Below are 72,089 nucleotides of genomic sequence, written 5' to 3' on the forward strand. Positions count from 1 at the left end.
AAAGGAATTTTATTTACAAAAAATGTAGATTATCAAAGTGTGGTTGCATATACTGATGCTGACTGGGTTGGAGCAGTAAATGACAGACGATATATTTCAAGATATTTTACCTTTGTAATTGGTAATCTCGTTACATAGAGAAGCAAGAAACAAAATATTGTTACACGTTCAAATGCAAAGGTTGAATTTAGAGGTATGACACTTGGAATATGTGAAGTATTATGGCTAAAACTTCTCCTGGATGATTTGGGCTATTCGCCTACGCAACCAGTTCAACTTTACTGTGACAATAAAGCGGCATGTGATATTGCTCATAACCCGGTTCAACATGATCGTACAAAGCATGTGGAAGTAAACAAATTCTTCATTAAAGAGAAATAGGATGCGAAAATTGTGGAGTTGCCTAAGATTCGCTCAGAAGATCAGTTGGCCGATATCCTTACTAAAGCAGTGTCTAGTCAAGCGTTCTCAAAGTTTTTGGGCAAGTCGGGCATGTGTGACATCTGTGCACTAACTTGAGAAGGAGTGTAGATAATTGAGGAATTATCTCTTATGATTGTTTCATATTTGTAGATTAAGAAATAGCTTGATTGTAGCTTTGATTATAGGAATAGCTTAATTATAGGACATACTACATACTGGTGATCCATCTCTATAAATAAGTAATTGTACAATGTATTGAATTAAGATGAATAAAATTATTCTTCTCAAAGTCTGATTTGCAAGTGACTCTATCTTCAATCGCCCCCTCGGATATTCTCTCTCCAGCGATCTCATCCACTCTCCGGTGAATAAAGTGTCAAAACTAGCTCTACGAATTAGTAGTTGTTGTTTCTTTTTGAGCCTGAACTGCCCGTGTGTTTAATGAATGAACTGCTTCATTATCGTTACCTAATTTGAGAAACTTTAGTATTTTCCAAGATATATTTTGTGATGAATGAATTGTTTCATTACTGTTCTTAATGGTGTCTGTATTTGTGCATGTGATGTTGTAATGTTGCAGGGAAATAGAGGATGAAGATGTGAGGTTCAAAGTTAGATGTGAGACACAGATCTGTTAAAATGGATGAATATCTATTTTAATTTTTTTTAATCTCATATTTGAATTTTTGTTGTTGTTGTTGTTGTTGTTGTTCTTATATCTGTTTAAATCCATTTTTGTTGTTGTTTTTGTTTGTCTTGTGAAGAAGATGATATTGAACAGATAATATGAAGATATGTTTAAAATTTGAATAGACAGATCTATGTGTGTGAGTATGTGTGTTTGAAAATGAATATTTTCAACAGATAATGGACAATACTTTATCTATTATTGCATGGATCTAGTTTTTGGTTTGAAACCAGTTTCAACAAATAAAAATTGTACATATAAAATAGGCTTTGTGAAATTAAAAAATCTTGAGCAGATAAGGAAAAAAATGTAACAAATAAATACTAAACAGATAAATAAAAAAAAATGAACAGATAAAAAAGTGACCCAGATAGAAAATAATTTGTACATATAGATAAATTTGAACATATAGTTGAAAAGATTAAAAAATTAAACAAATAGCGTAAAAACATTGAATAGATAAGAAAAAAACTGAACAGATAGAATTTTTTTTGAACAGATAGGAAATTTTTTTAAACAGGTAGATTTTTTTTTTTTTTAACAGATAGTCAACGAAAATCAACAAATAAAGAAAACTCAACATGGGTAAAATTGAAAACAAAATGTCCTTCAAAACCAATGAAACGGTTTGTTACCAAGTTGTTTCACAAAAGGTAGACTTCTCACCAACAAAATAAAAACTTCACTGAACCTAATACCTTAGAAACTCTTTAAATTGGATTTATCACTAATTTTCTCTTTATTATAACAGTTAAATTTTGATATTTTTTTGTAATTTTAATAATTACCTCAAAAAAGGATTAAACAATAGTTACCTCGTATAAAAAAGTCCCATCTGGCCTAATGGTTATCATGGTGCGGCACTAAAATGTATGACATGTTTGGGCTGAAAAATTGGACTTGTAGGGGTAAATATGGCCTGATGAGCTTTTTGGAAACCTAACTCGTCTTGTTTGAAAGGGGGAATTACTTCACAGTGAACAAAAAAGATACACAAATATAGAGGGATTGTAAGTTCACAGCTTTTCACTTGCACCTCATCACAAATTCACTTACATTCCTCATGATTTTGTAATTTTTTTTTATACCCCACTGTCAAGTAATTCCCCATATTTGAAAAGTTTGTATTATACTATTAGAATATAAACTTGAGTAGAAAAAAGAAAAAATGTAAGGAAAATATAAATAAAAATAATAATATAAATTAATTTTTTTTTCAAATCTCTCTCTAATTCAAATAATAAATTCAATTCTCTCTTGTTTTCTTTAATTAATTTTTTTAATATACATATGCACTTTTAGCAAGAGAGCAAGATTAAAAGTAAAGAACACTATGCCAAAATTGGGCTTTAGTGGTGGTTTTTTACCGTCGTTAAAGGATGTAAAACCACTGTTAAAGCATTTAACGTCGGTAATTTAGGACCGCCGTTTATACTCGTGTCGGAAAAGGTACAACCGTTGTAAAAGGGTAAATTACCGTTGTTAAAAGTCGACAAAAAACGACAGTAATATAGGACCAAAAACGGCGGTTCTTTACCGTCGTAAATAGGTTCAAATTTTTTAAAAAATAATTCTCTCTTCTTACACCCCCCAAGTCTCAAACCCTTGACCTCTAATCCACGCACACCAACCACTCCACCACAACCACTCTATATGAAATATATTCCCTAAATAAATATTTAAACATTACTTTTGCTTTATTGTAGATGGACATGTTCAACCTCTGGCCGCGTGTGGTCACCACTCACCGGAGTTCCGCCGGAGCTCTGCCGGCAAAGACCGCCGTCATTAACGGCGGTAATGAGAGGGCTTTAGCGGCGGTTTCGTTATCGCCGTTAAAAGAGGGCTTTAGTGGCAGTTTTTTTAACGACAATTTTATTACCGCCGTTAAAGATACTTTAGCCGCGATTTTTTAAACGGCGGTAACGAAACCGCCGTTAAAGATGCATTAACGGCAGTATTAACGGCGGTTTTGTTATCTCCGTTAATAGTATCTTTAACGGCGGTAACAAAAATTGCCGTTAAAAAAACCGCCGTTAATGCCCTATTTTGGCGTAGTGGAAATAAGTAAATAGCACATCGGTATAATTTAATAAGTTAATGAACGTATTGATGTAATTTTTATTTAATAGGGATAATTACATTTTACCCCCTATGGTTTAACGCTTTTTCACATTACCTCTCTGACGTCTGTAAATATACTCATAAACACCCTGTGGTTTTGACTAAAGTGCAAAAGTGACGGGGTGTGACGGAATGATGGAAAAGACTAGAATACGCCAAGATATTTATATTGCTTACATGCTACAGTCCCTTCAGTTGTTTGACTATGATTTTCAGAGATAGAGAGAAAGAGAAAGAGAGAGAGAGAGATACACACGGGTTAGGGTTTCAAAGGATTTGCAAATCGAATCAGTAACAATCGAAGGATTTCAAAGGATTTACAAAAAAAATCTGGGTTAGGGTTTCAAAGGATTTACAAAGAATTTTCTTTTCTAAATTTTACTTCAGGTAACAATCGACAAACCCTACAAAAAATCTGTTTTGTGTAACTATTTGCTGGTTTGATTGTGATTTTGTAAATTTATTGTATAATATGTTTGGAAAATGACTTGTTTGATGGTTTAGGTTTTCGAAAATTTAAAAAAAGGGCTTTATTGGTAGGGTTTTTGTTTTACAATTTATATTTGTTAGCTTGTTGTTACCTTTTTGTTAAGGTTATTGTATGATTGTTGGATTTTTTGGTAGAGTTTGTATTTTGATGGATGACTATGATATTTGTGCATGGAAGTGGGGTTCATAGTGGTCCCCTAATTGTTTGTTGTGCATATCTAGAATAATAAATTAGGATTTTTTTTTTATTTTTTATTTTTGATGCAACAATGGCCACAGATTTGGGGTTTTGTTGATTTTGATGCATGATTATGATTTTTGTGGTCCCCTAACTGTTTTTGTGTATTAAGAGACAATATGTCTGTGCTTTTTTTTTCCTTTTTTTTTCTTTTGTATGTTGTAATGTTGAGGCATTGATTTGTTTATGTATTATTTTTGTCTTTTGTGTCTTGGATGATTAATTACGGTAAGGTGATGGCAACAGAATTTAGTGTTGAGTTACATCATGGAGGTTATTTTACTAAGCCTCCAAATAGAGTGTATAAGGGAGGGAAAGTTAATTACTTTCAGTACCTTGATCTAGATAGGGTTGGGTTTTTTGATTTTCAGAAGTTGTACTCGAGCCTAGGTTATCCCTTTACTAGCCAACTGTATTATAGAGTTCCTGGGAAAATACTGGACATTGGTCTTAGGGAGATGAATTCAGATAGGGATGTAATTGATATGTTATTCCATTATATGAGTCTAAATGTGGTTGCCTTGTGTGTGGAGAAAGATCATGCGGCACTTCAGGTCTTAGGTCCAAATGGGGAAGTCATAAAAGGGCCACAAATTCCACAATAGAAGCACAAATAGAATTGGATGAAGAAAAGATAAATGGGCTAGAAATGGAAGAAGATGAATGGGGAAATAGGACAGAAATTGAAGAAAAAAAGGGGGTGATAAGGAAATGAATGATTGTGACAGTGGTTATAGCACAGATCTAGAGTGGATGAATGATGGATTAGAGGGTAGTGAAAATGAAGATATATTTGCTTATGTTGATAAAGATGTGGGGATAAAATCAAATGTGAGTGTTGAGACAAATGTAGGAAATGAACCAAATTGTAATAACCCGACCCTTTCATATGCTTAAATCTTTCATTAGAGGTATGATTATATTTGTGTTTATATGTTTGACATGAAATTCCATGTTTTAATGTGTGAATTATATGATTATGAAAGTATATTTGTCGGTTGTAAGAAAATCTGTTAAAATTACGACCTTTAGATTGTAAATTGAAAAGCTTAGAGGCGCGATACACCGAAATTGACTTTACAGTTATGATTAGCATGATTTTTAGAACATAATATGAAGTTTTGTAAAAATTTGATTCGCAATACTTTAATTGACTTCATTTGACTAATTTCCTAATTTAGACCCATTTTGACTCAAAGCTTAAAAGAGATAGATGTATCTACAAGAGGCTTAGGAGACTTAGCCAAAATACCATATAATAGAGAAGAAAGAAGAGAACAAAGAGAGAGAAGAAGAGTTCAATATAGGAGTTGGGAGATAGAAGAACAATCAAAGAATTAGCTCAAGGTAAGTGGAAATCACCTAAATACCTCTCAACCTTCCTTGAATTTATTATACTTTTCATTTTCTCTTCGGTTATAGAATTTGCTTGGATTAGCACAATCCTTTGGGGATTACCTTCCAAACATGTCAATTAGACATTAAAATGTATGGATATGGATTGAACGTTATTTAATGTTCTTGAAGCAATAGGAATAGGATTTACTGTTTGACGTTTACATTACAAAAATGTTATGGACTATTTATGGATTGAAAATGTATTCCAAATCTTACTTTGAAAGTGAGTATGTGGTGTAGATTTAAAGTTAGTGGATATGAGTCACAGCTACGATGATTTTAGACTATTTATTCTTTTTCACAATAATTTTCTAGATAATTTTTTTAGATTTGTAGCATTGTTGTTTATATTATTTCTAAAGGTCTTGTTTGGGAATAACTAAAAGTGGAATGCTAGGGATTAAAAATGAATTATCAAATATTCTACACAATACTAACATGGGTGTAAAACTCACATTACATGGGAACTACATGAGTCCCACCCCCATGTGAGTATTCAATACAAAAAAAAAAAAAAAAAAAAAAAGATCACAGAATTTGACCTTTGTAACAAAATAAATCCTGAATTTTTAATTTTATCAATTTAAATTCTAATATTTTGTTTTTTTTTCCAATGTAAACTATTTGTTTAACTAAAATCGATGAAAAAAAATATATTTTAGTCATTAAACTCAATATAAATATACATAAAATATTTAAAATACTCATTTCCATTAGTTTAATGACTAAAATATCTATTTTTAAATTGATATTACTTAACAAAAATAAACAAATAATTCATATTGAAAACAAATCAAAAGTTTAGATTTTAAATCGACAAAATTAAAAAATGAGGATATATTTTATTATAAGGGTGAAATTTTGATTTTTTTTTTTTTACAATTTTCTTGTATTTTATTATAGGGTTCTCTAGTGATAAATCCACTTTTCAAATTTTTTTACCCAGAGATCCAGGCACCGGATTACATTGTGCAAAAGGACAAGCTTAGACAAAATGAACTGAATTACCCCTCATGCGTTTTATTGATCTCAACCTGTCTTTCTCTATCTCCCTCTAGGGAAATTATAGAATGTTCCCAGTGTACCATGTGTCTATACTCTTTAACTAATCATTATTCAATAGGCCTCTTTCATGTTCCCCAATCACCTAATACAATACCCCACTTATCCATATTTTTCACCAATCACAATTCTATAGAATATCACGTGTCTTTACTCCGTGATTACTGAACAATTACCCCTCACTCTGATCTCACATTTTTTTTTATCTCTCTACGATATGATATTTTTTTATTTCTCTCTCCCTTTCTTCTCAGATTTAATTGTCGGTTTACCACCGTCTTCATCTCCACTCCGCTATCCAACCACCACTAGTGTCTTCTCACTCTCTGTCTTTCTTTTTCTTCTCACATCTACAGCAGTGACATTTGCGGTGGCGACTGAGCCATCCACCATGACTCCTCTGCTCCGACAGCACGACCGGCTATGCTGGAGGTGCTGCTAGGGCATGCGACGCAACCTTCTCTCTTTTCGCCTATCTCTCTCTCTCTCTCTTTTCTCTTTTCTTCTCGCCGCTGACTAAGCACCACCTCCATTCGCCGCTTCCTCTCTCTTTTTCTTCAAAACATCCACCGCACTACCTCTCTTCCCAAAGCCCCCCCACTGCCTCAGATTTGGACTCTCCTTCGAAAGACGACAATCAAAAACTCTATAGAGATTTTAGAAATTATCACTTGTGACTGTTTCCTATTTGTAGATTAGGAAATAGCTTGATTGTTTCTTATTATTATATATGTATAGTAGGAAATAGCTTGATTGTAGCTTTGATTATAAGAATAGCTAAATTATAGGACTTACTACTTACTGGTGATCCATCTCTATAAATAAGTAATTGTACAATGTATTGAATTAAGATGAATAAAATTATTCTTCTTAAAGTCTGATTTGCAAGTTGGCATCAAAGCCTTGAAAGAATCATCATCATCCTTTCATTGAATCCATATCACTATGAAACCACGGCCAAGTCAGATTCTGAAACATTTGGCACCAAGTCTGCTTCCATTATTATTCAATCTGAAGGCTCGTCGTTCAATGCCGAGATTGTACTCAATTAGACCAATTATGATATGTGGTCATAAATCATGGAGATGCATATTGCTGAGAAGGAGAAACTCCCTTTATTCGTGGCAATTCACAGCCACCAACCAAGACGGATGATGGATATGAGAAGTGGTATGCAGACAATCAAAGGGTTAAGAGATGGCTATTAATTTCTATGTCCTCGGACATTATGAAGCGATACATTCGCCTACCCACCGCTCGTGATATTTGGAAAGCTCTTTCTTAAGCTTTTATGATGGGGCGGACAAATTACAAGTATATTTACCTTGAACCAGAGGGCCTTCTCTACCAAACAGAGTGAAAGAACACTCTCTGTGTATTATGAAGAGTTAAATGAAATTTTTAGTGAATTGGATCATCGTGATCAGGTGATCATGAAGAGTGAAAAAGATGTTGCATCCTATCAGAAATCAGTTCAACGACTAAGGATGCATATTTTTCTTGCTAGATTAGATGGTGAATTTGAACAAATCTGTGCTGAAATTTTGAGGAATGATCCAATTCTCGTATTAGAAGAATGTTGTGCACTGGTCCGCCATGAATATGTTCGATGTGAAACGATGAATGTTGAACTTGGAAATTCTGAAGCTTTCGCTATGGTGACTCGAAACTGTTCTAATCAAAATTGGCCTCCTCAACACTAGCAGGACTGACCAAAGCCCGTCCCTCCTAAAACTGCTACTGGTGTCGATAAATCTTCCTACAAATGCACTCACTACAATCAAAGTGGTCATACCAAAAATCGATGCTACGAACTTGTGGGGTATCCAGAATTGTGGGATCATAGCCGTGATTCACGGAAGAGGAATTCTAAGAAAACCTCTACTGCTGCGGTTATTGAAACAAAGACAGAGAATGATATTGCCGAAACATTCTCGGCATTAGCAGTAGCGGCAGGTAATGATGGTAAGGTTTTAAATATTTCTGAACATGTTTCTAATAGTGCATGGGTAATTGATTTCAGTGCTACGAATCATATGACATTTGATTCTAAACAAGTCTTTCCTCTTAAACCTTCTGCACAAAATTTTGTTTCCACTGCCAATGGTATCTCAATTCCGATTATTGGAGAAGGATCCTTGTCCCTCACTGACACTTTGAATTTAGATTCTGTTTTGATTGTTCCATCTTTAGATTATAATCTCTTGTCTGTTTCCCAAATAACCATTGCCTTATTTTGTGTTTTCATTTTCTGGCCTAATTTTTGTGTGTTTAAGGGCATCTAGACAAGGCAGACGATTGGTTGTGGTGTTAGGCGAGGGAAGCTGTATTACTTAGACTTGGTGTCAAAGAGTTCGAACCGGTTGCGTCATGCTTTAATGATAGGCAGTTCTGCAGGTGAAAAAAAGAAATCTGAGATATGGTTATGGCATCGACGTTTGGGGCATGCTTTATTTGGTTACCTGAAGAAATTGTTTCCTAATTTATTTGCAAAAATTGATATTTTCAGTTTCAAATGTGATATTTGTGAACTTGCAAAGAGCCATCGTGCTTCGTTTCCATTAATTTTGAATAAAAGCCCAGTTCCTTTTATGATCATGCATTCTAATGTTTGGGGTCTATCTAAAGTTAGTAACTTGGATGGATCACATTGGTTTGTTACTTTTATTGATGATTGTACCAAGATGACTTAGGTATGTTTGTTGAAGTCCAAAAGTGAAGTAAACTTGTTATTTCAAAATTTTCATAAAATTGTTCACAGTCAATACAATGCACAGATTCATGTTTTTCGCAGAGATAATGGAGGTGAATATTCGAGTCTTGAATTGAAGTGGTATTTGGAAATGCATGGAACTATTCATCAAACTACTTGTTTTGATACACCCCAACAGAATGGGGTCGTGGAGCGAAAAAAATCGGCGCTTGTTGGAGGTTGTTCGTGCTTTGTTGATAGAACCCATATATCGGTTTCTTATTGGGGACACGCACTTACCTCTGCAGCTTATTAGATCAACCGAGTACTTTCCAGCACCATTGATTTTTGGACACCATCTCAGGCTCTCACTGAAGCAATTGTTTCTCTCGTCAGCCCCAACTTACCTCCCCGTGTGTTTAGTTGTGTAGCATTTGTACACCTTCATAAGCATCAGCGCACCAAGTTGACTCCTCGAGCATTGTGCTGTGTCTTTCTAGGATATGCTACTTTTCAAAAGGGGTACCGCTGCTATCACCCTCCTGCCAAACACATGTTTGTTACGTTGGATGTCATTTTTCCTTCTGAGCCTGAACTTCAAGGGAAGTACCAAGAAGAAGTTCAAGCTCTAGACTATGACTATAATTTTTTAATCTCTACCAAAGGAGAACTCTCTGAACTTGGTAATCAAGATGTGAATAATGAGGAACTCTCTAAATCGGCTGAAAACAATACGGGTGAATTAGATTTGGGTAGTATACCTTTGTACTAAAGTGGTGATGAACACCCAGACAATGATAAACACCCAGAAAATGAAGTTACAACTCCATCTTCGTCTGAATCCCTCACACCACAGGCCGCTGATACACCAAACTAATCACTTGCTGAGGATGTTCCTGAACCATCTAGAAAATAGCTACCATCGCGTCAAACCAGAGGTATCCCTAAAATCACATATGAACCTAAACTTTCTTGTAAAGTGAAATACCCCATGAGTCATTATGTGTCTAACCATCATTTGTCAGAGTTAAATAAGTCATTTGTAAATCAATTATCTATTGTATCTATTCCTAACAGTGTGCAGGAAGCCTTAGCCGACTCAAGATGGAAAACTGCTATGAATGAGGAGATGAAATCCTTGCAAAAAAATGAAACTTGGGAACTTGTTGATCATCCACCGAGAAAGAAAACAGTTGGATGTTGGTGGGTGTATACTGTGAAGCATAAAACAGATGGTACGATTGAACGCTTTAAGGCAAGACTTGTGGCAACATGGTACACCCAAACTTATGGGATTGATTATACAGATACATTTGCACCTGTAGCTAAAATCAACACAGTTCGTATCTTGTTGTCTCTAGCTATGAACCTAGATTGGCCATTACAACAATTTGAAGTGAAGAATGCATTTCTACATAGCGAGTTGTCCGAAGAAGTCTATATGGATGTGCCACCTGGATGCATGATACCAGAAGTGCATTTTCGGAAGGTGTGCAGATTAAAGAAAGCTTTATATGGGTTGAAACAATCTCCCAGAGCATAGTTTAGAAGGTTCACAAAGTCTATGAGAGCCTTTGGTTACCAGCAAAGTAATTCGGACCACACTTTATTCTTGAAAAAACAGCATGGTAAGATTATTGCCCTTATTGTGTATGTTGACGACATGGTCATAGGAAATGATCCTAAAGAAATAAAGGCTCTACAAAATTATTTGTCCAAAGAATTCGAAATGAAAGATCTCGGTCAGTTGAAATATTTTCTTGGGATCGAAGTGTCTCGATCTGATAAAGGAATTTTTGTCTCAAAGAAAATATGCCTTAGATTTGTTGCAGGAAATTGGTGTATCAGCATGTCAACTAGTTGATACACCAGTTGAAGAAGGATTGAAGTTATGTATTGAGACTAATCAAGTGCCTGTTGATAAAGGGAGATATCAAAGACTCGTCGGAAGATTGATGTACTTAGCCCACACCAGGCCAGACCTTGCCTATGCTTTTAAGTATTGGCAGCCAGTTTATGCATAATCTTGGAGAGCAACATATGAATACAGTTATGCGCATTTTGAGCTATCTGAAATTTGCTCCTAGAAAAGGAATTTTATTTACAAAAAATATAGATTATCAAAGTGTGGATGCATATACTTATGTTGACTGGGCTGGAGCAGTAAATGACAGACGATCTACTTCAGGATATTTTACCTTTGTAGTTGGTAATCTCGTTAAATAGAGAAGCAAGAAACAAAATGTTGTTGCACGTTCAAGTGCAAAGGCTGAATTTAGAGGTATGACACTTGGAATATGTGAAGTATTATGGCTAAAACTTCTCCTGGATGATTTGGGCTATTCGCCTACGTAACTAGTTCAACTTTACTATGACAATAAAGCGGCATGTAATGTTGCTCATAATCCGATTCAACATGATCGTATAAAGCATATGGAAGTAGACAGATTCTTCATTAAGGAGAAATTGGATGAGAAAATTTTGGAGTTGCCTAAGATTCGCTCAGAAGATCAGTTGGCCGATATCCTTACTAAAGCAATGTCTAGTCGAGCGTTCTCAAAGTTTTTGGGCAAGTTAGGCATATGTGACATCTATGCACCAACTTGAGGAGGAGTGTAGATGTTTTAGGAATTATCTCTTGTGATTGTTTCCTATTTGTAGATTAGGAAATAGCTTGATTGTTTCCTATTATTATATCTGTAGATTAAGAAATAGTTTGATTATAGCTTTCATTAGAGAAATAGCTTAATTATAGGACTTACTACTTACTGGTGATCTATTTCTATAAATAAGTAATTGTACAATGTATTGAATTAAGATGAACAAAATTATTCTTCTCAAAGTTTGATTTGTAAGTGACTTTATCTTCGATCTCCCCCTCAGATATTCTCTCTCCAGTGATCCCATTCACTCTCCAGTGAATGAAGTGTCAAAACTAGTTCTACGAATTAGCAGCTGTTGTTGCTTCTTGAGCCTGAACTGCCCGTGTGATTAATGAATGAACTGCTTCATTATTGTTACCTAATTTGAGAAACTTTAGTATTTTCCAAGATATATTTTGTGATGAATGAACTATTTCATTATTGTTCTTAATGGTGTATGTATTTGTGCATGTGATGTTGTAATGTTGTAGGGAAATAGAGGATGAATATGTGAGGTTCAAAGTTAGATGTGAGACACAAATCTGTGACATAGATCTATTAAAATGAATGAATATCTATTTTAATTTTTTTTATCTCATATTTGAATTTTTGTTGTTGTTGTTGTTATTGTTGTTGTTGTTCTTATATCTGTTTAAATCCATTTTTGTTGTTGTTTTTGTTTGTCTTTTGAAGAAGATGATATTGAACAGATAATAGGAAGATATGTTCAAAATTTGAATAGACAGATCTATGTGTGTGGGTGTGTGTGTTTGAGAATGAATATTTTCAACAGATAATGGATAATACTTTGTCCATTATTGCATGGATCTGGTTCTTGGTTTAAAACCAATTTCAACAAATAAAAATTGTACATATAAAATAGGCTCTGTGAAATTAAAAAATCTTGAGCAGATAGGGAAAAAATTGCAACAAATAAATATTGAAAAGATAAATAAATTAAAAATTGAACAGATAAAAAAGTGAGCTAGATAAAAAATAATTTGAACATATAGATAAATTTGAACATATAGTTGAAAAGATTAAAAAATTAAACAGATAAGGTAAAAACATTGAATAGATTGGAAAAAAACTGAACAAATAGAATTTTTTTTGAACAGATAAGAAATTTTTTTAAATAGATAGAATTTTCTTTTGAACAGATAGTCAACGAAAATCAACAGATAAAGAAAACTCAACATGGGTAAAATTGAAAACAAAATGTCTTTCAAAACCAATGAAAGGGTTTCTTACCAAGCTGTTTCACAAAAGGTGGACTTCTCACAAACAAAATAAAAAATTCACTGAATCTAATGCCTTAGAAACTTTTTAAATTGAATTTATCACTAATTTTCTCTTTATTATAATAGCCAAATTCTGATTTTTTAAAAAAAATTTAATAATTACCTCAAAAAAGGATTAAACAATAGTTACCTCGTATAAAAAAGTCTCATCCGGCCTAATGGCTATCATGGTGCGACACTAAAATATATGACATGTTTGGGCTGAAAAATTGGGCCTGTGGGGGGTAAATATGGCCTGATGAGCTTTTTGGAAACCTAACTCATCTTGTTTGAAAGGGGAAATTACTTCACAGTGAACAAAAAAATACACAAATATAGAGGGACTGTAAGTTCACAGCTTTTCACTTGCACCTCATCACAAATTCACTCACATTCCTCATGGTATTGTAATTTTTTTCTATACCCCACTGTCAAGTAATTCCCCCTATTTGAAAAGTTTGTATTATACTATTAGAATATAAACTTGAGTAGAAAAAAGAAAAAATGTGAGGAAAATATAAATAAAAATAATATAACTTAATTTTTTTTTCAAATCTCTCTCTAATTCAAATAATAAATTTAATTCTCTCTTGTTTTCTTTAATTAATTTTTTTAATATACATATGCACTTTTAGCAAGAGAGCAAGATTAAAAGTAAAGAAATAAGTAAATAGCACACCGATATAATTTAATAAGGTAATGAATGTATTGATGTAATTTCGTATTTAATAGGGATAATTACATTTTACCTCTATGTGGTTTAACGCTTTTTCACATTACCTCCTTGATGTTTATAAATATACTTATAAACACCCTGTGGTTTTGACTAAAGTGCGAAAGTGACGGGGCGTGACGAAATGATGGAAAAGACTAGAATACCCCTAGATATTTATATTGCTTACATGCTACAGTCCCTTCAGTTGTTTAACTACGATTTTCAGAGATAGAGAGAGAGAGAGAGATACACATGGGTTAAGGTTTCAAAGGATTTGCAAATCGAATTAGTAACAATTGAAGGATTTCAAAGGATTTACAAAAAATCTGCGTTAGGGTTTCAAAGGATTTACAAAGAATCATCTTTCGAAATTTTACTCCAGGAAACAATTAACAAACCTTACAAAAAATCTGTTTTGTGTGACTATTTGCTGGTTTGATTGTGATTTTGTAAATTTATTGTATAATATGTTTGGAAAATGACTTGTTTGATGGTTGAGGTTTTTGAAATTTTTTAAAAAGGGCTTTATTGGTAGGGTTTTTGCTTTACGATGTATATTTGTTGGCTTGTCGTTACCTTTCTGTTACAGTTATTGTATGATTGTTGGGTTTTTTGGTAGAGTTTGTATTTTGATGCATGACTATGATATTTGTGCATGGAGGTAGGGTTGATAGTGGTTCCCTAACTGTTTGTTGTGTATATCTGGAATAATAAATTGGGTTTTTTTAAAATTTTATTTTTGATGCTACAATGGCCACAGATTTGGGGTTTTGTTGATAAGCATGACTATGATTTTTGTGGTCCCCTAACTGTTTTTTGTGTATTGGGGGACAATATGTTTGTTTAGTGTTAGTTTTTTTTTTTTTCATTTTTTTCTTTTGCGTGTTGTAATGTCGAGGCATTGATTTGTTTATGTATTATTTTTGTCTTTTATGTCCTGGATGATTAATTAGGGTGAGGTAATGGCAACATAATTTAGTGTCAAGTTACATCATGGAGGTTATTTTGGAGGTTATTTTACTAAGCCTCCAAATAGAGTGTATTGGGGAGGGAAAGTTAATTACTTTCAGTACCTTGATCTAGATAGGGTTGGGTTTTTTGATTTTCAGAAGTTGTACTCGAGCCTAGGTTATCCTTCTACTAGCCAACTGTATTATAGATTTCCTGGAGAAATACTGGACATTGGTCTTAGGGAGATGAATTCAAATAGGGATGTAATTGATATGTTAGTCCATTAGATGGATCTGAATGTAGATGCCTTGTATGTGGAGAAAGGTCATGCGGCACTTCAGGTCTTAGGTCCAAATGGAGAAGTCATAAAAGGGCCACAAATTCCACAAATAGAAGCACAAATAGAATTGGATGAAGAAGAGATAAATGGGCCAGAAATGGAAGAAGATGAATGGGAAAATATGACTGAAATTGAAGAAGAATAGAGGGTGATAAGGAAATGAATGATTGTGATGGTGGTGATAGCACAGATCCAGAGTGGATGAATGATGGGTTAGAGGGTAGTGAAAATGAAGATATATTTGCTTATGTTGATAAAGATGTGAGGGTAGAATCAAATGTGGGTGTTGAGACAAATGTAGGAAATGAACCAAATTGTAATAACCCGACCCTCTCATATGCTTAAATCTCTCATTAGAGATATGATTATATGTGTGTTTATATGTTTGACATGAAATTGCATGTTTTAATGTGTGAATTATATGATTATGAAAGTATATCTATCGGTTGTGAGAAAATCTATTGAAATTACGACCTTTAGACTGTAAATTGAAAACCTTAGAAGCGCGATAAATCGAAATTGACTTTACAGTTATGATTAGCATGATTTTTAGAACATAATTCGAAGTTTTGTAAAAAATTGATTCGTAATGCTTTAATTGACTTCATTTGACTAATTTCCTAATTTAGTCCCATTTGGACTCAAAGCTTAAAAGAGATAGATATATCTACAAGAGGCATAGGAGACTTAGCCAAAGTACCAAATAATAGAGAAGAAATAAGAGAACAAAGAGAGAAAAAAGAGGGGTTCAACATAGAAGTTGGGAGATTGAAGAAATTAAAAGAAGAATCAAAGAATTAGCTCAAGGTAAGTGGAAATCACCTAAACACCTCTCAATCTTCCTTCAATTGAGTAAAAGAAAGTCTAAAAATGAAGCTTTGACACTTATGGAGATTAGGGTTTATGAGTTAGGAATTTGATTGAACAAATCTCATGGAAGTGAACATGTAATCTTTACATTTTATTTGATTGTGAGTTGGTTCTTTCATTTTGAGTTGATTTGAGTTAGATTCTAAGAAATTACTATCTTATCCTATTTCTTGCATGCTTTGGACTCATATATATTTATATATATAGATATGAAAAAATGAAGAATTATGGAAGTTAGGGCCTCTAATTGGAATTTGAAGGAAGTTTTGATCTACTTGAGTTTGGATTTAATGTTTATCATGCTCATATACCATGATTTTGAAGTGGTGTTACTTGATTTGTGCCTTAGAAATGCCCTTAGTAAGCTTTTTTTTGTTACATTTTCGGACTGCACAACAGAGCCTAGGACCGCACCTGCGGGATGCCTAACCGCATGTGCGGGGCTCACAGTCACACGTGCGGAAAACATGGGAGGCAAATGTTGGCTTCTGAAATAAAGGCATGTGCAGCACACCTCTCCGCACGTGTGGTGAAAGACCTCCACACGTGCGAGAAGATAGGAAAAATTGTGTTGCTTTCTGACACCCCTTTCGACATTATGAACCTGTTAATCTGTATATTTTATGCCTCCCAAAATATGTAAAAATGAATAAAAAGTGAGCGAAATGAAAGAAAGATAAAAGGCAAGAAGCTAAGAAAGGAATGCATTACTTATCAATTTATGTGTGGGATGTGTAGGTCATTCGCCGGAAGGGACTACTACACGACCGGATTACTGTGAGTAATAGTATTGTAAATGTATGTTCACTTGTATTTATTTTGATATGTTAATGTGTGATTTCGAATGAATGAACTCCAAGAGTTGGAATATGGAATGTGGGCATGAGATGTGAATTATTTACGTTCTGTTATTATTGGGCCCGAGACCATTCTGTTATCATTGGGCCCGAGGCCGTTCTATTATTATTGGGCCCGAGGCTGTTCTGTTATCATTAGGCCCGAGGCCGTTTTGAAATGTATTGATAAAAAGGACATACATGAGTTACGTACACGCTTTACACTTTGCAGGACACACGCTTGTTTATATGCTTTAATACATTATTATTATTCACTGAGCTTGGCTTATTTCGTATTCATGTATGTTTTGCAGGTGGTCAGCTTGGAGGTCAGCCCTAGATCAGTTTTAGGCGTCATTTTGTGGAAATTTTTGGTTAAATCCAAGTGGAGTTTTTTTGTTTCTTATAGAGTTCAGTGCCACATTTTTGTAATGTTTTTAGTGGTTTTGTTGGTCATATAACTCTTTGGGTTATTACTCTTTGTATGTGCACATGCTTTGGTTTTGCATTTATTTGAACTGTGTATGTAGACTTCTCTGTCTACACTTAGTTATGTAATGATCCTGGCATATCTGCACTACTCAATGGACATTTTACGATTTAATTACTTCCGTTTTGGGCCTTGTTAGTGAATAAATTATTATTTAGGAAAATTTTTTTGAGGCCTAAGTACAAGCCGGTCATGTCCAAAACTTTTAGGGGCAGGTTTGGGTCGTGACACAAATGCTTCAGGTTCTAATGAATGGTATTCATATCAAGATTTTGAGATGAATACTTTGTATGGATCATCAGATGAGGTGGAAATGGATGATAGGTTTGCAGAATTTAATGAGGATGTGGATATCATGAAACTTGAACTCAAAGTGGGGATGAGATTTAAGAATGCACAAGTTTTTAGGAATGCATTGAAGGAATGGCAAGTGCAACGGGGATATGATTTGAAGTGGGTTAGAAATGAAAATAAGAGAATTACTGTAGTGTGTAAACAAGAGTGTGGGTTTAGAATTCATGCATCTCCAATGCAAAATGAAAACACATTTCAGATCAAAAGCTTAAAACCACTTCATTCATGTGGTAGGACTTATGACAACCATCTAGTTACTTCAAGGTATTTATCACAAAAATACCTCGAAAGATTAAGGAATTCTCCTAATATAGAGATCCCAGCCATGCAAAAGGACATTCATATAGAACTAATGGTTGATACAAGTAAGAGTCAAGTGTATAGAGCAAAAAGAAAAGCAAAGGAAAAAATTGAAGGGGATTTGAGGAAGCAGTATGGTAGACTATGGGATTACTGTGAGACAGTCAAACAGCACAATCCAAACAGTTGTTTAGTGATTAAATTGGACAAGCCTATAGTTGATGAAGACGATGATGAAGTAGAAAGGCCTAACAGACAACTTACATCTGTTTTTAAAAGGTTGTATATCAGACTAGATGCACAGAAGCAAGGTTTTGTACAAGGTTGCAGGTCTGTTGTTGGGATAGATGGTTATTTTTTTAAGGGCATATATGGGGGCCAACTTTTAGCAGCCATTAGTGTTGATGGGAATGACAACATGTTTCTCATTGCCATTGTTGTAGTGGAGGCTGAATGAGGATTCATGGGAATGGTTTTTGACCCAAGTAGTAGAGGACATAGGAACTGGTAGTGACATTGGGTGGACATTCATTTCAGACAGACAAAAAGGATTGGTGCACACCTTTACACAGATTTTTCCTAATATTAAGCATAGGTATTGCTTGAGGCACTTCTACACCAACTTCAAACAGAAGTTCAGGGGAAAAGAGTTTAAGGAATTGATGTGGAAAGCTGCACAGGCTGGGACAAGAAGGGAGTTTGATTATCACATGAAGAAGTTGAGGGAATTGGACAAAGAAAACAAGCCAAATAAGCTGTTGATGCAAGAGAATCCTGAAACATGGACCAGGTCTTACTTCAGCACAAGATTCAAGTGTGATATTCAAGTGAATAATTTGAGTGGGCCTTTCAACAAGTGCATTTTGCCAGCAAGGGATAAACCAATCATCTCAATGTTGGAGTGGATTAGGAGGAAACTGATGAACAAAATACAAGTGAAGAAAAATGGAATGGAAAAACATAGTGGCTCTATTTGTCCAACTGTACAACAGAAATTAGAGTCAAACAAAGAGGATGCTAGGAATTGCTTTGCTAGCTTTGCAAGTGAGTTAAAGTTTGAGATGGATTGTTATGATACAACTCATGTAGTGGACTTGAGGGCAAGAACATGTGGGTGTAGGGATTGTGATCTAACAGGTATACCTTGTAAACATGTCATAAGTTGTATATACCTTACTAGGGAGAAACCTGAAGCTTATGTGCATAATTACTTTAGTAAGGAGACATACTTGAGGACATATTCTTTCATGATAAATCATGTGCCAGGGGAACATGACCGGATTGAGACTGAATATGATGCCATAGCCCCTCCTTACTATAGAAAACCAGTAGGGAGGCCTAGAAAAGAGAGGAAAAAAGTTGCTGATGAGGCCAAGAATGTACAAAGGGTGTCAAGAAAGTACAAAACAGTGCAATGTGCAAAGTGTATAGGTTTTGGACACAACAGAAGATCATGCAAAGGTCCAGTACACAAGAAATCCACAATGTTCAAGAGAAGTGGTGGACCAACCACCAGTTCCAGAAAATCTGCAAGTCAACTTAGCAAGGTAAATTCATTTCAATTTCAGTAATTTCATTTGATGCATTTCAATTTGAATTAAATTGTTATTGCAGTTCGTAAATGCTTCATCTCAACAAGCGGCAAGACACACATATTCATCCCAACCATCTGCCATTCATCTTGTTTTATCCCAACAAGCAGCTAATACTCATCCATCTTCATCCCAACCAGCTGTCACTACTCAATCACAACCAACAATGCCTTGTGGAGCAAGTGCAAGTGCAAATGGAAATGGATTTACAGCAATTGGAATGAATTGAAATAGAAGAAGTTTTTTGTAATTGAAATGTTGTTGACATGTTGGAATGTTATTGAATTGTACTCACAGCACCTGTTCTTTTTGTTTAGGGTTTAGATTGTTATCTTATGTTGGAATGCACAAGTTTTTGTAATTGATATGTTGGAATGTTGTTGACATTAAAACAGGTTTTGTAATTCAATTGTTGACATGTTGGTCTTAGGGAGTAGGTTTTGTAAACATATGTTGATATATTGATGCTTAATGAACATGCTTCACATGTTGGAATGTTATACAGGTTTTGTAATTGAATTGTTGAACTGTTGGTCTTAGACAATCAAACACCATAATGCTTCAAAAATATATTTCATTTATAGCAAAAATAGTCTTCAATATTACATATCTTCCTTCCTCATATCAGGTTGCATAACACTTTTTTTTTTTTCTTTCTTTTTTTTTGCTTTCACTTGAGAGTACTTGCAATATAGCATAAAAATATTATCCAGCTTCCTAGTAACATTCTTCAATACAACTTTTCTTTTTTTTGAGCCTTTTCCACTTCTAACTCCACATGATTTATTTGTTGCACGAGTCTTGGTAGTAGATCACGTGAGCGGCGACACAATGGTGGGTCAATCCACTCAAAATATTCACAAGTGGCATGAATCTGAAATTTTTAATAAATAAGTTCAGATTTTTTTTCAATATTATATAACATAACAAATAAATAAATAAATTATTAAATATTAAAAGTGATTACCCCATAATTTGCACATCCTATAAATCTTCTTCCCATATTTGCATTTGTCCAAGCTGTTCTAACCGGAGATCTTCGGCCACAGTAGCATGTACGAGCTAAACTTTGTCCACGATAGTGGGAACTTTGAGAGGATGACATCTTTAATAATGGAAGTGGTCCTAGAAATTTTTTGGTTGGAAAAAGTGGGTTTGGAATTTTTTTTGGTTGGAAAAATCTATTTGGTTGCTTCATATTTATATAGGCAAGTGGTTGACCAAATTTGGGGCAAATTGGTCATTTCACACTTCTATTTTGGCACCAAAACACTTAAAACCAGCGAAGACACGCTTCTCTAGCGCATGTTCCACACGTGCTGTTAACTCTACCGGCTCTCGTCACTTTTACACTTTAGTCAAAACCACATGGTATTTATGAGTATATTTATAGATGTCAGGGGGTAACGTGAAAAAGGGTTAAACCACAGGGGGTAAAATGTAATTATCCTTATTTAATAAATAACGTATACTATTATTTTTTTTAATTTTTTAATTCACTACAAGAAAATACACAATTGGCGACCACTTTTGCCGACCAAAAATATTTTGGTTGCCAAAAGTAGTGGAATTGGTGACCAAAAATTATGTTAGTCGGTAAAAGTACAATATTTAGCTACTAAATTTTTTTAGTCGGGGTATATTAATTTTTGGCGACTAAAAAAAAAATTAGTTGCTAAAAATCTCACAATTGGCGACTAAAAAAATATTTTGGTCACGGTATATATAGTTTTGGCAACTAAAATATTTTAGTCGCTGAAAGAAAAATAAAAAATTATTTTTTATCTTTCGCGACCAAAAGTTTGGTCGGCAAAACTTTAATTTCAGCGACTAAAAATTATTTTGGTCGCGGTATATATAGTTTTGGCAACTAAAATATTTTAGTCGCTGAAAGAAAAATAAAAAACTATTTTTTATCTTTCGCGACCAAAAGTTTGGTCGGCAAAACTTTAATTTCAGCGACTAAAAATTATTTTGGTCGCGGTATATATAGTTTTGGCAACTAAAATATTTTTGTCGCAGAAAGAAAAATAAAGAATTATTTTTTATCTTTCGCGACCAAAAGTTTTGTCGGCAAAACTTTAATTTCAGCGACTAAAAATTATTTTGGTCGCGGTATATATAGTTTTTGCAACTAAAATATTTTAGTCGCTGAAAGAAAAATAAAAAACTATTTTTTATCTTTCGCGACCAAAAGTTTGGTCGGCAAAACCTTAATTTCAGCGACTAAAAATTATTTTGGTCGCGGTATATATAGTTTTGGCAACTAAAATATTTTAGTCGCTGAAAGAAAAATAAAAAACTATTTTTTATCTTTCGCGACCGAAAGTTTGGTCGGCAAAACCTTAATTTCAGCGACTAAAAATTATTTTGGTCGCGGTATATATAGTTTTGGCAACTAAAATATTTTAGTCGCTGAAAGAAAAATAAAAAACTATTTTTTATCTTTCGCGACCAAAAGTTTTGTCGGCAAAACTTTAACTTTAGCGACTAAAAATTATTTTGGTCGCGGTATATATAGTTTTGACAACTAAAATATTTTAGTCGCTGAAAGAAATATAAAAAATTATTTTTTATCTTTCGCAACCAAAAGTTTGATCGGCAAAACCTTAATTTCAGCGACTAAAAATTATTTTGGTCGCGATATATATAGTTTTGGCAACTAAAATATTTTCGTCGCTGAAAGAAATATAAAAAATTATTTTTTATCTTTCGCGACCAAAAGTTTGGTCGGCAAAACCTTAATTTCAGCGACTAAAAATTATTTTGGTCGCGGTATATATAGTTTTGACATAAAAAATATTTTCTTCGCTGAAAGAAAAATAAAAATTTACTTTCACTCATCACTCTTTCTCTCTCTTTCTATCTATCTGTCTCTCTTTTTCTCTCTGTGTCTCTATCTCTGTCTCTCTTCTCTTTCTCTCTCTTTCACTCATCACTTTTCTCGGTCTGTCTGTCTCTCTCTGTGTCTCTATTTTTGTCTCTGTCTCTCTCTCATTCATCACTCTTCTATGTCTCTCCCTCTGTGTCTCTCGCTCATCTCTCTTTTCTCTATCTCTCTCATCTCTCGTCTCTCTCTGTCTCTCTTCTCTTTATCTCTCTCGCTCATCTCTCCCTGTATCTCTCTCGTTTATCTTTTTCACTTTTTTTTCTCTCTCTCTCTTTGTCTGTCTCTTTTCACCCATTTTTTCATCTTCCTCTCTCTATTCTCTTTCTCTCTCTTACTCATCACTCTTCTCTCTCTGTCTGTTTGTCTATCTGTCTGTCTCTCTCTTTCTGTGTCTCTCACTCATCTATCTCTTCTCTCCTTTCTGTATCTCTCTCTGTCTCTTTCGTTCATCTCTCTTGTCTCTATCTCTCTTGTTCTTCTCTCTTCTCTCGCTCTCTCTCATCTCTCTTTTCTCTCTGTCTCTATTGCTCATCTCTCTCTTATTTCTATCTCTCTCTCGTTCATCTCTCTTCTCTCTATGTCTCTCTCACTCATCTCTCTTATCTCTATCTCTCTCTCTGTCTATCTCGTTCATCTCTCCTCTCTCTCTGTCTCTTTTTATGACTCTCACTCTCTATCCCTTTCTCTCTTTGTCTCTTTTCTTTTTCTCTCTCTCACTCATCACTCTTCTCTATCTATCTGTCTTTGTCTCTTTTTCTCTTTGTCTCTCGCTCATCTCTCTTCTCTCTATCTCTCTCATCTTTTTTCTTTCTTTATCTCTCTCACTCATCTCCCTTCTCTTTATCTCTCTCTCTGTCTCTCTCACTCATCTTTCTTCTCTCTCTATCTCTCTCTTTTTCTATGTTTTTCTCTCGATCATCTCTTTTCGCTCTCTTTCTCTTTCTTTCTTTGTCTATTTGTTACTCATCTTTTGTTTCTCTCTGTCTCTGTCTCTATCTCTTTCTTTCCATGTCTCTCTTTCTCTCTCTCACTCATCACTCTTCTCTCTCTCTTTCTCTCTCTATTATTTATTATTATAATTTTGCTTTTTATTTATTATCATTTTGGAGGGATTTTTAAATTAATTTGGCGAGGAACTCTAGAGGGATTTCAAACACACTAAAATGAGTTAGGGCTTAAACACGTCTCTCTCTCTGCCATCGATTCTCTCACGCCTCTGTCTCTCTCATTCCATCACTCTCTCTTTCTTTTCACCCATTTTGTCATCTTCCTCTCTCTCTTCTATTTCTCTCTCTTACTCATCACTCTTCTCTGTCTGTCTGTCTGTCTCTCTCTCCCTGTGTCTCTCACTTATCTATGTCTTTTCTCATATATTTTCTCTCTCTGTCTGTTTTGTTCATCTCTCTTCTCTTTATCTCTCTTGTTCATCTCTCTCCTCTCGCTCTCTCTTATCTCTCTTTCTCTCTCTATCTCTCTCGCTCATCTCACTTCTCTCTATCTCTCTCTCACTGTCTCTCTCGTTCATCTCTCTTCTTTCTATGTCTCTCTCGTTCATCTCTCTTCTCTCTATCTCTCTATCTGTCTCTCTCGTTCATCTCTCATCTCTCTCTCGCTCATCTCTCTTCTCTCGATCTCTCTCTCTGTCTCTCTCATTCATCTCTCCTCTCTCTTTGTCTCTTTTTCTGTCTCTCACTCTCTATCTCTTTCTCTCTTTGTCTCTCTATCTCTCTCTCACTCTCTACTACTACTATTACCTCTCATCTACCACCGCCACTCTATCTCCTTTACCACTACCACAACTTTACCACTAATCTCCGTCGCCATCACCACCACCAGCACCTCATATCCACCACCTTCACCACTACTGTCGCTTTCTCTCATCTACCACAAAAAATTAGTTTTTGATTTTTAGTATAAAAAAAAAAATCGGCCACAAAAAAATATTTTTAATTGACCATAAAAAATAATTTTATTTTAACAAAAAATAATTTTTATTGAAATATTACCCCAACTTCTACCAAATAAAAAAAAATTCATTAAAAAAAATGAAAAAAAATTTCCCCCTTTTTTTCACTGACCCGCCTGCCTAAACTAATTTCCCTCCTTTTTACCGTCTTTCCCCCCCTTTTTTCATTTCCTTTCAGGTTTGCAGAGCCCCTATTTCGAAACAACACGTCTCTCTCTCTCTCTCTCTCTCTCTCTCTCTCTCTCTCTCACGGAGGCGAGCGACGAGCGGCGAATTTTGGTTCGAGTTATGAGCTCCGAAGCTGCTTCTTCAAAGCTTCTTCACCAATTGCTGGGACCAGAAAATGTGCAGCGTTGGTGTCTGGGTTGTCCTCTGTTACTTCACCAACGATTTCATCATTCAACGAGGTTCCAATCAGCTCAATCTCTGTTTTTCTTTGTTAAAAAATGGTTTTGATTTTTCGGTTTTTGTTTTTTTGTGCGATTCTAATTTCTATCTATGTGGGTTTTGACTGTTACTTTGTTGGGTATGGTTGGGTTTGGCTGATCATCACTGGCCGAGCTCCTGCTTTGCCTTTGTGGGCTGTGAGTATCATCATCCATTCGATTCGGTTCTATCTTTGCATCTATCTTCTTTCTTTTTTGATGACTTTTTTTTTTGTTCTTCTTTTCACTTTTCACTTCACTTTTCCTATTTGTCTTCTTTCAGATCATGTTAGGTAGAATAGCGATTTGGGTTGTTGCTAGTCTTGCAAGATTCAATATTGTTATTTATTTATTTATCTGAATCTTCAAAGCACGTTTTGTGATTACTGTGTGGAATATTCATGTTCATGATTCCTAGTTATCCCAACTATTTGGAATTGATCATGGTCTAGTGATCTGTTCTGAATTGAATCAGATTCTGTAATTGATCTTAATTTTTGAATCTATGCATCTGTTGCACAAGTTGCTGTATTTATTGATTCAGATTCAGATTCAGATTCCTAGTTATCCCAAAATTGTAATATTGTAGAGAGTTTCACAAATGATTCAACATTAGGGTGAAAAGGGTTTAACAATTTATTGGTAAACTTTTTTCTGTATTTTCTGAGGTTAGCTAGCTTGCCATATCATGAACCTATTGGTTGTTCTGTTGGCTTGTCTATTCATCATGATCTGAACTTGCTGATTGCAAGACTAAGTGAGTTTAATTTGCAGGACCACGTGATTCTGCTATATCAATGTGTTCCACATGTATATGTATCTTTTCTACCTCTTTTGTATTTTTGTGTTAATTCAATATATATATGTAATATGCACCTCAATTAGGAGAACAGATGCGCAAGCTTTTTTTTTTTGTGTGTGTGATAGTACTGTACTTACTGTTTTGGATTTTCACTATCAAAAACTCAGATTTTTCCAAGAGTACTGGATGCAAATATGATATCACAGGTTTGTTTGTTATCTCTCTTGACATTTTGTTCTCATTTTTTTTTTTCGTGCTGGACGAAACTAAAATATTATATATATATATATATATATATATTTTTCCTTCTCTCTAGGTCCTAGAAACCCTTCTCACATTGCTTTTACCCTTCCATTGTGTTATGAGAGTGTTTACTTAGGCACTTCATTCTTAATTTTCTTAACATACAGAATCATTCTTGTAATGGTATGATACAAGAGTACTGCAGCTCACTTGAGATGTTTTTCCGTTAAATAATCCTTTGAATTTGTTATGTCAGTGTGCATCTGCAGTTGATAATTTGGCTACTTATTATTTCAAGCACATAACGGTTGGAGAGTCCCCCACTACACCAGCTGCTCTTAATCTTGCTCGGCATGTTGTAGGTCGCCCTGGTGTGTTTCCTGAAGTAAGTTGCTTCTTCTTTTTCTTCTTTTTTTATAAGTAGTTAACTGATTTCTCTTCATTTGAAATGCATATTATCAGCTTAAATATTCTAATGACAATTGAGAACCATAGGGTTTGGTTTGTCATAATGCCGACAGTGAATGGTGTCATATCAAATATAATTATGATAAATGATAATAAATTGGAGGTGATGCAATATTGTTTACATTGGTGACATTTTATTTATAATTTTCAATACCTTTGTATAATGTGCTTGGCTCACTTTATGCGAGATGATCCTTTGTGAAATGAGAAATTGTTCTTATTTTTCCTTCTCTTTTTCTTGGCACAATAATTTTCAGAACAATATCATGAGGGATTACACACATCATTTTGACCTTTGGTAGAATGCATTAGATGGGCATTCTTTATGGAGGAACGATATTTTATGGTTTTTAAATGTAACAAAAAACCATTGATTCATCTCATCTGATCACACAAATTTCTTTCATAAATGTGTGATTTGGATCCAAATTTCCTTTGATACATCTCATCTGATCACACAAAAATTTAGAAGCACTTCATTTTGTTCACTGATGAGTGAAAAATTGTATGTGTCTTGCTTTTAATATTTTTTGTTCTTCTTTGTTAATATTCATGCCATATTTATCTAAATTCTTGATATACATGCCATCTCTCTCTCTCTCTCCTTTTTGTTATTGCTGATTATTTATTTTGTTACTTAACTAGATATTGAAAACCCTCTTTGAGATTGTCCTATTTGAGGACTGTGGCAACCAGTGGAGCCTTAGCAGACCAATGTTGAGCTTGATACTTATAAGTGAAGAGGTAATAGTTGAAACTGCAAATTTTGAACAAACTAAACAGTAGTCTTAAAAGGGGTTGGAATCTAAATTGTGGGATTTGTCAAACTGCAAATTTTGGAGCTGATTTTATGTGAGTTTGAAATATAGAATGAGATCATGTAGAAGCAAGATGAACCTGACATCATCAATTGAGTATATCGGATGCACACCCATTTGACTGGCACAGCAACTATGTGTGACTAAATATATGCTCTCATGTGCACAAAAACTTGTGGAAAGGTTACCTACTTTTGCTGCTAAAAAGTGTATAATTGATGTGTGAAGCCATAATGAACATTGAATTTAAATTATGCTTTGAACATAACCTCACGCCTCTATCATCAGTCGTGCATGAAGTGTTTATGATCATAGTGCAATGAACCATTTGGTTTGGACGAGAATCAACGTGTAACCTTTCCTCTAGTGATTTGACTGGGGAAATAGCTCCTGCTCTGTTTGGTCTCAAATCATTGAAGTATTTGTAAGTATTTTCTTCTTCACCAATGCAACTCTAACTATCTAAGCATTTTAAAATTACATGTTCCAGTTTTGGCAACAACAGGAGGAAAACTTATGGCATTCCCTAAAAGAAAAAATAAATTAACTTCTACTTTATTTCTCATTTCTCTTTCATTTTCTTTGCCCTCTACAAAAACATCCCAATAGGAACAAAAAAATTTATATGGGAAGGATTCCCTGTCATGATACTGGTAACCAGCAGTATAGCTTGTTTGTTTGCAGGGATTTATCATACAAGACCTCAAACAAGTCATTCTTGGAAACAAATGCTAATGGGGGTGATGAGGCCGTAACAGAGGAAGAGCAAGCAGCATTCATGAAGGAGCTAGAAACTTTCCACAAAGAGAGGTGCTTGGAATTCAAACCCCCAAGATTTTATGGAGAGCCATTAAATTGCCTCAAGTGAGTTATGAGTGACCCTAATTGTCAAATTTGCTTGCTTTAATTTTTTGGGTGCTTCCTGATTTGCACTAATGTTTCTTGTATATGTGAGTTAGGTTATGGAGAGCAGCCATCAGACTTGGTGGCTATGAACAGGTTTCCCAGAAATTTTAGTTTGACGAACTTATTTCCATTTTATCATGTGCATTATCTTTTACTATGGTCTGGTCTATCCCTTGTAGTTTATCTACTAGTTACATACATTAACCCTGATGCTGAATGGAATCTTAGAATATTATAACTACTGGCTCCATTTCATAAATTTATTGGAAAAAATTCCAAGTACTTGGATTTGTGCACTTATTTTTGATGGGGGGAATAAACTATTATTTTATTGACACATTTTGCCTATAGTATCAAGTTTGATGAAGTCAATAATATTAACAACTTTCATTTTATCATTTGCATTATCTTTTACCATGGCGTGGAATGAGAGTAGTTTTTGTTTTATTACATCAATTGATTGGTCCATGGACATGAGCAGTATAATTTTGTCATCTAAGCTTCTCCACTATCAAAATTTTATTTGTAAATGATATGGAGCATGATTTGTTGTCATCTGGCCTGCTTTGGTATCGCACACTTGTTGAGATATTTCTCTCAATATCAAATCTGTGACAATCTAAATTGAACTGATGGTAAAAACAATAGTAACCAATGTTTTATTGGTCAATACTTCAAGTAAGGATATTGTGGTGCATGGTAAACTAGGAAATCTGCTAATATGCAGTAGCGAGATGGTGCATTTAACACTAAAATTTGCTTCATCAATTTCTGTAAGTCAATGGATAAGTGTGCTTTTGTGACCTAATTTGATGGCAAAATCTTTTTAGGTTGACATTTTTATAGGACCTGCAGATGTGCATGTGATAGCATATTTTTAATAGAAAAAAATTGTATGATAGAACAAATCCACATATACATGGCATAAATATGATTGTCCAACCAACTTTCTTTTTGTTCTGTGCTCAGGGTCAAATATTTTGGATTCTATTGTTAATTCAATAGTAACTTTTCTTTTTATTTATTTATTTATTTATTATTAATTTTTAATACACTCTTCCCCACTGCATGCACACACAACATATAAAAAAGGACAAAAGTCAGCAATCCTAATTGTTGAGAAGGAACTAAAAGGACAGAGTAACATATTAGGGCTTGTTTTTTGTTGGTAAATATGCAATATATTGTTTGAGAAGGAACTAAAAGGACAGAGTAACGTAAAAGGACAGAGTAACGAATCAACACAGTTAATTAGGTGGTAGTAAACATATATTGTTGACAAGAAACACATTGAAAACATAATGAGAAACAAGATCTTGAAAACTATATATGTTTCTCATTATGTTTTCAATGTGTTTCTGAATTTGAAGGCAATCACCTAATTAACTGTGATGATTCAAATTTGTTCATTTCAGCTTTAGCTTTCTTTTTATTCCCACTTCTTTTTTCCTACTTTTCTTAGGTGTTATATCTTTGTTGGAGGTTATAATAGTAAAGTGATGATATTGTTTTAAGTTGTGTGTAATGTTGGTTATCTCACCAAACAAATCAATGTTCAGTGTCCACAGCATTAAGGGAACAATATGGTGAAGGGTCATGTTGTGCATTTATTTTATATATAGGATCTGAATTGCCTCTAGTTTAGATTTGAATTGGAGGATATTAATTGTGGTATAGTCATCATCAAATGTTTGTAATGTAATCATATAAATTTTTTGCCATATGGTTAATTTTTTTTATGAGAATACTTCATTTTGGATATGTTTCTAGATTCTAACTTTTCTTATTTTATTTGTAGGTGACTTCCAAAAACGATCAAGCACAAGGCTGATGCTTCAAAACCATATATATTCCTTCGTGTTGTAGAATTTTTTTTTGGATTCCTTCATTGATTTTTCTTTTAATTTTTGTTCAATTACTTACTGGTTTTCAATGGATGGATGTTTAAAACTTGTCCCAATTAATGTTTTGAATGGAATGATTGTAAAGTTTGGGATTGAGCAGGAAAATATGATGAATTTTAATGTTATATTTAGGTTGGGTTGAATGAATTTTGTTCAATATTGGATTGAATGTTTATAAACAAAAATTGATTGTTCAAAAAAAAAAATTGGATTGAATGTTGGATTGTGTCGAATGTTAATGAATTATGTATTGTGTCGAATGTTAATGATTCAGTTGATTTGTATGATGCTTTAAAATTATAGGTTAATTATGGATTGAATGAATTATTAGGAATTACAGGTGTATTGTTTTCTTGCTTTTGGCGACCAATTTATTAGTCGCGACAAATAAATAATTTTTTTTTCGTAAAAAATGACAATTGCCGACCAAGAGTTTTGGTCACAAAAAATACATCTATTGCCGACCAAAACAGCACTTGGTCGTGGAATTTCACTTTTGCCGACCAAAAGTTTTGGTCGCGAAAAGTAACAAATAGCGACCAAATTTTTTGGTCGTAGAAACTATTATTTAGCGACGAAGAAGTTTTGGTCGTGGAATGTAATTTTTGCCGACTAATTTTGTTGGTCGTTGAAAGTAATTTTTGCCGACCAAATTAGCGACTAACATGTATGGTCGTTGAATGTAATTTTTGCCGACCAAAGTCTTTTCGCGACTAAATAGGTTAGTCGCGATAATTATATGTTTAGCGACCAACAATTTAGTCGCCAAATAGAACGTTTTGCCGACTAAAAATCTTTTTAGTCGCTAATTACTTTCCGCGACCCTCAATTGCCGACCAACTTGGCGACCAAAAAAATTGGTCGGGAATATGTTTTGCCGACCAAAAATGGACTTTTAGCGACCAATTTTTTGGTCGGCAAATGTGTTAATTCTTGTAGTGATTGTTGCGAGGCATTTCAAAATTTTGTATAATAATTTTTTTAATAAAATTTAATTTAATAAAAAAATCCAAATTAAAGCCTAAATAGTCTGAACAAGCCAAATCCGATCCAAAGCTGATAAGCCCATATTTTGAAGCATAGGCCATATACAGGAGATTCTATTTGAACTCAAAATATGTTTCGGTACGCTCAATTTAAATTCATAAATTTTAATTCTTATTATATCCCAATATGAATTTACTAATAAGGACAACACCTATTAAATCCTAAAATATTTTTTTTTTCTTATGGTACACCCTAATTAGTTATTCATATTCAAATCTTTGTATCTTCTTTCCCAAGAGATTAAAATTATTTCTTCTTCTTCATCCTCCCTCCAAAAACTTCAATCCACCCTACCAAAACTCACCATCTTCATCATCAACTTCATTTTTTTTTTTTTGAAACCCTAAACCCAGAAGAAAGTTTAATCAAAATCAGCTTGTTTGGTTCTGGTTTTCAAAAAACAGTTTTTAAAAAATTTTACTTTTTTATTTTTCGTATTTTAATATTCTCAATGAATTTTTTAAATATTTTAAGCAATTTATTTTTAATTTTTAGACACACCAAACATAAATACATTTAAAAAGTATAATATTTGTGAAAAATCTTTAAAAAATACACCAAATACCAAAAAATACAAATCAAATATAAAAATTCAATACATTTTTTTGTATTTTGTGTATTTATTAATTTTTTAACATATTTTTTCATTAATATTTTACTATTTAGATACATTTAAGTAAGGTGTATCTAAAAAATTTTTAAAAAAAAATTGTTTAAGTTTTAAAAATATTCACTAAAAACAAAAAAATACGAAAAACAAAAAACTCAATTTTCAAAAAACTGAAACCAAACATACTCAATAGTTTTTGAAAGCAACTCATCAAAAAGGAGGTAAGTATTCATATAAAGGGGTTTCATAATTTTTGTAGAGTACCATCAATTATTTTCTATATCGTTTTTTTGACAAAAATTGAAGGGTCCAGGAGTTAGATTAACAATAACATATTATTGGAGTTGTTCTTATTTTGTCATTTAAGTAGTGCATTATTTAAGAACTACTCTTTTTTGTTTGTGCTTGATACTTATGTGCTTATAAATTTAGTTTATACTTTTCCACGAGCATTCTTGTGAATAATTTATAATGTAAAAGTTTTTTTTTTCTGTATTGAAAAGTTTTATAACGCTTATGTAAAAGTTTGGTTTTTTTTTTTTGTATTTATAATGCTTATGCGCTTATACGTTTGTTTGGTTTTTTTTTTTTTTGTATTTAAGAATTATTTTCTGTATTGAAAAGTTTTTGAAATAATTTAATTTTTTTTAGTTTATTTATTATTTATTATTTGAATTTACCTTGAAGGTAATATGGAAAAAATAATAGAATGTAATGAGAATAAAATAAAATTTTAAATAATTAAATAAGGTATACTTAAAAATTAAAAGTACTGTATAATTTTTTTGATGTAAATAAATCCCTGGCATATACTTTAAAAATTTATAATGGGCCTGCTAGAGTCCAATCTGTGGCTCGGTCTTTAATATTTATCTCCAGAACATCCCATTTTTAGGGATTTAGTTATTACAATTTAAAAAAAATCAAAAAAGGGAAAACAAAACTTACCTAAATACTTTTTAACACATTAATTTTTTAGACATTGTTATACAAGTCTAAAAATTAGACCTAATTTTAGCCTCCACACTTCTGTGAATTCCATATTTATATGAGATATTTGATCATTTATTTAATAGGAAATTTGATATCTTTAGTATTACCTGGACACAAATTTAGCATTACCAAAATCTAAGGGGAAAATGCTATAAGACACAAATTTTCTACCAAATAAATAACCAAATGTTTCACATGGGTATGTAAAATATTTGGTCATTTATTTGGTAGAAAAATTGGTATCTTTAACATTACCCTATCTAATAGGACTCAAATTTTCTACCAAATAAATGACCAAGTGAATCTCACACTTATGTAGATCTCACACCCATATGAGACATTTGATCATTTATTTAGTAGGAAATTTGGTATCTTTGTATTACCCTATCTAAGGTAACACTCTCTTTGATATTTTCTCAATCATTAACCAATTATATCACTTGTACATTATTAGGTCTAGAAAATGACTATAGAATGTGGGCTTGTATACAAATTTAAGCTCCATTTGAAAAGTGATTTTTTAAATGTTTTTTGGGATAAAATATGAGGTGAAAAAAATTAATATGTCTCAAAAAAAAAATTTTTTTTAATGAAAAGATGAGTGAACAAAAAAAAAAAAAAAATTGACTTTTTTTTAAAATTTATTTTAAAGTGACTTTTCGATGGAAATCGACACTTCCCAAAATGATCCTTTGTTTCTTCTTTTTTTTTTTTAAATAAATAAAATAAAATAAAATTTGCCAAAGACTTTTGTCACTTGAATTCTCATACAAAAAGCTGAAAATTCATAACCAGTTACCACTTAAATTTCCATTTATTGATTTAATCAAGCAATAACCAATCTTGCACCATTATGATCAAGAAAAATCCCAAAAATTAAAAACCCAAATTCATCCTAAAAGTTCTAAGGCAATCTCAGCAACAATACTAGCAAGATTAAACAAATTTCGGTTCCTTTCCGGGAGCTGAGACGGATCACCCGGCGGCGTATTAAACTGTTGTTCACAATCACCAACATTCAACATGACCAACGTTGCATCAACCAGCACACTATGATAATCACCATTGCCCAACGATCCCATCAAAGTAGCTATGTACCCCGTAGCAGTGTCATAGGATGCGACACACGATGTATATCGGGCATTTAATTGAGGATCGGTTGCTTGCTGGGCAAGTAATTTGACAATCGGTAAAGTTTGTTGGGCACTATCACTTGTCAAGTTTATGGTGTACTCTGCGAGGTCGCGGAGGTTTGTGGTGGCAATACGTGGATTGGATTTCAATGTTTGGAAGCAAAACGAAGAGTTTTGTGTGTTTGAACAGAGATCTTTGAGCTTGTCATACGTTATTTTGTTATCCCATGACTGAGCAACATAGAGTTGAGTGGTTATGCATGGAAACATAAGTAAAATGGAGAGGATGGTGATGATGGAACTATAACTTGTCATCTTGATGGGGTTTTTTTTTGTTTTTTTTTTAAAATAAATTTTCTCTACTTATGATTTCAATAATTTCTTGAACTAATTTATAGAGTAATTGAGAAATGAAATAAGGAAAAAACGTATTAAATTTGTATTAGAATTTTCATTTTCTCTTCCGTAATAGAATTTGCTTGCCCAGCATAATCCTTTGGGAATTAATTACCTTCCAGATGTGTCATTTAAACATTTAAATATATGGATATGGATATTGAATGTCATTTAATACTCTTGGAAGAATAGGATTTACTGTTTGACATTGACATTTGCAAAAATGTTATGGATTATGGAAATGTATTTTGAATCAATGTTTTAAGAACTGAACTGGACCGGTCGGTTCAACCGGTAGAACTGGTGATCGGTCCTATTTTTGGTGCGGATGATCCACAAAAATCGAATTAGGCCAAAAACAAACCTTGTTTGCAAAAAACGGTAAAATCTCCCGATTCTAGACCAATCTGGTGGTTTTTTTTTTTTTCTTCTTCTTTTTGTTCTTTCTTATATATTTATATATATTACTTCAAGACTCTCCTCTTATGAGGAGTAGTCTCATTGGAAGTTTGAAGAAATTATGAAAGTCTATTTTTATTTATAGAGAAAAAATTGTTCAAGAGAACCTAAAAATTCAATGTAGGATAGAATTAAATTGTTTGAATCATATTTGCTTAGAGAGAGATTTGAAAATTTCATTTCCCTCCAAAATTAAATATGGCATTCAATCAATTACTAGATTTAATTTCTAAAGGTCCTATTTGGAAATAACTAAAAGAGTAATATTAAGGACCACAAATGACTTACCAAGTAGGTGTTTGGTATGCACTAAAAAAGTGTACTTTTTTTTGCACGCATATACTTATTTAGGTCACATCAATCAAAATCTATCAATATTTATCAACATTTGCCCTATATTTTTCTACCAGCAATGTTTGAGGGCCACAATTTTTGTGGCTCAAATAGCTCGAAATTGTCAAAACGGCAGGCTCGAAATTGTCAAAACGACGTCGTTTTGACAATTTCGAGCCATTTGAGCCACAAAAATTGTGGTCCTCAAACATTTTTCTTTTTCTACCCCTCTTTATTTTTCTACACATTTTTTTATATAAAAAGTCAAAAAGTACATCTATTTAGAACATCTCAAATCACCCTTAAATATTCTACACAATGTTAACATGGGTATAGGACCCTTATTACATGACACCTATATGAGTGCCATCCGCACTTGAGTATGTAACAAAATAAATCTTGAATGTTTAATTTTATCAATTTAAATTTTAATAGTTTGATTTTTTTTCAGTCTAAAATATTTGTCTATTTTCGTTAACTAAAACTGACCAAAAAAAATATATATTTTAGTCATTAAACTTAATATAAATATACATAAAATATTTAAAATACTCATTTTTATTAGTTTAATGACTAAAATATTTATTTAGATTATGAATTTTGAGTAGAAAAAAGAAAACAAAAATTGTGAGGAAAATATAAATAAAAATTTAAGTTAATTTTTTATATTTTTTATACATATCCACTTTTAGCAAGAGAGTAAGATAAAAAGTAGGGAAACAAGTGAATAGCATACTGGTACAATTTAATAAGGTAATGTATAGATGTAATTTTGTATTTAATAAATAACGTATATTTTTATTTTTTCTAATTTTTAAATTGTTGCGATGCATCTCGAAAGCTTGTAAAATAAACTTTTTCTAATAAAATTTGAATTTGATAAAAAAATCCGAATTAAAGTCTAAATTAAGGCCTCGTTTGGCAAGTGTCCCTTTTAGTCAAAAAGTTATTAAAAAAACCAAAAATCAAAAACTCATACCAAAAAGTCAAAATTTTCTTTTCTCTTTACTTTTTGCACATCTTTTTGTAAAAAGTTAAAAAAATCATTCCAAATATACTAATTTTTTTTACATTATATTTTAATAAAAAAATTACTAAAAAAATCTATTTCCAAACGAGGCCTAAGTCTAAACAACCAGAATCCCATCCAAAGCCCACAAGCCCATATTTTGAAGCCCATGGGTAGGGCCTATGCTTTTGAAATTTATCCTAGGCCAGCTACAATCCAATGAGGATTCTATTCACACCTAAAAAATTATGGAAAAATTATTATCTAGTCCTATATAGGGGATCTATTTTTCTTTTAATTTCACTATATTTTTAATAGACTAATAGGTCCACAGTTTTTTGAGTTTTGTACCTAGAGACCCCGTTTTTTATTTTTTTATTTTTTAAATGACTGTATTACCCTTTGATTTGAGATATATATATATATATATATACGTGAAAAATCAAATATTCGCCTCTGCGATCTCGATCTCTCTCCTTTATGCCGATCTCTTTGTGCTGTGAGGTTGATCTCGTTATGCTGTGAGGTTGATCTGGTTGTGTGATCTGAATCTCTGTGTATAGGCAATCTCTGTGTACTCTTTGTGTGTGTGTGTGTCTGTGTGTCTGTGTCTCACTCTGTCTCTATCTGTCGATACACACACACACACATATATATATATATATATATATAAGCAAATTTGCATGATATTTGGTTTGTATTTGTCAATGTTGTTATAGTTCTTTATTTTGTGATAAACTTTGTTTGTTTGATACTTATTTTGTAATTTTTGTATGTGATATAATGTAATGATTTTGATTTTGTTGATTATGTCTGTTATATAGTATAATGTGTTTTGAAGTTGTAGTTTAGAATTGTGAATTCTGAAATTTTGATACTGATATGTTGTAACTGTATAATTTTGCAGTTTGGAATTGTGAATTATGAAGTGTTGATACTGATATGTTGTAACTGTATAATTTTGCAGTTTAAAATCTGTGAACAATTGTTTGCTGGTTTGTGATTTTGTAGTATGGAGGGGTGTTTCATGTTAATGTATAAATACAGTAATCCTTGTGCTGCTATTAAGATTAGTGAAGGATGTAGTTATCATGAAGTTATTGAAAAAATATCTGCGAAGTTCAAGGAGTTAAGTATTGGTAACGTTTGTTTGTTTTTCTCTATTATTGGATATTCTAATTGTATTGTTAAATGTGATGATAATTTGGGGAATATGATGTCAATGGTAGGTTGTAGTAGTTTTCATGTTGTTGATATTGTTGTGGGTGATAGAAGAATTGTGGAGGTTGATAATAATTCTTCTAGGATTGATTCTGTAATTCGTAAGAGTTCTTTGGTTAACGATTATGATGATTTTGGTGATTTGTTGCCTAGTTTTTATCCAGAACCAAAGAGAGTTTTGTTATCTGCTAGTTGGAAGGGGATTATACACAGTGTTGGTCAAGAATTTAAAGGTGGAGTATTGGCGTTCTGCATTGCATTGACTAAGTATGCAGTGGAGTGTGATTTTGCAGTGAATTATTTGAAAAGCAATTGTCAAACCACTTGAATTCTCATACAAAAAGTTGAAAATTCATAACCAATTACCACTTAAATTTCCATTTACTGATTTAATCCCAAAATAAAAAAACCCAAATTCATCCAAAAATTTCTGTAGCAATCTCAGCAACCATACTAGCAAGATTAATCAAATTTTGGTTCCTTTCTGGGAGCAGAAACGGATCAAATGGCGGCGTATTAAACTGTTGTTCACAATCATCAATATTCAACATGAACAATGTTGCATCAACCATCACACTATGATAATCGCCTTTGTAATTTGATTTAATACAAGCTTCTATGTACCCCATAGCAATTTCATAGGATCCGAGACACGATGTGTATCGAGCCTTTTGTCCTTTGACAATCGGTAAAGTTTCTAGGCAACTGTTACCTGTCAATCCAATGGTGTACTCCGCCAGGCAACGGAGGTCTGTGGTGGCGATACTTGGATTTAATTTCAATGTTCGGATGCAATAAGTAGCGTTTGTTGCATGTGCGCAGATATATTTGATCATATAATTTGTTATTTTGTTATGCCATGGCTCAACAACATAGAGTTGAGTGGTTATGTATGGAAACATTAATAAAATAGAAAGGATGGTGATGATGGAAATGGGACTTTGTCATCTTGATAGTTTTTTTTCTCTCTACTTGTGATTTCTATACTTTTTGAACTAATTTATGGAGTAATTGAGAAATGAAATAAAGATAAAAGTATTAAATTTCATACATAATCCATTAAAAATGAATTTATTTAAAATAATAATATTATCACATCATTCTTATAGAGTTTTTTATATGAATAGAATTTTCTTTAAATGGATGGATTTAGTATTCTCGAAGTAATAGGCCTTACTGTTCAACTTTTACATTTGCAAAAATGTTATGGACTATGAAAATGTATTCCAAATCTTACTCCGAAAGTGAGTATGTGATGTAAATTTAAAGTCAGTAGACGTGAATTACACCACGATTATTTTAGACCATTGATTATTTTTCACGATAATTTTCTAGATACTCTTTCTAGATTTGTAGTATTGTTATTTACATTATCTCTAAAGATCTTGTTTGGAAATAACTAAAAGAGAAAGGTTAGGAATCACAAATGAATTACCAAAGACCTAGGGGTGAGCGTGGTCTGGATTGGTTCAGATTGAGGTAAAATCAGGACCAATCCGCTATCTACGGTTCTTGAAAAATTGGAATCAATCTAATCCGTTTAAATCATGTAATCAATCCGAACCAATCCATTTAAATACGGATTAGATCGATTTAGAATCACGGATTCAGATAATTAAATAACAAACAAAAATATAGAATATTTTAATTTCATAAAAACATAAACATAGTATCATATTAGTTTCATAATAGCAACATGTATTTCCATAATAGCGAAATACTGTTATAAAATTTAAATAACCATAAGAAAACTGATTCCACCATAAGTATTTAGACCATTACAAATTAAAATTTAAAACTAACAAATAAAAATAATAAAAGAAGATACTATGCAGGTTTAGATTTGGATTTAGGTTTTATATAGAATAAGAGAAGATACTATGTGGGAGGGTGTATAATATAAATATAGGTTATTTATATACAGTCTGGATCGGTTCCAATCTGGAGCTGTTCGGCTCAATTCGGAACTCATCCGTGGATTACGAAATTTTAATTTTTCAATCCGAAAACGAACCACATATTCAAAAACTGAATCCAAACTTACCGGATTGGATTGGACCGGATCGGATTACAAATTTTACGAATTCCTTTCTCAGTCCTACAAAGACCTACACCACATGGGACCTACATGAGTCCCGTCCTATGTGAGTATTCAATCGAATATTTACCAATTAATCATTTGAGATCTCTAGTGTTTTTATAATTAAAAGTGCCAATTTTTTTATTGAAAAAGTGAAAAAAATTTAAAGACTAACAATTTTATGGATTTTGTTAACAAATACCATTAGAACACTTAAAATGAATGCATTAAATGATATGAATTCCACTATTATAGAAGGTATACCAACACTGATAAATACCTTTTTCTAGTAAGACCAAAATACTTTTTATTCATTTTTTTCTATTTTATCTTTTTCTTTTTCTTTTATCATTTTATAACTAACATATTAGAGTAATATTTAGTTAATGACGAAATACACCAATATTTTTTTTAACCATATTTAATCAAATTTACCCCATACAAAAGCAGTAAAAAATGAGGCACATAATAAAAAGTTGAAGGGGCAAAAAAATTTTGAGCATATCTTTCATCATAAATAAATTTATTATGGGGCAAAAAAAATTTTATCAAAAAAATTAAAATTTCTTTTCATCATAAATAAATTTATTGTGGGACAAATTTGATAAACATTATCATCATACTGCTACGTATCAACTAATGTGAAATTAATATCTCATCCATAATTTTTTTTTTGTCCCTTCAATTTTTTATTATATGTCTCATTTTCTGCCACTTTATTATAGTAAAAATTTTATTAAAAATAAAATTATTGTTGTATTGGACCATTAGCTAATTAATATTATGTAATATATTCATGAAAAAAATACGAAAGTGATATGAAACAATAAAATAAATAAAAAGACAAAATAAAGAGAAATACATAAAGGGGTATTTTGGTCTCTTTAAGAAAAAAATAATTATCATAATGTTGTATATTTAGTACTTTTTATAATGGTAGAGTTAATATGTATCATTTAATGCATTCCTAATCAGTGTTCTAAAGACACTTATTAATAAAATTCAAATTTTATTAAATGATGTTAGGGATCTCAAATAATCCACGAAATCTCTCACATGGGTGTGAGACTCTCACATGTGGTTTTGTGTATGTGTGGGTCACACACCCATGTGAAAGGTTTAGTAGAAATTCTGATACAAAAATGCTAGAGGCCCCAAAAATTCTACCAAAAGTTTTACCAAATGTCTCACATGGGTGTGGGACCCACATGGGACCCACATTGTGTGGGTCCCACACCCATGTGAGACATTTGGTAAAACTTTTGGTAGAATATTTGGGGTCTCTAGCATTACTCATTTTGATAAATTATTTAGAGTTTGTAACATTTTCTAATTTCTAGTGAGTGATGTTAGAGATCCCAAATAATCTACCAAACCTCTTACATGGGTGTGGGACTCCGACACATGTGGGTTGTGTGGATCTCATACTCATGTGAAATGTTTGATAAAAATTTTAATAGATTATTTGGGGTTGGTTTTGTTTTCCATTGAAGCTTTCAATGAGATTTTAAAGAGAGAGAGAGAGAGAGAGAGATTTTAAAAAGAGGACAAAAATTAAAAGCTGTGGAAAAAATTAATTGTATAATTATGGATTATTCATGCAAAATAAATTAATAAATAATATTTTCCAAAAAAAAAATTTACATTCAAGCTTTTAATGAGATTTTAGAGAGAGAGAGAGAGAGAGAGAGAGAGAGAGAGAGAGAGAGAACAAAAAAAAAAAGAGAAAATTATTCATGCAAAAAAAATAAATAAAAATTATTTTGCAAAAAACAAAAAAGAGATTTTAAAAATAAAAATTACTGTTGAGAGTGGGATTTGAACCCACGCCCTTTCGGACCAGAACCTTAATCTGGCGCCTTAGACCAACTCGGCCATCTCAACGTTTGCTCAATAGGTCTATTTATAAATATTTAAGGGTTGTTTGGAATAACTTAAATAAATATACTTTTTGTCTTTTTACGAAAAGATGTGCAAAAAGTAGAAAAGTGATGTGATGTGATGAAAAAAAATAAAAAGATGGATTATTTGAGACTTCCCAAACTGGGTCTTAGTACATTGACCATCCAATGTCTGCTTTATATCCTTCTTAATATAAACAGTGCTACATCTCCGCAATTTCTTTCCCCACCATCCTCCTGGAAAGCAAAATTTGTAAGGTTGACCCACATTCAGAGAATCCCTCAAAACTCTACTTACAGAACACACAAAATTTTAAAACAACAAAAAATAAAAGGGAAATTTGGCTATAAACACCCCTTATCTTCCTTTTCTTATTAAAAATACTAAGAAAAAAATTATACTTTTAAAACCCCCTCATAATTATAAAGTCTTGTATAAAGGAAAAAATTTATTATTTAAATATTTTATTAGACTATTATACCCTCAACTAAATCTTTCCTAATCACCATCTCAATCTCTCAAGCTTCATCTGATACAACTACTGCTTATACATAGATGATGGCTCCACAGCTAGGGTTTCAAAGGAGATCTGGTCGGAGTGACCAGATCTGGTAGCAAATGCCTCCATAGAAACAATAAGAAGATCAAAATAGCAAAAGTTCTTCCTCAATCAATAGCTTCGTTGTTTGCACCTACGGAATAAGCTCTCTGTCTCAAGATCTAAAAAAATCATCACTCATAACTTTCTCTTCGGATAATTATGACGATGAGCAACACCAATTGACAACGGAGATGGTGGAGGCATGAGAGATGATATGCGGATATGGTGAAGATTTGTGAGAGAGAGCTCTGTGTGTGTGTGAGAGAGAGAGAGTGGGAGAGAGAGAACACAATAATGATAGAAGATGCAACTCAAGGCTTGGGCTCAACTTCTCATAGATATACATTTCGATCATTGCTCGAGTTAGAGTTAGAGATTCGTTCAATCACTATTTGATTCTTAATAATTTGTTCAATCACTATTAGATTAATTTTACTTAGATTGCTTTGATAATATATGTCAAAGTTGTTTTATTTGTTGATACTCTGTTTAAATGATAGTAAAATTTTACTTTGGTTTACTATAATAATATGTAATCTGTCATTTATTTGCTAATGCTCTGTTTTAAATTAACAATAAAGTTTCAGAGTAAAATTTTACTCTGAATCAAAGTAAAGTTTACTATGATTCAAAGTAAAATTTTACTCTGAAATTTTACTCTGGTTAAAAACATATTGATTTGCTTAACGATATAAATTTTACTTTGAATCATAGTAAACTTTACTTTGATTCAGAATATAATTTTACTCTGAATCAGAATAAAGTTTGCTATGATTCAAAGTAAAATTTTATTCTGAAATTTTACTCTGGTTAAAAACATGTTGATTTGCTTAATGATATAAAATTTCACTTTGAATGATAGTAAACTTTACTCTTTTTACTCTGAATCAGAGTAAAGTTTACTATCATTCAAAGTGAAATTTTACTCTAGTTAAAAACATGCTGATTTGCTTAACGATATAAAATTTTACTTTGAATGATAGTAAACTTTACTCTGATTCAAAATAAGAGTAAAATTTACTTTGAATCAGAGTAAAGTTTACTATCATTCAAAATAAAATTTTACTCTGAAACACACTGTGAAGATGACTTAATAGGAGAGTTGATAGATATGAAAGTAATATAGTAAAAAAAAATAAGTTTTAAAATATTACGGAATTTTAAAAATACCTATATAATTCTTGTCCTTTTGAAAGACAAATTAGACAGCGAGGGTCTATCACCAAATCTCCCAAAATAAAAGTTATAAGTTGCACCAAATAGAGCCCATAAAGCTATTATAAAAATGGGATTTGAAAAAGGCAAGATATATACACTACGGAAGTGATACAGAGCTCTAGAAATAGAGTTCTAATTTGAGCTCTACTTACGTGGCAAGAAATCAAAAACAAAAATATAGATACACATATCACATCACAGGTAGAGTCGATTATATTAGAGTTTTCCTAGAATTCTCCTTTTAAAGCTCTAAATCATATTTGTATACACTATTATCTCATTTTTTAAAGAGGAGTGATGGAGACCCCCTTCAATCACCCCCCACACATGTGGCAGGTGGTGATTGGAGGACAAGGGAAACCAAAAAAAAAAAAAAAATCCAACCAATGAGAGAGAGAGAAAGGGTCAAAGGGGGTTAAAAAAAAAAAAGAATCTTAGACATTTTTGTTTTTTAAATGACTTTGACACAAACCTGCAACAATGATTTAGACCACTAAAAAATGCACCACTAATAGCACTAATGCATTGGGATTGGTAAAAAAAAAATAAAATGAAGAAACAAGGCATAAAAAGTGGGCGGGGCCCACTACCACATCATTAGTGGTCTTTCTAGTGCTCCATTTCTAATGCTCCCAAGCATTTTTCCACAAACTTGCATCTCAAAAATGTCAACAAGAAGTTTTACTATTTGAGCAAGCCACCATATGCGTTAGAGATGCCTTCAAAAAAGGAAAAAAAAAAAAAAAAAAAAAAAAAAAAGAAGGGGTAAACATCCTTAAAAAAAATTCGTAAAGATTAAACATTTTCAAATGTTGGCTAACAAGAACAACGTAGACTTACGATTGGATGATTAATTAAAAATCATATACCTTAAAGCTAAGTCAAGTAGTTGATCAGTTGTTAAGTTTGATTAATAAAGCCTCAAAATATGTTCTAATTTTACTTCTTTAATTTTTGAGTGGGTTTTAAACGAGATTTAATCAAGTTGACGAGTAATAATTGTTTTTTTTTTTAATAATAGATATAAATTTATCGAGTTGAGCTTAAAAAATAAAATAAAATTTAACATGTATTCATTGCATTATTTTTTTATCTAACAAGTCGAATATAAATTGAATTTGAATAGTTTGATTTGCCATAATCCTATCCAAAGATCATATATGAATTAATTTAGTTCCCATACCCATATGTTGCACTAGAAACATGCGAAGATCCATTCCTTCAACAGTTATTTAAAGCCAAAAAAATTATTAAACTTCAAAGAAACCCCTCTCCAATCGTGTCAAATTTAATTCAAAATTTGACAAACTAAATTTTCGCCATGTCAAATTTGTACTAAAAACCCAACTGGTTTTTCCTATCAGAGTTCACTACTTCCACAAATCAAAATTCACAACTAGAAAATTCTACAACTATACAAAACTCAAGTACGAACTCATCTAGATTAGTGAGAGAAAGTACTCAGTTGATCTAAAGTAGGTCATGCAGAAATTAGCTGAATAATAGTTGTGTAGGAAAAAAATTGACCACATTTTGCTGCGACAGTGCTCCGATGACAACTTGATTAAATAAAGCCTGAAACACTCACAAAACAAGGGGGTGTTTGGTGTGAATTATAGGGAGTGATTATAGTTTATTTTAATTTAGAAATTTGTGCCAGATTGTTTGATGTAGCTTCTGCTAACAGTTTTTTAGGCAGAAATAGCTTAAATAAGCTAAGAAAAACTAATTATTTAAAAGTTGGGGAATGAAGGCTTTTGATTTCTGCTTTCTGATTATCAACTTTTAGCTTATAATAAGTTACACCAAACAGCACCAAGGCACTCCGCTTGGTGGTCAACCAGGAAACTCTTTGATGCGTAAATCAATAAGCTTGAAAGCGATGGGGCAAGAGAGTTTATAGTGTAAATTGTTGCATACCTCTATCTGGGTTGAATTCCAGAGTTTATACCTCCCAGGTATCTGTTGAAGGTGGTTGAGCTTCCATTGCCACTGCTCATATGAGCTCCACTTTATGTGGGATGGTGTTCAACACTTGCGGATTTCTAGGAGTTTTTGGTCCGTGTTTGCAGGACCAAGCATTGACCTAGTCTGGTTGTTCAAACTAACGTTCGTGCCCATAAACCACTTTGGTCTTCCGAACTAGCTAGTTCAGTCGCCATGACTAACTCTTTTCTAGCTTGGCCAAGAGGTCGCGCTCTAGTCCTATTCAGACTCAAGGATTTTGTAGTTCGAATTTGACTCCCAAAATGGTGATGTGAAAAACTTAATTGTGCAAAAATAAAAAGTCACTATTAAAGAGGTATAATCAAAATATAATTTTTTTTGCACTGTAACAAGTCCCGAAAAATGACTTTTGGAATTGCTCTAATAAACCAAAGCTAAGTAACAGATAATATAGAATCGTTTTAAAGAAATGCAAGGTACACACTTTGGGTTTATGATCATACCTTGTGCATGAAATGCAAGTATACACATGCTCTTCTTATTTGGGAGTTTATGTATATATTAAGCTGAAGCAATTGTAGGGCAACTCTCCCTTGGCAACTGATCGTCCCAAAGACTAGGAACAGCTGCCGTTGGAGTGTTGCCCTATAACTGGTTCGCTTATTGAAAACCCTCTTCATATCTCTTGTCGCGCTACGATTTGAGGCCGATGGACCAAGTCGAGAGCTTTATAGGCTCCTTCATCCTTGCCTTTGGAGGGTTTAAAGAGCATATGCCATGGATATCCTTTGAATGATGCTTGCTTTTTCGCATCCATTGCAAAGCACTCCTTTCTTCATGAAAAAGGCTCGTTGCATATATGATTGTTTGATTCTTCTACTTAGCATGATTTCGATTCATCAATTAATGTTTTTAAAAAGAACATTCTCTCTCTCTCTCTCTCTCTCTCTCTCTCTCTCTGGTGGTGAAGGGAAGGTTATAAAGCAGTTCAGAGGGGATGCCATCTTTTGATTGTGGTTTATGAGAGGTGGCAGCTGAACTTTGGGTCTTAGAGGTATATCCTTTTGTTATATTCTCCTGATTTTTTTCATTTGCTTTTAGAGTAATTTTAGAACCAAGCTTGGCTCCCGTCCACTGTTTAGATTGGAGCGTCTAATTTGTCAGCTTGTTTTTTTTTTATTCAAACCGTTGAAATTATAAAATTTGTCAAGTAAATTATCTACTGAAGAAATTAAGGGTTTGTTTGGTTTGTATTTCTGAAAAAATTTTGGGAAATTTTCTCTACAAATAAGTTTTTAAAAGTAATCAAACCAAACAAATTTTCCCAAAAAAATTTCTCAAAACTTGTAAACCAAACAAGTTTTCCAAACAAATCTCGTTCTCACACACATCAAATCAATCACTTTTTTCAAAACTCTCTCTCAAAATAATTTTTCAAAACATCTTTTGAAAAAAACCAAACCAAACAACTTTTCGTACTTTTTATCTCTAAAACACATCTCTCAAACACAAACCAAACATACCCTAAGTTGTTAAGATTAAGGCTTTTTTTTTTGGAAAAAGAAAGATGATTTGCTTTGTCCTCCAAGTTGAACTATTAGGTAGAATCATCAAAAATTGATCTAAAGTGGACCGACAATCTTATAAACTAGAAAAATATTTTAGAGTTCTAAAATAAGAGCTCTAATGGAGCTCTAGGGTTTGGTGGGTCCTCTGTAAAGTAATATTTGGTTTTTTTTTTTCATCACCCAAGTGTATAGAGCTGTGTTTTTTGTTTTGAACGGAAATATAGAGCTGTGCTTAGAATTTCATTTTTAGGGATATATCACTTCTATATAAACTATATCCTCCAATCTCTGTTTCAAAAAATATCCTCCAATCTAAAATGTGAATTAGAGTGTATATATGTGGCTCTACCCCAAGCCCATCTTAGTGAACCAAACTCTTCAATTTGTAAAATCTATCAAAAATTATTCATACAAAAAATAAGTCGTTAGACATAAGTAACTACCTGATTGAATCACATCTCTTAAAACAAAAAAACAAAGAAAATAACAACTATGCTTCCTCTGTTATTATTATTTTTTGCATAAATATCCTATCTACTTGATTATTTACATGAATAGACAATATTATCCTAATTCTACATATCAACAATGATTTAGACCACTAAAAAATACACCACTAATAGCACTAATGCATTGAAAATGGTAAAAAAAAAAAAAACAAGGCATAGAAAGTGGACGGAACCCCTCCTTCTAATACTCCATTTTTAGTGCTCCCAAGCATTTTTCTTCTACATATATATACATAAAAAGCATCCAAAAATAAATATTAAATAATAGGTCCCGCTTATCTATTTTTATTCAAGTTTAGCTGTAATCCAACCAGCCATGATTAAAATAAAAAAGAAATAAAGTCCTTTTCAGATTTGTAATTCAAAAAAAATAAAATAAAATAAAAAAAATTAAATTAAATTAAATTAAATGACATTTTGTTTTGTTTTTTAATTTATAAATTTTATCATCTTTCAACATGTCTAGTTGTGGTTTTTAACGGAACAACATCAATGTGGAGAAAGAATGACTTTTTTTAGGTTTTTGGTCAACAACATTGATACATGAATTGAAAGTCAAAAAATTGAATATATATATATATATATATACGTATAGAACAATTACAAACAAATTACCTTAACAAAAAAATTTAGAGAGAGAACTTCAACACTGTTCAGAACCAAATCCATTTGGAAATTGAATTTGAATAAGGCAAACGAAGGGGAATTTTAAGTACAGAATTTTCCCTTCTATTGTTTGGTTTCAATGGGGAGAGAAAAAAAAAAATTAAATTAAATTTTACAATATTCCTTTATTCCAAACAGTCAAAAATCTTCTCCCTTTTTCTTTTTCTTTCTCTCTTTTTTTTTCTTTTTTTTTTTCTCTTTACCCGCGGGGGGTACAAGTAAAACATTGAAAATCTCATTTTTAAGTACCAATCCCATGAAATCCCTTCATTCCAAACTAACTGCGAGGGAACCGGCGATGATTTGGGACCTTAAAGGACATTTTCTCAATACAAGAGACAACTAATAGAGAGAATTGTAGGTACAGCAGGTGGCAATAATAGAGGATATACAAATTAAGAGTGAAGGAAGTAGGGTTATGTTCAAGAGCCTACTCTCACCCAAGTACCCTGCCACAGTTATCGTCGCATCTGCAATCACTCGAGCAATAGTTCCAGCTTCAGTCGATAGCAATCCACCGTTGTAGGTCCCACGAGATAGCCTTGACGACATAACCCGAGAGAGGAGTGACAAGTTGACACCTGGATGGAAAGTAAAACCGAGTAAAAGGAGTAAGAAACCATCGATCACATTAATATGAGAATATAGGATTTCATAACATTTGTATTGACTATCTAGGGCAAGACCACCAAGAAACTGTCCATTTTATAGTTCATCAGATATATAAACTTACCCTCTAGTACTTCAGCAGACACGAACATAATGAGTCCTGAACAGACATATTGGGGCACAGAATATGGAATTACTATCTGGAAGCTTAGGAGTATGCCCAGACAAACCATAATTTCAGATGCTAATAAAATTTGCCTACAATCAGATCAACGAGAAATGAATCAGCAAGTCATGATAGAAAAGATGTCATTACCATAAATTTGTGTGACATAATGAACAATAACAATAATTTATCTCATTGACAAATCTTGAAAAGTAGGGAAGCAAGTAGATGAAAAATATTTAACAAAGATTCTTGGTTGTAATTTACTTCTTAAAAAAATAGATTTCTTGGTCATAATTCCTGCCACACCACGTCTGTAGCTGGGGGAGGGGAGGCTGGTTAAGCAGAAGTAGTTTTCAGGAGAAGAAGAAAAGATCAACTTGTTTTTTGAGTTATTCAGAAAAATGTCCGAATTTCATGGATAACCTGGGATTTATGCTTTGAGAAAAATAGTTCAATTTCAATGAGGAACAAACTAATGATCTAGCGATCTCTCTGTATGTAAAAGCACCAGTGCAAGCTTTTCAGATACATTAAAACAGAGAAAACCCTGTTTTTGGACTTCTGTAAAGAAATTTTTGATACTGAATTGTTTATTTAAACTGAGAGAGTTCAGATCAGCAAGTATAACAAAAGTCCAGCATTAAGTAGAGATCAAAAGCACACCACCAAATTACCTGTCTTCGAACATGTTGCTGATGTAGCTTCCAACAACAATGTTTATTGGAAGAACTGTTAGGCCAAGACAAGCAAGAAAAATTGCCACTGTGCTCGTGGACCAATTGAAGTAGTATGTGGTGATGACACTAGATTCTGAGAGTAAAATCTCCATTGCATATTTAAGCATGAAGTAAATCAGCAATTGAACCTGAAAGCATAAGATAAATTCTCTGTGAGATCTCACATAAAAATTAATTATGTTTTGGCTAAAGAACCGCAAAGAGTGATGAAGACCTAAGAAAACTGACATCAGAGTCCATATGGTTACCAAACTTAAGAGTCAGGTGTTTTGACTCACCCCAATGAAAATCATAGACATAAAAACAATTCTTATCTAGAGATGTGGATTCTCGAAGCATTATTTTTTATTATCCAACAATGAATAGGTAGTGGCCCATGTCAATAACCCTTTAATCAGGAGGATTTACCAAATATGGTTGTGTTAAGATTACAATATAACCAATTAGCTACCTCACATGGGTATAAGTCTATCAGGTAATATAACGTCTCTACTGCTCTTACAAGCCAATGAATTAATTCATATTTCTGACACTTCTGCTCTTTCTTGTAGTGTTGAATATCTAGATTCATGTCCATAAAAACTACCGCCACCAGCTAAATTATTATTAGCCGTTTTAATAACAAGAACCCCTAACTTAAATTTTGTTGATGTCCAGTGAATCAGAGATTATTGAAAATGAAAACTCAAGAGTCAAAAAGTACCTTTACAGATGGAGTGAGTAATCTATATGCCGCTGCTAAAGAAGTGGCTGGTTGACGAGACTCCTCAGGAGCTTCTTCAGTTTCATCACATTCTTGGTCATCATCTTCATCTTGTTGATTGGCTTCTGAACTATAGAGCAATGGTTGAGCAAGACCACTTTCAAGTGCATCATTCTCTACTTGACCTGCAATACAAAACATCCATCATCTCTGTCAGCCTTTTCAGATATTGACAAATAGAAGTATACATATATTATACATTTAGATATATAATTTAATTATTTTATAATCATAATCTGGAACACATGAGCAGACCAGCATTTTCCGAAGAACAGTTTGAGTGATTGAAAAAGATTCAAAAAATAACATACTCATGCCCATATACAGGCCAACACAACTTTTGCCTGACTTCTGTGGATTACATTAGCAAATATTGATTTTTTTTAATTGTATAAACTCTTTAACATACTAAACATTTTAGCTACTAAATTATCTGGGAAAACTCAAATCTACACAACAAAGAAACAAGTGAGATACCTTTGTGTAGAGATAAGAAAGTGCAACACCCTAATATTTTGAAGACTCTGGGCAACTAACGCGAGACTTACTAAATTACCAAAGTTACACTGATTTGGACATAGTATTCTATAGTAGATCCAAGTAAAACTTCAACTAATTCAACCACTTCTGCAGACCAGCTTAATAAAATTTCAAGAGTTTTAATCTTTTTCACAAGCACACAAAGCGAATCATAGAAGTGAAAATACCAGCATTATGTCCTTCAGGTGTATGTTTCTGATCAGTCTCACGTGAAGGTTCTTTAAATGAGATCCATAACCATATTAGATAAAAAAGCCATGCTACAGACATAACCCATCCAGGCAAAGTATCTTGGTTAAATGTGATCTTGTAAATCTTGAAATTAGTTTGAAGTAAGCCAGCAAGTGCAGGGCCACAAGCCATTCCAAGAGCACTGGCACTAACAAAAGCTGCTGAAGCCTGCAAGCGGATTTTGAGTGGTACACAGTCGCTGATATAACGCCGGTTAACAGCTCTGGCAGAACCCAAGCTGCAAATTTGGAAAAACACATTTGTTTTGAAGTATGTTATGAGGTACCGTTACAATCTCAAATGCCACAAACTTGTTATGTCTAGGGCCCTAGGCAAAAATGAGGAAAAAACTAACTGTGCACAAATTAGTGCATGTGCAATTGCTAAGGAAAGTAAAGCAAGCCATATTATCATAAGAAAATGATATCACTAATAACAGGTCTTCCTAATCATAATCTTATACTTCTTGCTTGAAGTTCTGTTCGGTTCATCAGCATATATTTTAACCTTTAATGTTTCTAGGAATATGGATAAAAAGCAAATGTTGCACCAGCACACCCAGAGGGGAGAGAGAGAGTGAGAGGCTTACCCACAAAATATACGGCCCATTAGAAGAACTGCAATTGAATTAAGGTCGTAAGCCAATGCATACATGATATTTCCCACAAGCAGAACTATACTACTAAATACTAAAGGTTTGAAGTATGATTTATTTGACCAAGCACTGAAATACACTGAAGAAAAGACCTGCGCAACGGCCATTGCACCAATCACAATCCCACAAACAGTTGCAGCAGCACCAAGGCTGATAGAATAGTCATCGGCTGTTGGAACAATGATATATGAGTTGACCATGTACAGAAATGTGTTTGCTAAGTTCAAGAGAAGCGACATAAAATGGTATGTCTGATCATCAGCATATTCCTCAGTTGGAGTAGGTAACTCTTCTTGCATTGTAAGTGCATGTTGTGCCAAAAAGTGAAGGAAGTTTGTTGAGTGTGTTAATCTGTCTACAGCTGCTTTTATGGATTCAATGACAGGATCCTGCAGATGAACCTTATCAGTAACAATACTAAGAAATAAGCAAATGCTGCTGTCCTATACAAGGTTTAAGATGCAATGTTGCATTAGGAGACAAAAACAACAATCGGAATGAACTGGATTAAGTAGAAGCAGATGTGAGAAAAACCTGTAGGGGCAGAGCCGGTTGGTCATAAATGGATAAGTAGCTTCCTTGACGGTCCTGAAGATCTGCAAGATTGCGAGATACGGCTCCCACAACTGCCCCTAACCCCTGAAAGTTCCATTCATTGTGAGTGATAGGTTGATACACACAAACATGTAATTTCATTACACCACCTAGCTACTCTATTATCGCTCACCTACCCCAAGAATAAAACCAGCATCTAAGAAGAGTCCCATCTAGAAGCGTCAAGTATAAAAATGCCTAAAGTGCATAGAAGGAAAGGAAAACAAAAAAAAAAAAAACAAAAAAAAAGATACAAACAAACAAAAGAGAAAACAAAGCCATTGATGTGGGCACATTACCACATGCTTGAACACTTGTTGCAGCTGGGAATAAGGGTGATTAGCACGAGTTTTAACATAGTAATCAGTGAATCTATAGCCAAATCGTTTGTCAAACTTCTTAAGTATCTTACGCAGACCAATTGCATTCATCTCAACAAAAATTAGAAGCTTCAAAAGATCTCGTCCCACTGCTCTATAAGCTTCTCGTAGTTCGGATATCTTGGATATATCTGGCTGCTGTTGAAGAGAATCTTGCTGTTCTCCAAGCTTGACAATCCTGCTTGCAAGTAGTCCTTGTTGTTGCAACAGAAAAAGGACAATCTTTTCAATCTGTAATTATAACAAGGAGAAAGCATAAATTAAATATTCAACAAATGATAATAGGAAGAAAACAAATGTTATATATTCAACCTTAGGCATGAAATGGAAATTAGAATGCCATGCAGAAACATGAAAAATCATATTTTGCAAAGCGCCTGCCTGTATGATATTGAACAAGCTTCTCAATCAGAAGTATCATACACTCACATGTGTACATATAAAAGGAACATTGTAATGAAGCTAACAAGACTCAGGAGTGTATGTCCATTAAATCTCATTATCATACAGGCAGAACAAGAGAAAAATTAAAAAAAAAAAAAAAAACACACTTCTTCAAACGGGAAGCCACTCTGAGGTATTTGGCCTCTGATGAGACATTCAGAATCTTGATGGGACAACCATCTAACAAGAGCATTATGTTTCCTTGGTTATTTAGAAGGTTTGACTGGTCTACTATAGAATTTTCATTACAGGTACATGTTTCAAAGTTAAATCCAACTCTGCGGACCTTTCTATCGCTTACAAACGAACACTTTTAGAAACAATAAGCCAACGTATATATTCTAGCATACCTGGTTATCCAGCATTCTTGAGAAATCTTTGAGAACATGTCGGCGTTCTATTGATCCAATTTGAATTTGGTGAGCATATTGCTTTACTTTCTTCTTCATTAATTTGTAGTTGATGTAATATCTGAAATGGCAACAAATTAGAGAATATTAAAAAGATGTTCTATGATAAAATCAATAATAATCAACCAGCCTATTCCAAGTTTTGATTTATGACTCATTGATTTTTCACTCCACAACCAGGTATGCTGGATCATGCATCTTCACATATACAAACAGATTGATGGCCATATGCTGCTCAAAGGAATAAATTTAATTTTTATATTCCACCCGGGAACTCGTACATAGCTGATAGCACCATAGTTGGTTAGTGACAATTGACAAGAACTTGGATCTTTTCCACCTCATGTACTGTTAACATCTATCGATTTGGAGATCTATTAATTCACAAAATATAATAGCCAATTAACCAAGATCATCATAGGCTACAGAATTAGCCGAGGAAAGAATTAACTCTAGCTGGATAGGACATAATGTATAACATCCCACTCCTAGCATGCCAACTTTCGTGATAAAACATGAGAATGAAAAGATACTTGTCTTGTCACTAACCAATGACTGGCTAGAAAATGAAACTTCTTTTTCTTATTTTTTGAAGAAAAATATCATGACACCTAGAAAATGCACATAGGTAGTAAGCAACAGAAACTACTTCAAACCAAAATACATGTTTACATACCTTTGCCATTCTTGAATTTGTCTTTCCTTCAACTTTTTCCCAAAGTTAACCATCTCTCACTGCATAATTGATACGAGAAAAATAAAATGGCGAAGTATTAATATTTCAACAGCAAGAAATCAACCAGTTCAAGTGTGCACATAATCTGATATGATGCTTTCCAACAAAGATCACTATTAATTTGTTACCTTATGTTGCAAAATTAGTTTCTTAAAGAATGCAACAAATAAGTTATAGCCTTTTAAGGTTGATGTCATTCCCTCATTACATAGCTTAAATGTGAAGTCAAATAAATAGGACAAAAACTATCATTATATTCCATAAAATATAACCAAAACAAGCAAGACAGACTGGTCAATAAGCAATTTAATATTCGGATAAGCACATATCTACCCAACCATTGGTATTAATGCCTGTACGAACTTTGTATGCAGAATTCTATCCTCACTCCCATTAAGAAAATTATGTACACCAATGTTTTAAAGAATGGAAACAACTAGCCTGCCCGACCCTCCATGAATTGTTTTCTGGTCAGTGAAGTGTTCAATCAACTAAAGCACACAATTGAGGTTGTAAAACTTTAGAGTAACTAACTATACACAACTTTTTGCTTTTATGTGTCGTTATACATCGTTTAGAAGTCACAAAAAGACATTTTAGAACAATTATATCAATAATTGAAATGTCCAATAAATAAGCAGCAAGGAAGCACGGGTGTAGGTACGAGTACGGTACGGGTACGAGTGCGGGTACATCGATTCGGCAAAACTCAAAAAAAGTATGATACGGGTACGGCTGCGGTACGCCGATATTTTTATTATTATTTTTTTTAGATATAATTATGGTTAAAGGATCCAACCTACAAATTAAAATTAAACATCAAAACTAAAAAGAGAACTACTCATTTTCCTATAATTTAAAACCATTAAGCGTTAAAAATAATATTTGTGAAATCTCTCACTTTGACATGTTATGTACTGTGAATTTGTGATCATAATTTATTTTTAAAATTTTTCTTTTTGCTCATCAATTTGCTATTTTTATAAGGTGAGACCAAAGAAATAACAGGAGACCAAAGAAAGATTTAAAGTTAATTGCCAACAGTAAAGGAAAAAAAATTCTCAATTGGGACAGGTTGTCAATTGCAATTTGCATAATACATAAAATTGCATCACTCTCAACCACTATTAATCAACTAATACAGTATCAATTTTTAATATTTTGTGCATAAACTTTAAAAGTTTGTTATGGTTAAAGATTTTATAAAGAAATTCTAAAAGGATCTGAAGCAAAAGTATAATGCATAGTCATACGCAGAACTACCCTTCATAGGCCTTGTTATTTTTTTTTTTGTTCAAATTACTTTTTAAAAATATCAAAATCATTTGTTGATATGCTTATACAATTCATACAGATAGATAAGACAGTAGAGAAACATCAAAATTACTAATCTGCAAGGGCACAAAAAAAAAATAAACAAATAAACAAATAATAATTGTTGATCTTCAAGGGAAAAAAAAAAAAAAATTGGTCCTGGCGTACCCGAAACGTATCAACGGCGTACCCATGGCATACCCATGGCGTACCCATGGCGTACCCACGCCGTATCCGAATGAACTAAATGTACCAGACCCTCTTTCGCCGTACCCGGTATGCGTACCCGCATCCGGTAAGTACCCGGTACTCGTATGGCACTATTTTTGGAGTACCCGTGCTTCATTGGACTCAGCCATGTTCAATTTGGTTATATCAGCAGAACATGCCCATTAAATTTCTCATGACTGGGTCTCCAAAAACCTAGTCAGGATATACATTCGTGATATACTTATCAACAAATTAACTACATATGTAGCACAAATCATCAAAATCACAAACTTGAGGTTATAAAACTCCCAAGTAACTAACTTTACACAACTTTCTGCAATTTTGGTGTGCTCATACTAGTCTTAAAAAGTCCAAAAAAAAAAAGAGAAGACATTTTAGAACATTTGTATCAATAATTGAAACGTTCAATTTGGCTGATTCAGCAGAACATGCCCATCAAATTTCTCATGACTCTTCAATCTCTGAAAAACTAGTCAGAATATACATACATACGCGGTACTCATCAACAAATTAACTATGTAGCACAAACTAGTCTTTTCTTTATCAAAATACATCCTCCCCTTCGACCACTTACATAAAAATCATTGATAGTGTTTAGGGCCTGTTTGATTAGTAGGATTAATAATGAAGAGATTAAAAATCTATGAAATTAATGTAAGATTGGTTATGTAACTCAATTAGCGAGATAAATAATTTCCTCTCGTCCACGTTTATTTTGCAATAGATATAAAAATATATAATCCTCTGCTTTGCGTTATTAATCGTATCCATGGATTAATAATAATCTCAATCTTATACTTATAATTAGACCAATCAAACAAGTCCTTACAGTACAAAGACAAATTAAACAGCCATAACGAGAAGCACAATGATTGACAAGAAAGCTGAAGAACAAAACATGTATAATACATATAAAAACTATGTATATAGACTAGTTAGGAATTCGAGTACCTTTTTTTTTCTTCCTTCTGAGAGCTTCGATGTGCTTCAACAAACAGAGGAATTGAACTTGAGCGAAGAGAGTAGGGAATGAGTGCAAAACGAGGAGAGATTCAGATTCGAATCAGTGAGGATGCGAATCGTGGTGTTTGGATCAAGAGAAAGTGGAATTGCTAGTAGAAGAGAATTCGTATCTTCTGAAAAGAAGATTTGAATTTTTGGTGAGTGAATCAATAATGGCGAGTTTGCTAGATTGGTTATTGTGGATACATGTACCACGTGCGTGCTTATATAAATTGTAGAGAGGGAGAGAGAGAGAGAGAGGGAAGGGGAAAACCATTCAATATTTCTAGCACGTCACCTGTTTATATTTCTCGCTAATTTTTTTTATAATTATATATTTTAATTAAAAAATTAAAAATTGATTATAAATTTTCATATCACTCTTTTTATTAAAAAATAATGTTGGAGATTATAAAAATTTTATCAAAATTTTTACAAAGATTTCATATAGATGTGCGACTCACAACATCATACCATGTGAAATATTTAGTAAAAATTTTAACAAAATTTTTAAAATTTTTAATATTTTTATTTCATAAAAAATCAAATAATTATTAAAATAATATGTTGCCAAATGAAACATTAGTCACCTAATAAAAAATCATGATATTACCTTTTTCGTCAATCACAATAACTTAGACCACCATATGACCATGGTATAGAAGCATCCAATAACTACTCGAGGGAACGGAGGGAGGGAAAGGTGATTTCAGTCCTGGCGGTGACAACTTGACAAGCATGTGGCAAAAATGTATTGAAACTGGAAATAAGAATTTTGAAATATCTTCTCTTCAGTTGGAGAAGATAAAAATAAATAAATGAATAAAAAATTAAGACTTTTGAAAAATATATATATATATATATATAAAAATAAAATATATCCATGTTAATTATTATTGTAAACTATTAAGTATTATTTTTTATTTTTTTAAAATATTTGATAATATAATGTATGTTATAAAAGAATAATTTAAATTTAAATTTAAAATTAGAATTAAAGCGTTATTTTAATTATTTATTTTGATAATGTTGACGCTATAATTTTATAAAATTGTTACTTGAATATTTATATATTAATTTTAGTTAAATTCTTTGTGTGTTTTGATAATTTTAATTATATCATATTATAAAAGTATAATTATCATATAACAATTTTGTATGATATATATTAAATTATAAAATAGTAAAATAAATACTTATTTTGATATTAAAAATAATATTTAAATTAGAAAAAGAATTAGTAACATAAAATTAAAAGTAATTCTCACGATTTAATTTTCTTTTATATTCATTTGAAAAATAAAATATGTAGAAATAGAAATTATATAAAATTCATAAAAAAATTAAATATAAATATATTGTGCTTGGATTATCATATAATAATTTTATATGATATACAAATACATATTAAATTAAAAGATTGTAAAATAAACACTCTTAATTAAATTAAAATATCAATTATATAAAACAAATTCAACAACGACTAACCAAAAAAAGAATCACATAACAATATCTAAAGCCAAAAAGAAAAAAATAATGAAAACATCCAACCGATAGATACATTTCAGTGTGTGAAGTAATTAATTATCTGTAATATAATATCAAAACATAAAAGAACTTACTGTTCAATAATTGAAAAAGTAACCTAAGTAGTAAATTCAAACTTTAGAGATTTTTCAAGAGTATTATTGTTGTGCAGGTTTTTCCTCTTGTAAGTTATGATTATATAAAATAATGTAAGAAATAAAGTATAATTTCATATATAGAATCCCTATAAAAATGACAAATCCATGATATAGAATAATCACTACAAGAAAAAGCACTATTGGCGACTAAAAAATCACATTTCGTCGCTGAAAGTATAGTATTTGGCGACTAAAAATGCATTAGTAGCCAAAAGTAAAGATTTTTGGTTATTATAAAAATTTAATAGCCAAAAGTATAAGTTTTGGCGACTAAAAATATGTTTGGTCGCCGATATATGGCTTTTAGCGACTAAAAAAATTTTAGTAGCCAAAAGTAAGGCCTTTTAGCGATTAAAAAAAATTTAGTAGCCAAAAGTGAGGCATTCGGCGATTAAAAATCTATTTGGTCGCCAAAAGTGAGACTTTTACCGACTAAAAAAATTTTAGTAGCCAAAAGTAAGGCCCTTTGGCGACTAAAAAAAAATCAGTAGCCAAAAGTGAAGCATTCGACGACTAAAAACATGTTTAGTAGCCAAAAGTGAAGCTTTTTGGCGACTAAAAAAAAGTTTAATCGCCAAAAGTGGTAATTTTAGCGCGGGAAATTTTTTTTTAACAACTAAAAAATAATTAGTAGCCAAAAGTATAGAATTGGCGACTAAAATTATGTTTAGTCGCCAAAAGTGGTCTCCTTTTTTTTCTACTAAATAATTTATTTTTACATAAATTATGTTCAATAAAAAATAATTATGTTTATATATATACTTTTATATTAATACGGGTCTAAGTAATATATAAATAATATATGTTGCATATATAATCATATGATGTTATGGAGGCGTAGTGAAAGGAGTCTGTTGTATAAAGTTAATGGTGTGCAGGGTGTAAATTTTTTTTTTCGGAATGAGCTTTTGGCGACTAAATCTGTTTGGTCGCCGATTCCTTGAGTATTGGCAACTAAAACATTAGTCAGTAAATGTATAATTTTAAAAAATATAATTGACTATTGGCGACTAAAAATTTAGTCGCCAAATGTATAATTTAAAAAATATAATTGACTATTAGTGACCAAAGTTTTAGTCACTAAAGACTTGCTTTTTGGCGACTAAAAGCTTTTCAGTCGCCAATACCTTTCCCGACCGTTTTCTAGCGACCAAACCGGCGACTAAAAATTAGGCGCCAAATGTGTTTTTTTTTATAGTGAATGTAGAATTAGTATTGGGTATAGAAAAATGCACGGAAAAATAAGAAAAAAAAAAGGCAATTTAGTATTAAAAAAATTTTAATACCCTTGAAAGAATTAAGAAAAAAACGTGAAACGCAAAATTGGTATTGAGTTTGTGAATTATCTCAATTTACTATGAAAAAAATATTTGTCAAATGGAGTACATATAAAATAGGAAAAGTTAATATAATTAAAATTAGGTTTGAGTTTGTGTAGTAATTAAGAAAAGGGCCGTGCTTCAGACCCCCACTGGGGGTCGACCCCCAGTGACGTGGCAGCGCGCCATTCGCTGAAATAAAATAATAAAAAAAAAACTATTTTTTTTTTGGGCCAATCACGAACGACCCCAGTGACCCCCACTGGGGGTCTTAGGCATTTTTCTTAAGAAAATACATGTTGACATGACCCTCCTTAAAAAAAAAAAATCCTTATAATATGTCATCTAAATATGTAAAAAATATTATTTTTAATAATATATATATATATATGATTACGAACGAGTGAGGCTAAATATTTTTATTTTTTTATATTCAGATGTTCAAGTATTGTCAGTGGACCCAACTCGTGTTTAAGATCTCCAAATTTTGTTCAATCAACCATTGGAGTTAAACAAATCTGTTTCATAAAAATATACAAAATATTATTGGTTACTCAAAGATAGAGTTCTTGTTTTTTGGCCAATCTCAAAGCTAGAGTTCAAAATTGAAACGAATGACTTTACAACTCAATAAGTGAATTTGTCATTATATTAACAACCGTGTCCCACTAACGAATATATTATCATTATTATTAAAAAAAGAGATTTGGAGCAACCCTAGATATAACTCATTAAAATCAACAATTAAAACTTCAATAAAATCATTAACTTTTCTTTATATATAAAAAAAATAAATAAATAACAACTAAGCTTCAATTAGTAAGCTTAACCTTTCACAAAATATCTATATAAAAAGATCGTATAAAATTATACGAATTCCTTCACTTTTTTTTTTCTTCTCCTCTTTTAAATAGAGAAAATCAATCTAAACTCTAGGAACACTGTACGGGGAGGAAATAATTCTCCTCGTATAATCCTGTTGACCAAGTCCTCGCTCCTCCGTACGACGTCGCTTTATCACCTGAAAACACAAACGTAAGCTAGCCGGCGGGTGTGTGCCGGAAACCTCTCCGATGCCTAAGTCAGTAAGCTTGACAAATAGACAAAGTTTTATGCTCTCAGAAAGAATTATGTTCAATTACCTCCTCCAAGGTGATGTTTGTAAGCTTTTATAAGTTTCCCGTGGCACAATCCTAGTGGGACTTGTATTTCTCCATGCAGAGTCCTCCTAGGATTCATACTCCTAAGGATAATGCTTATCCTTTTACACCCTCCCCCACTGCTTAAACCAAGTGGGATGGTTTTCTCCATGGCCGAATCACCATTTGACCGAAGTAACACTGGCTATGCTGAGCCATAGAGAAGACCGAACTATCCTTAGTTCGGTTTTCTCTCGTTCAACCATGGTATGCTGAGACCAAGCTTCTGAGTAGCAAGCTCCGACCGATCTAACCACAATACACCGCAACCGGACTAACTTTGAGACCGGACTAACATCAAGTTACCTCCAGACCGGAGTAGCTTTACACCATCTTGGGCCGAAGCAATTACACCTCTCCTAACCGGAGTAACCATACCTCTCCTGGGCCGGAGTAACTATGCTTCTTCTGGGCCGAAATATCATTACGGCCTTTTTACTGAGTCCTTCACACTTTGGGCCAAGTCCATCTTACAGCTCGGTCCAATTCTCTCCAAAAATTACCCTCTCAATTGCCCCTTAATTCCATCTGCACAGCGTGATTGGGATTACCAGTCTACCAACCGAGCTGAAGTTTATTAAGCCTTTCCAGCCGAGTTAAAAATCCTTTAGCTTCTCCAGCCGAGCTAATTTTACTCCGGGCTCCGTTTTGTCCGGTCAAAAACGTCTCTTCAATCACAGCGTCTGTAACGCTTCCCATTCCAGTGACACGTGGCATGCTCTGATAAGCTGTGGCCAACTGTCACGCCGCCCTACAGAAATTTTGTACTGTTCCCGCCTTTTCTTTCCGCCTTTTTCTCTCTCCTCTTTCACAAAACAACCTCTCTTGTTCTTGAATCACTTCACCTTCCATTCTTCATTTCCTCTCTCTGTGTTCTTGCCGTTCGTGCTCTGCAACAGTTTTTATCTCCAGTCCCTGCTTCACCAATCTAGTAAGCAAATCTACTTTCCTTCTTACTCTGTTTTGCTTTCGCATCTGTATCTCTTGTTTTGTATGTTTTTTGCCAACACTTTCTTTCATTTGCTGCTTTTGCTTCCGTACTTTTATGAAAAAACCAGTAGAACTTTATGTGCGTATGAACTATTATGTAGAAAAATCAGTCTTAAATCCAAAATCACCTAGCAACCGAACTAGGATCCTGTTTGCCCCAAGTAGGCAGATCACTGTAGTCAATAACCGAACTAGAACTTGAAAGTTTCAAAGGGTCACCAGAGCCTGACTCTCTTTAGCCGAAATAAGATCACTGAGTCTTGAATACATCAAACTAGGAACTTTAGGTTTTCAACCGAACTAAGCTTTTGGGGCCAAGCCGGCTTTCTTAGTTCTTAAACCGAACTCAGAAAGCCGCCCCTAGAGGCTCAACCGAAGTAACTTTATTCACACTGCAACCGATTTAGGCCTCGGGGCTAAACCAGCTTTCTTAGTTTTTTAGACCGAACTCAGAAAGCTGCCCCTAGACGTTAAACCGGTCTACCGAGCAAATTGCTCAAACCGAGCCACCAAACCTTTTGATGAACCGAGATAGAACCAGTTTTTTGAGGCCGAAGTAGGGCTTTTATACCTTGCTTTTAAATTGTAGCACGGTCCGTTGATCAGTGCTTTAACCCCCTCTGTTTTTTACTTTGCAGACTTAGGTTACCCAGGCACTCCTGCGTGCACTCAACCGAGCTACTGAGCACGATTTTTGCACCGATATAAGTTATAAGTAATTTATTCATCAGATGGGTAAGTATAGGTATCTAGTTGAGACCCCTGGTGGTATGGCCGAATTTAGGAAAGATTACCAAATTCCTAATGACGTCCATCTGACGTTGGCCAAAAAAGATGTTATTCCTTGGGAAAATGAAGGCTTCGTCCCTTTTACCCTTCAATCCATAATCGAAACCGGACTACGGTTTCCTGTCCAACCGTTGATCTGCGAATTCCTTAGGTAGACTAGATTATGCCCCACCCAACTGTCCACCAATACATACCGTATTATAATGGGGATAGCCGCACTGAACCACCAAACCGGACTAAACCTTGGCCTGGCCGAAATATTCCATCAATACTCCATCGGCTCAAAAGATGCTGGGTGGGTCTATTACCTTAGGATTCGCCGCCGCCGAGAGAAGATAGTTAAAAACACACCGGACAAAGATCTTAACGACGATGATTTTTTCTGGGTCTCTGGGAACTTTGAGGATTTTCAAGCCCAAATTCCTGGCCGACCTATAAATTGGAAAAAGGGAGAGCCCGGTAATTTAACTTCGGTCTTCTTCCTTGTATGTTATTTCAGTTTTTTTAGTCTATTAGCCGAACTAACACTTGCTCTTTTCTGCAGATTTCGCCCACCTCCGTTCCCTATACAGCTATCCCAACCTTGCGATTTTGCGAGCCGCACTACGGTGTAAAGAAAGGAGTTGGCCAAACTTCTAAACTTTGAACCGACCTACCGATATAGCGGTCGCCGGAAGGCTCGAGTGATCGATTTCCTTCTCGAGGAAGCACCAGAACCGGACCCAGCCTTACCCGAAATACGACTTGTCCCATTAACTGCTGAAGAAGAGATGGCAAAGAAAAGCAGGGTTAGGGCCCTTCTGACCGCAACAGCCAGAGCCGAAGTACCACCAACTATTGAGGCGCAGCCTGCCATTGTGGCCCTCCCTTCTCAACGGCCTTCTTCATCTCGCCCTTCCAAACGCACCTGATCTACATCGACCGAACAGCAACTCGTCGATGAGGTTGAATCCATCCCCCAAAGTCCTCAACCTTCCCCCCAACCGGGGCAGACTGACCGAGCTGAATCTCCGAAGTGGGCTCCGCCGCTGACCTTCAACGACCGAGACATCAAAGCTACTGACTCGGTCGTGGCTGAAAAAGATCACCAATTGGCTTTTAATCTGGCAAAAAGTGTGTGCCTCCCCAAGGACATGGAGCACCACTTAAAGCAATTGAACACCGAAATGAAGTCAATTCGGTCTGCATCCAAGTCCATGATTTTGGTAAGTAACTGTCCATTTTTTCTTGTTTGAATTTTCCAACCTTTACTTCGGCTTAAGAGAAGTCTTTGTTTTGTCAGGCCTTACAGAAGAACAACATCACTTACAAGAAAGTCCAAGAACTCCGAAAAACCACAAGGCAAGCAATGGCTGAAGCCGAAGCAAAAGCGGCCGAGCTAGAAGAAGCCGAAAAGAGAATGGCTGAGCTACAAGCGGAGAACGGCCGTCTTGCCGATCTGGTTAGTTCGGCCGAGGCAGAAAGGCAGAAAGCGGCCATTGCTATGAAAGACAAATATCTGCGTGAGCTGCTAAAGCTAGAAAAGAGAAAGGATACCGAAATAAGCCAACTAAAAAAGAGTGTGGAGGGAGCCGAAAAGCAGGGTTACAAGCAGGGCTATAAGAAGGCAGAGGAAGCCTATGTGAAACAATGCGATGCTGCCAAGGAGTTATTCTTCAAATGTGGCTAGAGGGCGGCTGTTGAGCAGCTCGGTCATGATCAACAGACCGAGGTCTTCAACCCTCCAGACTACTTTATACCGAAGTCCCTTGCTGAGTATGCCGATACCCTGCAGCAAGAGTTTCTGGAAGACTCAGGTTCCGATGACTCCTCTTCTGAAGATACTCCGGTCGATAATGTGGACCAGCCAGCTCGGTCGGTGCCCACTGTTGAAGACCTAACTGCTGATCTTCCCAGTGAAACCGTGGTTCCAGCCGAAGCGACTCTTACCATTGTGAATGAGCTCCCTCCAGAAACCAGTCTTCAAGTTGGTGGCGATGCAGGTTTTGATGCTGATATTGAAGAACTTTTTTCCTGATTTTGTACTTTTTGTTTTCTTTGTAACCGAACTAAGTCCCCTTGTAATGACTTTTCTCTGAATGAAAATTTTACGCAACTCTTACTCCGGTTTTGATGTGTATGCTTGCACTTGTAATTAGAAGACTTCAACTGTTATTACGGTTTTGGCTGGTTAAAATATGCTTACTAGCCAACCACTTCTTAGCCGATATGCTTACTTCGGCTGAGGAGTACCAAGTGTTGGTTTATTCCAGCCAACCACTCTTCAGCCATGCACTTACTTCGGCTGAAGAGTAACAAGAGTTGGTTTATTCCAGCCAACCACTCTTCAGCCTTGCACTTACTTCGGCTGAAGAGTAACAAGAGTTGCTTTATTCCAGCCAACCACTCTTCAGCCTTACCCTTACTTTGGCTGAAGAGTAACAAGAGTTGGTTTATTCCAGCCAACCACTCTTCAGCCATACACTTACTTCGGCTGAAGAGTAACAAGTGTTGGTTTATTCCAGCCAACCACTCTTCAGCCATACACTTACTTCGGCTGAAGAGTAACAAGTGTTGGTTTATTCCAGCCAACCTCTAAGTTAGTTTTTCCAACTAACTATAAAATGCCTGTATCAAACCTAATCTATACTAAGGCTAACTCTTACAAAGAATAACTTGTGCTGAAAAAGAATTGCTTGTTTTATTGAAGGAAAAAGAAATTACATATGTTTGAAGAAGAAAAGCTAAAAGTAAAATAACTTGAGATTGGCTGTATTCCATGGCCTAGGGATTGCCTTGCCATCCTTGTCTTCTAGGTGGTATGCCCCTTTGCCTGCTAACCCAACCACCTTATAAGGACCTTCCCAATTTGGGCCTAACTTGCCGTCTCCTGGGATCAGGGTGTTTCCCATTACTTTGCGTAGTACCCAATCCCCAATCTTGAATTGTCTTGGATGCACCTTTTTGCTGTATTTTCTGATTAACTCTCGTTGGTATGAGGCGATGTGGACTAGTGCTCTTTCTCTTCTTTCTTCTGCAAGGTTGAGTTGTAAGGCTATGGCTTCTCCATTTAAGTCTGGATCAAAATTTTCGCTTCGAATTGTGGGGAGGCCAACTTCTAGTGGGATCACTGCTTCCATTCCATAGGCTAAGGAGAATGGTGTTTCTCCAGTTGATCGCCGAGGTGTGGTGCGGTAAGCCCATAAGACGTGAGGAAGTTCATCCGCCCACTTGCCTTTTGCTTTCTCTAGCCTTTTCTTTAGTCCATCCAAGACGACTTTATTTGATGCTTCAGCTTGCCCATTTGCTTGAGGATATGCCGGTGTAGAATTGCAGAACTCTATCTTGTACTCTTCACAAAAGCTTCTGAAGATTCTGCCGTCAAACTGAGTACCATTGTCTGAGATTAGTTCTTTTGGTATGCCAAACCGAGTGATGATATTCTGCCAGACAAACTTCTTCACATCTTTCTCTTTGATTGATGCCAACGCTTCTGCTTCCACCCACTTTGTGAAGTAGTCTGTTGCTGCGAGAAAGAACTTCCTGCCCCCGGGCGCTGTTGGAAGTGGTCCCACTATATCCAAGCCCCACATTGCGAAAGGCCATGGGCTAGTTAATTGTAGGAGTTCTCTTGCTGGTTGATATATTTGGTGCGCGAATTTTTGGCATTTCTCACATCTCTTCACATATTTTTCTGAGTCTGCTTGTATATAGGGCCACCAATATCCTTGCGAAATAGCCCTGTAAGCGAGCGACCTTCCCCCTTGATGGCTTCCACATACCCCTTCGTGTATTTCGAACAAGAATGCTTCTACTTTGCTGGGATGAACACATTTTAGGTAAGGCCCAGAGAATGACTTCTTGTAAAGTGCCAAAGACGGAGATAGCCAAAATCGCTGCGACTTTGCTCTTATTCTGTTGGCTTCTTTTTTCTCTTCTGGTAGGATGCTGTCTTTTAGGAACAGGATGATGGGATCCATCCATGAAGGGCCTAATTCTGTGCAATATACTTCTTCTGCTTCGGGGTCTTCTATGCTTGGTCTTGGTAAGAAGTCGATGAGTAATGGATGAGGGATTGATGTATCTACCATTGAGGCCAGGCCTGCCAGTTCGTCCGCTCGACAGTTTTCCTCCCTGCCAATTTGTTCTATCCTTACCACATCAAACTTCTTGATTTCTGTTCTGACTAACTCTTGGTACTTGGCCATTCTGTCGTCCTTTGCTTCGTATTCGCCAGAAATTTGGTTTACCACCAGTAGAGAGTCACTGTATACCATTAGTTCGGTGGCCTTCATGTAGTAAGCTGACTTGAGCCCTGCGAGAAGCGCCTCATACTCCGCTTCATTGTTAGATGCTGGGAAGTCAAGGTTGATTGCTTGCTCTATAACCAGGCCGTCTGGAGAGATGAGGACTATGCCAAGCCCTGCACCATGTCGGTTGGATGCTCCATCCACAAAGAGCTTCCACATCTCTCCAACGAATAGTTTCCAGCAAGTGGAAGGATCAGATGATGTCGTGAGGTCAAGAACGGTGTTTTTTTCCAGGTCCATGTTGGCTGTCTGCCCTTCGTCTTCTGTTTGAACTGTTGGTGAGCCTTTGTTTGTCTCTTCCTTGTTGTCCTTAGTATGGTCTGCCTTGGTACTTGATTGACCACCTTCCACTAGGGGTTGCGCTATTCCGGCGTCAACTTCCGTCCCTAGTTCGGTTGTGTCAGTTAGGTCGACTGGGCAGATATGATGACTTCCAGGAGTAAACTCTGCGACGAAGTCTGCCAAAGATTGGGCTTTTATTGCGGTCTTGGGTTGGAACTTAATGTCGAATTGTCCCAACTCTACTGCCCACTTCAAAATTCGGCCACTAAAGTTCGCCCTTTCAAACAGAGCTTTTAGTGGAAAGGCTGTGATGACGACTATGGTGTGGGCGTGAAAGTAGTGTGCCAATTTTCTGGATGCCATCATTAATGCTAATGCTAGTTTCTCCAAGGGCAAGTACCTTGTTTCGGCTCCCAACAATGTCTTGCTGACATAAAAGATGGGCAAGTGTTGTATTCCTTCTGTACGAACCAACACAGCGCTGACTGCGTGCTGAGAGACTGCCAGGTACAAAAAGAGTTCTTCACCAGGTACTGGAGTAACGAGTAGTGGTGGGGAGGACATGTACTCCTTCAAGCTTTCCAGAGCTCGGTCGCATTCTTCATCCCACTCAAACTTGGCCTCTAAAGCTTGGAAGAATGGTCGTAGTCTGTCTGATGACCTGCTTATGAACCGGTTGAGCGCAGCTGCCATACCAGTGAGATGCTGCACTTCTTTGACTGAGTTTGGTCTCTCCAACTCCTGGATTGCTTTGATCTGAGAGGGGTCTGCTTCTATACCTCGGTTGGTCACCAGGAAGCCCAAGAATTTGCCAGATCCAACTCCGAATGCGCATTTGGACGCATTGAGGCGCAACTTGTGTTTCTTCAGGATCTGGAACATCTCGCCTAGGTCTTTAAGATGGTCATTCTCATTCTTGCTTTTGACCACCATGTCGTCGATGTAAGCCTCCATTGTTCTGCCTAACAATGGTTCGAACATCTTGGTGACCATCCTTTGGAATGTCGCCCCTGCGTTCTTTAGGCCAAAGGGCATGACCTTGTAGCAATATAACCCCCTTGGTGTTGTGAAGGATGTGACCTCTTGGTCTGGTTCATGCATGGCGATCTGGTGGTAGCCTCTGTATGCATCCAGAAAGCTAAGTCGGTTATGCCCTGCCGTTAGGTCCACCAGTTGATCTATCCTTGGTAGAGGAAAGCTATCTTTTGGGCACGCCTTGTTGACTGTTTTGCAGTCGACGCAGACACGCCATTTACCATTCTTTTTTGGCACTACGACTGTGTTGGAGATCCATCTTGGGTAGTGCACTTCCCTTATTGCTCCTGCCTCCAGCAGGTTGCCTACCTTTTCTGCCACTATTTCGGCGTGGTGGAGTGCCGATCTACGTGTGCGTTGAATGACTGGTCTGGCGGATGGGTGGACATTGAGTTGGTGACTGATGAAGTTTGGGTCAATTCCTGGCATGTCGTAGGGTGTCCAGGCGAACACTTCGATATTAGAGGTCAAGAAGTCCAAGACCTCTAATCTCTCAGTGCTGGACAATGATGAGCCAAGCAAGAAGAACTTATCTGGGTTCTTCTCATCTATTTTTACCTCCACCAAGTCCTCCACCGCTTTCTGATCAGCCTTTTTGCCGACGTCCGCGAATAGTTCATTACTTTCTGGTTCTTCCACCGAATGAACGTATCCTTTGGCAGCTCGGCTTCCATTCGCTGTGGCGAAGCATTGTTTTGACATGATCTGATCACCATAGACTTCTTCGATTATGCCAGCATCGTTGGGGAACCTCATTACCTGATGGTATGATGACGCTACCGAACGCATGGCATGCAGCCATGTTCTGCCCAAGATGATGTTGTAGGTGGAGGGGACCTTCAATACCCAGAACTCCACTTGTTTCGTTACGCTTCCAGCTCTGACTGGAAGGATTATTTTGCCGACAGGCCACTCTGGCATGGAGTTGAATCCAATCAGGGGAGAAACTGCAGGCGCCAGGTCTTTGTCTTGCAGCTTCAGTTGTTTAAATGTGTCATGGTACATGATCTCACATGAACTACCCTGGTCAATCAGAATCCGCTTGACGTCAAAATCTTTGACTCGGAGAGTGACAACCAAAGCATCATTGTGAGGACAGTATATTCGATCCAGGTCCTTATCTGAAAAAGACATGACGTTTGTTGCCTCTGTTTTCCCCTTCTTGATGGCAGGTTGGGCACTTAATACTTCCCTAAAGTGCTCAGCCTTCTTGATTGAACCTCTGAGCTCGCATACGCGCTCAGGTTCAAAAACTCCATGAATTACATTGATAATGCCTTGAGGTGGTGCATCGATTGGCATTCTGTTGGGATGGTCATTATGATCTTGGGGGGCCGGTTGCGCTCCTCCTTCAATGTATTTGTCCAAGTGGCCTGCTGCCACAAATTCTTCCAAGTGCTGTCTCAGTGGCGTGCAATTCTCAGTTCGGTGCCCCTTTTCTTTGTGGAAGGTGCACCGTGATCTGTCGTCGTAATTTTTCTGAGCTTCCCCTAGCTTGGCTGGCCACTTGACGAAAGGCTCATCTTTTATTTCGCTCAGAATTCGATATATTGGCTTTTTGAACACCGTTGTTATGGCAGTGCGGATTCTTAACCATCTTTTGTCTGGGTCTTCCCCGTTATCTCGTCTGCCACGCCCGTTTTTATTCTGCCGATCTACTGTATTGACCTTTGCTGAGGTCTTCTTTTCTGGTACTGCGGTTGCACTAGATTTTGCTTTTGCACGTGCGCCATCCTCTTCTACCCTGATGTGCTGATGCACTCTTTCCATCAGGGCTTCCATGGTGAAGGGTGGCGTCATGGTAATCGAATCCCTTAGTCTGTTCCCTACTGGTAGGCCTCTTTTATATTGCGCAATGGCGAGATTGGTGGGGCAGTCTCCAATCTGGTTGAATGTCTCCCAGTAGCGACTGTTGTAAGATCTGAGGGTCTCTTTTTCACCCATGTCGATGGAGAGTAACTGGTCTATTTCCACCGGTGTTTTAGTATTTGTTCGAAACCTCGTTATGAACGCTTCTGCTAATTGGGCCCAGGAAGCTATGCTGCCCTCTGGGAGCTTTTCGAACCAAGTCAAGCCTAGGTCGCCAAGACTTAATGGGAAAAGTATGCACATTAAGGCCTCGTTTCGCCTGTACACAGCCATGACTTGGCGAAAGTGGCTCAGGTGTGAATACGGGTCCGTCTTTCCTTCATATGTATTGAATTTCGGCTGAAGGAAGCCTGATGGTAGGGGCGCGTTTTTGATCGCTGGGACAAACGGCGAAGTCTGTAGTCTTGCCAATGCCTTGTCAGTTGGTTCGTAGGCCGGTCGCGGTATTGGCATTCCAACCTCGACACTTCCATGCGTCCGAAGAGCCAACCGTTGTAAGGCCGAAACTCAGTGTGGATCCCTTGCCCTGGCATCTTCCTTGCATCATGCTTTTTCTTCGAGCACGGTTCGTAAGTCGGATGACCTGGGCAGCTCTGTTTGTCTAGATCTGGTTTGGTGTGAATGTGAAGGCCAATACGTGCTTCCTTCAGTGTATGATCTTTCGGATCTCGTCCTCTCAGACCTGGAGTGACGAGTTCTGGAAGATAAGGAATGAGTGTCGCTTGTCCTGAGGCTTCTGCTCCTTCCTTGGGAGGGTGTAGTATTCCTACTATGATTCTCTGAGTGGCGAGGGGGCGTCTTGTGCTTGCGCCCCTCTCCTGTCGCCACATCTTTAGTCTTCATCTGGCGTTTCAAAGCCTCCATGTCCGCCGCCATCTTCCGTATTAGTTCATCTTGCTCCTTCACGCGATCTTCCAGGGCTTGAGGATCAATCCTCCTCCTTTGCTTGTCAGGACTTTGAGAGTGATGAGGGCTGTTATTCCGCCTTCCCCTGCCACTCCTCCTGGAGTTATGTTGTTGGGGCTCCAGATCTGCCATAGGAGGGACAGAGGGTAATCCTTCTCGCCTTGCGCCTCCGTCTGGAGTTAGCCCGTCGACGGCGGACTGCGGTAGTTCTTCAATGTGTGCCATTGATTTGAGAAAAAGGAGAAGCTTAGTCAAGAGGTTTTTGTTCTTGTCTGTTCTTCCCACAGACAGCGCCAATTGTACGGGGAGGAAATAATTCTCCTCGTATAATCCTGTTGACCAAGTCCTCGCTCCTCCGTACGACGTCGCTTTATCACCTGAAAACACAAACGTAAGCTAGCCGGCGGGTGTGTGCCGGAAACCTCTCCGATGCCTAAGTCAGTAAGCTTGACAAATAGACAAAGTTTTATGCTCTCAGAAAGAATTATGTTCAATTACCTCCTCCAAGGTGATGTTTGTAAGCTTTTATAAGTTTCCTGTGGCACAATCCTAGTGGGACTTGTATTTCTCTATGCAGAGTCCTCCTAGGATTCATACTCCTAAGGATAATGCTTATCCTTTTACACCCTCCCCCACTGCTTAAACCAAGTGGGATGGTTTTCTCCATGGCCGAATCACCATTTGACCGAAGTAACACTGGCTATGCTGAGCCATAGAGAAGACCGAACTATCCTTAGCTCGGTTTTCTCCCGTTCAACCATGGTATGCCGAGACCAAGCTTCTGAGTAGCAAGCTCCGACCGATCTAACCACAATACACCGCAACCGGACTAACTTTGAGACCGAACTAACATCAAGTTACCTCCAGACCGGAGTAGCTTTACACCATCTTGGGCCGAAGCAATTACACCTCTCCTAACTGGAGTAACCATACCTCTCCTGGGCCGGAGTAACTATGCTTCTTCTGGGCCGAAATATCATTACGGCCTTTTTACTGAGTCCTTCACACTTTGGGCCAAGTCCATCTTACAGCTCGGTCCAATTCTCTCCAAAAATTACCCTCTCAAACACAATTTTGAATAAATTTTCAAGTATGAGTTCAAGATCACTAGCATACTATTTTCATTTAACTAGGGTAACTACTATTATGAATATTACTCTAACATCACTCTAAATGATATATATATATATATATATATATATATATAAATTCCATTTGTTAATACTTTCATTTGACACTTGTAACAACCCTAGCTGCATATTGTTGAGGATGAAAATATACAATGGAAAGGATAAAAATATACAATGGAAAGG

The 72,089-nt window shown here is 34.8% G+C and overlaps 5 protein-coding genes, 2 long non-coding RNA genes and 1 other non-coding gene across 9 annotated transcripts; 3 read left to right on the plus strand and 5 right to left on the minus strand.

Moving 5' to 3' along the window:
• Positions 1-15,201: 15,201 nt before the first annotated feature.
• LOC145802854 (uncharacterized) lies at positions 15,202-18,349 on the plus strand. The gene is made up of 3 exons (XM_082895645.1): positions 15,202-15,358; positions 17,063-17,077; positions 17,508-18,349. Exons 1-3 carry the CDS (start codon positions 15,202-15,204, stop codon positions 18,347-18,349), a joined length of 1,014 nt encoding a protein of 337 aa, XP_082751771.1.
• A 6-nt stretch (positions 18,350-18,355) lies between these two features.
• On the plus strand, positions 18,356-19,713 carry LOC145802855 (uncharacterized). Its single transcript, XM_082895646.1, has 3 exons — positions 18,356-18,399; positions 18,488-19,439; positions 19,507-19,713. Exons 1-3 carry the CDS (start codon positions 18,356-18,358, stop codon positions 19,711-19,713), a joined length of 1,203 nt encoding a protein of 400 aa, XP_082751772.1.
• Positions 19,714-26,923: 7,210 nt separating this feature from the next.
• On the plus strand, positions 26,924-29,962 carry LOC145802999 (uncharacterized). The gene is made up of 2 exons (XR_014344932.1): positions 26,924-27,022; positions 27,781-29,962. It is a non-coding gene; the product is annotated as an uncharacterized LOC145802999 (long non-coding RNA).
• Positions 29,963-33,446: 3,484 nt separating this feature from the next.
• On the minus strand, positions 33,447-34,004 carry LOC114266600 (pectinesterase inhibitor-like). Its single transcript, XM_028207528.1, has one exon. The coding sequence runs from the start codon at positions 34,002-34,004 to the stop codon at positions 33,447-33,449; it is 558 nt and encodes a 185-aa protein (XP_028063329.1).
• Positions 34,005-37,523: 3,519 nt separating this feature from the next.
• Positions 37,524-37,943, minus strand: LOC114266599 (pectinesterase inhibitor-like). The gene has a single exon (XM_028207527.1). The coding sequence runs from the start codon at positions 37,941-37,943 to the stop codon at positions 37,524-37,526; it is 420 nt and encodes a 139-aa protein (XP_028063328.1).
• A 3,047-nt stretch (positions 37,944-40,990) lies between these two features.
• On the minus strand, positions 40,991-41,071 carry TRNAL-AAG (transfer RNA leucine (anticodon AAG)). Its single transcript has one exon. It is a non-coding gene; the product is annotated as a tRNA-Leu (tRNA).
• A 2,325-nt stretch (positions 41,072-43,396) lies between these two features.
• Positions 43,397-45,497, minus strand: LOC145803000 (uncharacterized). Its single transcript, XR_014344933.1, has 2 exons — positions 45,359-45,497; positions 43,397-43,627 (listed from the first exon to the last, which is right to left on the minus strand). It is a non-coding gene; the product is annotated as an uncharacterized LOC145803000 (long non-coding RNA).
• Positions 45,498-47,480: 1,983 nt separating this feature from the next.
• On the minus strand, positions 47,481-56,719 carry LOC114266568 (SPX domain-containing membrane protein At4g22990). Of its 2 annotated transcripts, none has more exons than XM_028207483.2 (11): positions 56,363-56,719; positions 53,807-53,865; positions 53,071-53,191; positions 52,196-52,507; positions 51,837-51,941; positions 51,237-51,691; positions 50,584-50,885; positions 49,817-50,001; positions 49,051-49,241; positions 48,332-48,465; positions 47,481-48,179 (listed from the first exon to the last, which is right to left on the minus strand). In XM_028207483.2, exons 2-11 carry the CDS (start codon positions 53,857-53,859, stop codon positions 47,941-47,943), a joined length of 2,097 nt encoding a protein of 698 aa, XP_028063284.2. In that variant the 5' UTR covers positions 53,860-53,865; positions 56,363-56,719; the 3' UTR covers positions 47,481-47,940. The 2 variants fall into 2 exon arrangements, with proteins under 2 accessions (XP_028063284.2, XP_028063285.2); XM_028207484.2 differs by lacking the exon at positions 56,363-56,719 and adding an exon at positions 55,349-55,603.
• Between the last annotated feature and the right edge of the window lie 15,370 nt (positions 56,720-72,089).

Source organism: Camellia sinensis, chromosome 11 (assembly GCF_055761805.1).
Source record: "Camellia sinensis isolate YWXY chromosome 11, ASM5576180v1, whole genome shotgun sequence".
NCBI lineage: Eukaryota > Viridiplantae > Streptophyta > Magnoliopsida > Ericales > Theaceae > Camellia > Camellia sinensis.

Bases quoted from the DNA above. Each gene is read 5' to 3' on its own strand.
- LOC114266568 (XM_028207483.2), bottom strand. From the start codon at position 53,859: ATGGTTAACTTTGGGAAAAAGTTGAAGGAAAGACAAATTCAAGAATGG. The intron at 52,508-53,070 runs GTATGCTAGAAT...TTATAATTACAG, and splicing joins CAAGAATGCTGGATAACCAG to ATTGAAAAGATTGTCCTTTT. The intron at 48,466-49,050 runs GTAATTTGGTGG...ATCTGATTGTAG, and splicing joins AGCAACATGTTCGAAGACAG to GCAAATTTTATTAGCATCTG.
- LOC114266599 (XM_028207527.1), bottom strand. From the start codon at position 37,943: ATGATCAAATATATCTGCGCACATGCAACAAACGCTACTTATTGCATC.
- LOC145802855 (XM_082895646.1), top strand. From the start codon at position 18,356: ATGGGAATGGTTTTTGACCCAAGTAGTAGAGGACATAGGAACTG. The intron at 18,400-18,487 runs GTAGTGACATTG...TATTAAGCATAG, and splicing joins AGTAGAGGACATAGGAACTG to GTATTGCTTGAGGCACTTCT. The intron at 19,440-19,506 runs GTAAATTCATTT...TTGTTATTGCAG, and splicing joins CTGCAAGTCAACTTAGCAAG to TTCGTAAATGCTTCATCTCA.
- LOC114266600 (XM_028207528.1), bottom strand. From the start codon at position 34,004: ATGACAAGTTATAGTTCCATCATCACCATCCTCTCCATTTTACTTATG.
- LOC145802854 (XM_082895645.1), top strand. From the start codon at position 15,202: ATGAATGATTGTGATGGTGGTGATAGCACAGATCCAGAGTGGATGAAT.